We start from the raw sequence: 55,003 nt of genomic DNA on the forward strand, positions 1-55,003 counted from the left end.
CCCCACAACACACAGACTCTGGGAGTCTAGGCCCAGGATCCATGTTTAGTGTCTAGATGCCACATTACCAGAGATGCCACATTACCAGCTATTACTGCTCCACGCTGTGAGACTCATAGTAGATGTTAATGAGATCAGCTCAATGCAACCTGTCTGGGTGTCTCCTGCAATAATGTGTTTTTTGTAAGTGGATCTCTTCCATTGTAATTAACGTACCTATTGTCTACTAGCAAACTGTTGTGGAATGTGATGTGTAATGTACTTTGTTGTGACCTTGGGGCTGGAAGTCTGACCTGGAGTGGGATATCTTGATTAATTTCAACATTGTCTAGGTGGCTAGTTGCTTATTTATCTTAATGTTTATAGTTTATGTTGGCTGTTCCTTAGGTATTTTATTATATTCTTGTTTACAGTTTGTATTGTTAGGTTAATATGATCAGGAAGGGGATGTCCTCCTGTGGGGTATAAAGTATGTGTCTGAGTTTCGATAAACAGTCATATCTTTGGATTTTATTTACTACAGCTACATCTGGATGGTGCGAGTTGCTAAACAGCCTTCCCCAGAAGTAGGAGTGCGTGTTTGCAGCAGCTTTTCCGGTGAGTGTCCATTTCACAGGGGTGCGGTGGATGATTCTGGAGCACTGTAATGGATCATCTCTTCACTTTTGACTACCAATTTTTTGTGCACATCTTTGCACTGAACTATTGTATTTTCACCAGCAAGTTTATATTGCTAATCCTATCATGGGACTGCACTCAACTCAACTCTCCGCCAGCACTGCCACTCATCCCAACTCCGCCGCCTGCACCCACTCATTGCAACTCCCTGCCAGCACTGCCACTCAACTAAACTCCCTGCAGCACTGCCACTCATCCAACTCCCTGCCAGCACTGCCACTCAACTCAACTCCCCGCCAGCACTGCCACTCATCCAACTCCCGCCAGCACTGTCACTCAACTCACATCCCCGCCAGCACTGCCACTCATCTCAACTCCCTGCCAGCACTGCCACTCAACTCAACTCCCGCCAGCACTGCCACTCATTGCAACTCCCTGCCAGCACTGCACTCAACTCAACTCCCTGCCAGCACTGCCACTCATCCAACTCCCTGCCAGCACTGCCACTTAACTCAACTCCCCGCCAGCACTGCCACTCATCCCAACTCCCTGCCAGCACTGCCACTCAACTTAACTCCCGCCAGCACTGCCACTCATCCCAACTCCCGCCAGCACTGCACTCAACTCAACTCCCCCGCCAGCACTGCCACTCATCCCAACTCCCTGCCAGCACTGCCACTCAACTCAGCTCCCCGCCAGCACTGCCACTCATCCCAACTCCCTGCCAGCACTGCCACTCAACTCAACTCCCCGCTAGCACTGCCACTCATCCAACTCCCTGCCAGCACTGCCACTCAACTCAACTCCCCGCCAGCACTGCCACTCATCCCAACTCCCCGCCAGAACTGCCACTCATCCCAACTCCCTGCCAGAACTACCACTCATCCCAACTCCCTGACAGCACTGCCACTCATCCCAACTCCCTGCCAGCACTGCCACTTATCCCAACTCCCCGCCAGAACTACCACTCATCCCAACTCCCTGACAGCACTGCCACTCATCCCAACTCCCTGACAGCACTGCCACTCATCCCAACTCTCTGCCAGCACTGCCACTCATCCCAACTCTCTGCCAGCACTGCCACTTAACCCAACTCCCTGCCAGAACTGCCACTCATCCCAACTCCCCTGCCAGCACTGCCACTCATCCCAACTCCCTGCCAGCACTGCCAATCAATTCAACTCCCCGCCAGCACTGCCACTCAACTCCCCGCCAGCACTGCCACTCATCCAACCAACTCCCCGCCAGCACTGCCACTCATCCAACTCCCTGCCAGCACTGCCACTCAACTCACTCCCTGCCAGCGTTGCCACTTATCCTAACTCCCCGCTAGAAACTACCACTCATCCCAACTCCCTGACAGCACCGCCATTCATCCCAACTCCCTGACAGCACTGCCACTCATCCAAACTCCTGACAGCGCTGCCTCTCACCAGCTCTCTGCCAGCACTGCCACTCATCCCAACTCTCTGCCAGCACTGCCACTTAACCCAACTCCTGCCAGAACTGCCACTCATCCCAACTTCCTGCCAGCACTGCCACTTATCCCAACTCCTGCCAGCACTGCCAATCAATTCAACTCCCCGCCAGCATGCCACTCAACTCCCCAACAGCACTGCACTCATCCCAACTCCCCGCCAGCACTGCTACTCATCCAACTCCCTGCCAGCACTGCCACTCGACTCAACTCCCTGCCAGCGCTGCCACTTATCCTAACTCCCCGCCAGAACTACCACTATATTCCCAACTCCCTGACAGCACCGCCATTCATCCCAACTCCCTGACAGCACTGCCACTCATCCCAACTCTCTGCCAGCACTGCCACTTAACCCAACTCCCGCCAGAACTGCACTCATCCCAACGCCTGCCAGCACTGCCACTCGTCCCAACTACCCGCCAGCACTGCCACTCAATTAACTCCCTGCCAGCACTGCCACTCAACTCAACTCCCCGCCAGCACTGCCACTCATCCCAACTCCCCACCAGCACTGCCACTCATCTCAACTCCCTGCCAGCACTGCCACTCATCTCAACTCCCTGCCAGGACTGCCACTCATCCCAACTCCCCGCTAGCACTGCCACTCATCTCAACTCCCCGCCAGCACTGCCACTCATCTCAACTCCCCGCCAGCACTGCCACTCATCTCAACTCCCTGCCAGCACTGCCACTCATCCCAACTCCCTGCTAGCACTGCCACTCATCTCAACTCCCTGCCAGCACTGCCACTTATCTCAACTCCCTGCCAGCACTGCCACTCATCCCAACTCCCCGCTAGCACTGCCAGTCATCCCAACTCCCCGCCAGCACTGCCACTCATCCTAACTCCCCGCCAGCACTGCCACTTATCTCAACTCCCTGCCAGCACTGCCACTCATCCCAACTCCCCGCTAGCACTGCCACTCATCCCAACTCCCCGCCAGCACTGCCACTCATCTCAACTCCCTGCCAGCACTGCCACTCATCTCAACTCCCCGCAAGCACTGCCACTCATCTCAACTCCCTGCCAGCACTGCCACTCATCTCAACTCCCCGCCAGCACTGCCACTCATCCCAACTCCCCGCTAGCACTGCCACTTATCCCACCCCCCCCGACCCCCACCAAGGAGTGAGAGAAGGAATAAAAATAGAGAATACATGGAAGGGAGAGGAAAAGAGGGGGAGGAACAAAGAAAAAGGGGGAGAAAGAATAAGAGAAAGAACAAGAAAGATGGCTAGAGAGGGATGGGGAAAACAACAAGAAAATAGGATAGAGAGAGATAGAAGGTAAAGAAAGGAGAACAAAGAGAAAGAGTGGCACATCCTAAAATGTACCATAAGGGGTTTTAATACTGTACGAGTGGAAGGGACTCAGGGAGCGCTAAATGTCCGTGGGTTAGGGGTGCAAATTACTGTACTTGTCTTGCCTTGGGTGCTGACAACCCACGCTACGAAAATAATTTTGCTGTTAGGGGTCCCCACAACTTGGGAAATTTTATCAAGGGGTCATGGTAATAGAAAGGTTGAGAACCACTGCTGTAGGGGATTGCAGAGCAGGAACGACTGTGTTCAGAATCCGTGTCGAGATGAAAATTAGATGTCTTCTGCAACCAGACTGTGTGACCCTCTTATAAAAACATGGCACATTTCCATGAGTACATAGCCGGCACTCCCTCTCTTAGTATTCTTAGGTTCAAAGAAAGTCAAAGGAGTTCAGACTGACAAGAGCTGTCTTCCTAATTACAACCAATAAACATAGTTTCAACTGAAAAAACGGCTGAAATGATCGTAACCAGTGAGCACATTAAAGCGGCCTTAAACCTAAAACATAATATATTGCAGCTTACCAGTCATTAGATGTGATGGTTGCATTCGTGTTCTTTTTTTTTAGGGCTTTTTCCCCTCAGTTTTCATCTGGTGATCCTGCCAGTAACACACTTCGGGGTTGACTTACTAAAACTGAAAAGTGCAAAATCTGGGGCAGCTCTGCATAGGAACCAATCAGCTTTCAGTTTTCTTTTTTTGTTAAAGCTTAATTGAACAAACTTAAGTTAAATACTGATTGGCTCCCATGCACAGCTGGACCAGATTTTGCACTCTCTAGTATTAATAAATCAACCCCTTCGGCTCGGTTCACACTGGGGCGACTTGGGATCCGACTTGTACGCCCTCAAGTCGCCCCAAGTCGCCCCAAGTCGCTTAGCATTTAGATTACAATTGTAGTGAATTGAACCGTCTTAACTGACACTACTGAAGTCGCTCCGACTTCAAAAAAGGTTCCTGTACTACTTCTATCCGACTTGTAGGCGACTTGTACCCATTCAACTCAATGTAAGTCGCCTGCAAGTCGGATCTCTCAAGCGACTTTGCAGAGAAAACCCCTCCCTCCCCCCTCCCTCCCAGAGAGGTGATTGGCCACAGGCGAAGTCGCCTGTCATGGAGGCGACTTCAAGTCGCCTCGTAATTTGCCGAAGTCGCGCTGAAGTCGCGCTAAAGTCGCGCTGAAGCCGCGTTGAAGTCGCGGTACAAAGTCGCGCTAAAGTCGTGTTGCCCATGTGTGAACCGACCCTTCCTGTATTAGAGTGCCCCCACTCTGGATGAAAGAACACAGGGGGCACAGCAGACAGCAGCATCGTCAGTCTGGGGGAGGGAAGTGTTAGATGTATTAGCACATTTAAATACACTAAGACATTAAAGCCAAACTCAGTTATAGCAAACTTTTTTTTTCCTTTTGTGATAAAGGTTTTGTTTAAATAAATAAAAGCTGATCATTGTAAACACTCCTGTCAGTGGTTTGTCTCATCTGTGTAAACTGATACATTCTGCTGGAGAGTTTGTGCTTTTGAAAAAAAACAACAGACTTGCTGGCTGGATCACCAAATGAAAATAGAAGAAAGGGAGCCCAAAAAACAAAACAAATGCAGTCATCCCATTTAAGAATTGGTAAGCTGCCAATATAATAAATGTTTGCTATTGGGTTTAATGCTGCTTCAAAATGTATTTAATTATTTTCTCTGTTGCAGATTTCTCCTGGGGTAGGAATCATCTAAATACAGCAACTGTAGAAACTGCTTGCGGTCAAGAAGGACCTTCTTACACAGTGTTTATAAACATTGTTCAGACACAAGATAAAGAGAGATACAAGGTAATATTGTTACTTTTGTATCTCTGTTTCACTCATCTGCAGTTTTAACAAAATTTGTCCATTATTCATTCTTAGTTTAATTTGCCTTGATTAACTACTTGCCTACAGGTTACTTTCACTTGGTGGTATTTATTCACCAATGGCTTTTAATTTTTTATTTTTTGCTAAGTAAACGAAAAAAGACCAAAAATTTTGAAAGAAAAAAAAGTTTTTTTTTTTTGTTTCAGTTATAACATTTTGTAAAAAGTTAATTTTTCGCTTTCACTGATGTGCGCTGATAGGCTGCACTGATATGATGCACTGATGGCCACTGATGAGACGGCAATGATGGGCACTGATGGGCACTGATAGGTGGCACTAATGGGCACTGATGACGCGGAAATGATGGGCACTGATAATGCGGCACTGATGGGCACTGATAGGCAGCACTGATGGGCATTGATAGGCGGCTCTAATGGGCACTGATAATGCGGCACTGATGGACAGTGATAGGTGGCACTGATAGGCACTGATGAGGCAGGAATGATGGACACTGATAGGCGGCACTGATGGGCTCTTATAATGCGGCACTGATGGGCACTGATGAGGCGCCAATGATGGGCACTGATAGGCGGCACTGATGGGCACTGATAATGCGGCACTGATGGGCACTGGTGAGGCTGCTGGGCACTGGTAGGCTGCATATGACAGGCCCTGGTGAGGCTGCTGGGCACTGGTAGGCTGCATATGATGGGCACTGGTGAGGCTGCTGGGCACCGGTAGGCTGCATATGACGGGCACTGGTGAGGCTGCTGGGCACTGGTAGGCTGCATATGACGGGCACTGGTGAGGCTGCTGGGCACTGGTAGGCTGCATATGATGGGCACTGGTGAGGCTGCTGGGCACTGGTAGGCTGCATATGATGGGCACTGGTGAGGTTGCTGGGCACAGGCAGGCTGCATATGACGGGCACTAATGAGGCTGCTGGGCACAGGCAAGCTGCATATGACGGGCACTGGTGAGGCTGCTGGGCACTAGTAGGCTGCATATGATGGGCACTGGTGAGGTTGCTGGGCACAGGCAGGCTGCATATGACGGGCACTAATGAGGCTGCTGGGCACAGGCAAGCTGCATATGACGGGCACTGGTGAGGCTGCTGGGCACTGGTAGGCTGCATATGATGGGCACTGGTGAGGTTGCTGGGCACAGGCGGGCTGCATATGACGGGCACTAATAAGGCTGCTGGGCACTGGTAGGCTGCATATGATGGGCCCTGGTGAGGCTGCATTGATCTCCAGTGTCATGTCTGCAGTCTCTGACTATCCCCTGTATCATATCTGCTAGAGGTGCACCGAATGGAAATTTTGCTAATACTATTAGCAATGTGTTTAAGTAAAAGACTGCAGACATGATGCAAGAGATAGTTAGAGACTGAAGACTGCATTTTTCTTGCCCTAAAAGTGCCAATAATGGAAAACAATAATTTCATGTTAATTTAAATTGATGATATTATTAAAAAAGTTGAATATAATACAATTATATATAAAAATCAAAATATTTTTTAAAAACTGCCATTTTCGGTATTGGTTTTCGGCACCAAAATTTCCATTCGGTGCACCCCTATTATAGAGTTATTGCTGCACCAATCTATATTAGAAATGAATACATGGTGACAGTGGCAAAACATTAACCAAAATGATGTCGTGTACAAAAAATTCTATGATATGAAAATAATCAATACATATTTGAAAGTGACTATTATAGTGCAAAAGGTGCTTTTTATGCAAAACAGAGTCTCTTTTCTGTACAATAATTTTTATTCATCCACACTGGCTCACCTAAGGAGACAGCATAGATAGCAGCGGCTCACCCACATCATTAATTACTTAGATTGCATCCCTGGGCACGGGTGTTTAACACTTATTTATAATATGTGTGTGTGTATATATATATATATATATATATATATATATAATTATTATATAATACAGAGCTATACATTAACTTCATTTCTGAACATATTTGTCAGCTGTATATAGATATGTGTGTAGATAGATAGATAGATAGATAGATAGATAGATAGATAGATAGATAGATAGATAGATAGATAGATAGATAGATAGATAGATAGATAGAGAGATAGACATTTGGTAGTCATGACATTCTATGCTGTATAGGATAGGGGTTGAGCTGGATGGAGGTGTACTTGTTTATATAATCATTTAGTATCTTTATATGGTATTTTTATGATGAAAAAAATGTGCAATAAAATGTATACAGTATTTTGTAGATATCACATGTATTCTTTGAAGAGTAACTTTAAAAAAAACATTTTTTATTTTGGAATTTCTTCTTTTTTTTTTGTCAATATTTGGTAAATGTCACTTTCACGGTTTTATAAATACGTCCATAAACTCTGCCCTCACATGACACAGTTGCAAAACTACACTTTGTTCTCACAGTTCCTTTATTCCTGCATAGAGTATATAGGGAGGGTGAGTCTGGGCTCTCAGGAAATTCTAGTTCTGACGCTCCTCAAAGGTCAGCGAGGTGTTCTGGTGATTGCTGTCCTCTCCCTTTAGGTATTTAAAGTCCTCAGGTTTCAGCAGGTGGAATATTTTCTCTTCGCTCTCCGGCAGTAGACGACTTGGTGATTCTCAGGCATGATGTGGTGTGCCATTTTCCTGGCTGTTGTCACAGCCATTCAGCTGACGCCAGCACATGCCTCACCGAAGAAAGGTAAGTGAGGTTTATTGGTGGTCTAATGTTCCTACCACAGGCATACAGACACACAAGGGGGAGTATAGGGGGCAACTGCATTACTCTACTGTTATGTCTTCATAAGGTGCATGTGGTGGGATGGGAACAGACCTACAGGAATCTCCCTTCCACAAATGGGGAAAACTGCTTTTAATAAGTTGTGGGTGATTAGCTTCAAGTAGAGAGTTCTCAGAAAGGTAATCCAGCCATGTGCAAGGTTAAGGGGCTTCTTGCCCATGTTTATTTGGTCAGCAAATAAAGCAACAGACAAGGATTCCCATGCAGTGGTAGAAAACATAGTCTCAAAGCAAAAGTCCATCAAACAAAATGCAAGCCTCCTGGCTAATAAATAGGTCTCACTGAGTGTACTTCAGTCCTGCAGACATGTTCCCTCACAGCCTACTTCCATCTCTCTCTCAGCACCACCACTGATTCTACTCAGGTAAGTCAAAATTTTACCCCAGGTGGGGAGCAAGGTGTGGCCAGTGCTTAACCTCTTGCTGCCTACAGACCTCTCTCTGCTACCATTTACCTTGAATCTCAAGATTCTATGTGGCAGATATACACCATCAATAATCGACAGGGGCTGTATGTCACAAAGTATTATTTGAGTTATGGTACCGAATGGAACTTCAGGGAATGGGTTTAGCATTTTGTAGATCAGAATCCATTACTTTGCAGGTCAACTCAATGCTGATGTGCAAAGTGATATAACACACGGTGATCAGATTTTCATTCATTGTAGCCAGATAACACAAAATATGGGTTACTACCAGGGCTTTTTTTTCAGCGGGAATGTGGGGGAATGCAGTTCCGGCACCTCCTGCATGGCAAGGGGTTCTGGGGCTGCAGCAGGGTCTATTGATACTGGCTGCTGGGGGATCTATTGTCGATGAAGGAAGCTATTTTTGCAGGGGATCTATTGTTTCTGGGGTTGGGTCTTATGTTGCTGGGGGTTTAGTTGTTGCTAGGCAGGATCTACTGTTGAGGGAGGGATCTATTGATGCTGGCTGCGGGGAAATGTGTTGTTGCCGCCAGGGGACTGTTGTTGCTGCAGGGTATATTGTTGAAAGGATTTCATTGCTGCTTGGGGGATCTCTTGTTGATGGGGGAAGGGTCTATTGTTGCTGGCTGCAGTGGATCTATTTTACTGCTTTTCTTGTTATCATTGACAAATTCCATACAAATTACTTAGCAACATTACTTGGTTCTGTATTCTGTAAAAAGCGTGATACTGGGATGTGGGTAGGGGTTGGAACTAAGGGATGAAGCTCGAAGGTGGGTAGGGGGCGGAGACAAGGGGTGACTCTGAAAGGGGGAGTTCCAGCACTTTTTTTTTTTTTTAGAAAAAAAGTCCTGGTTACTACAATGGATGAATTATCCTTGTTCTGCCTAAAGGTTAACTTTATACAATTGTTAAACTAAACTCTGGGAATACCCCATCCCAACTAATGGCTCTTTAAAGCATCCTAAGCCTGAAGACCCTTTTTACTTACCTAAATCAAGGAGCACAAGATGTGTTGGATCCTGAGTCTTTTATCTTCTTCACTGAAAATTAACAAGAGCCATTTTCAGGCATCCACATTGCTGACATGGAGACTTCCAATTGGTTGTCCAATGGTAGGGTCCTCTCAGATACTAGAATACTGCACAGCATGATGATGGCACGAAGAGACAAGTGGCCAGGACAAGCCTGATTATTGGAGGAGAGTACACTGAGTTCCCAACACAGCTAGAGAACGGACCACACTGAGTTCTCATGGCTAGTGTGGTCAGTTTTTAATAGGGAAGCAGAGGGACTGACAAGAACACCAGATATTTTACATAAAGGAAGCAATACAAAGAGAAGAGGATACTTTCTCATACAAGTACAGTAGGGCACATAGCAGGAATATGAAATGTTAGGTTTGTATGTTCTTTAAGTAGCCTTCTCACCACCACAATCCCGTGAATGTAGCCAGCATAGTTACAAATTTAGCTTCACCTACTGAGTTCAGCGGTACGAATGTCCAAGCCACAGTGACGTAACTTCTGCGTGCGGGAGTCACTGTTTACGGCACAGACCTTTCAGAGCGTATGCACCGGTGACGTCACCGGCTGCTTCTAAAGTAAATATTGCCTAAACGGTGCACGTTTAGGATATATTTATTGTACCTATAGGTAAGTCTTATTATAGTAAATAATCCACCGTGCTAGGTGTAAACAATATGAAATCTTGTACAATCCCAATATAGTGATGTAGAAAGTGGTCGTGCTCAATAATAAATTTGTGTTCCAAGGTCCTCAGACTGGGTGCCCCACATAGGTGTACACTCACCCTTAGGAGTTGACCAACTATCTCTAGTATGGTCTTTCAGGCATGTGGGGAAACCCCTGGTGAGATCCGTGTTGGTGCTTCTTGTGGTAAGTTGCCTCATATATATGAATGGGAATGATAAAAAAGAATCCTCAATGCGCAATGTCGTAGAAATTTTTTTTTTGTTAAAACCAGTTAAAAGTTACACTCACATGCAATGGTGCCTAAATCCTGGCACCCGGCGTGTATACAGTAGCAGGTGATTGGGAAATCAGCCCACAAATGTGCCGCTAGCCACAATTCCGCTCGAGTCCCAGGGTGTAGCGTGGACGGAAGTGTGTTGCAGTGACACAGAGGCATTATCGCGTCACCGCCACACACTGCCGTGTTTTAACAAATAAACTTTTCTACGGTATTGCGCAATGAGGATTCTTTATTATCATTCCCATTCATTTATACGAGGCAACTTATCACAAGAGGCGCCAACACGGATCTCTCCAGGGGTTTCCCCACATGCCTGAACGATCATGCTAGAGATAGTATGGTGGGGCACCCAGTGTGATCACCTTGGAACACAAATTTATTACTGAGCACGAGCACTTTCTACATTACTATATTGGGACTTTACAAGATTTCATATTGTTTACACCTAGCGCGGTGGATTGTTTTCTATTTTATCACTTTTTGCATCTAGCGAGTTTTTAACTGCAGCTGATGGAATTATTCAATGTATTTGTGTAATTTAATTTGACATATATTTATTGGCGCTTAGTATTTATTCATAAGCCTTACTATAGGCTTTCCTATAGGTAAAAGTCAATCACGGGAGTTTACTCCCACAGTGTGGATGAATGAATCTCCTGCTGTGGCTATTGTATTTTGACAGTTGGCCCTGTTGGTTGGCCAACAAATTACCACCTTGCTCCTTCAATTTTTCAGCCGAGGGATGCTGGTTGGGAAGTGTCAGGTGGGGCCACGAGTGAATGTTGTCAGGTTTCTCTGAAACCGGACAAAATTTGTAAAGTGTATGGCTCTTTAAGCTCCATTCACGACTTTGAAGTGCAACTTTGATGCAAATTTTGGATGGGAGCAACTTGGACACGACCTTTGCTTTGACCAGTGATAATAGACAACTGTCACACAATAGTTGCATTGTATAACATTCAGGTACGACTTTCATGCAACTTTTAAGGGTTAACATTGAAGTCTATGGCCCTCAAATTGCGTGAAAGTCAGACCAAGGTAGTGGCATGAACTACTTTGAAGTTGTTGAAACTTTAATTTGCACATATATGAATGGTTATAATTGGAAAACATGGGGAACGACTTGTCAAGCAAAGTTGCATGACAAGACTTCCAAGTGTGAATGGAGCCTTACTCTGACTGCTCATGCTAGATCCCCTTTTACTCCTTCCAAACAGGCATGGGGGACAGCAATCAACTTATTTTGTATGATATTTGCACAAATGTTTTTTAAATCTATATTGTCAAGAAAAATTACACCAAAATGAATTTTAGTGCACACAAACACAATCAAATACATAATTTATAAAATATAAACAATGGGGTTGCATTCAAACTAAAATCAATAGATACCAAACATGTAAAGCTGTAAAATTACATTAACTGTGAAATGCCAAAAAATATGCCCATGCCCAAGTACAGAAAAAATATCTCCCGATCTGCCAGAAGTACAGCTCCTAACTTCAGTTGAGAGTTGACAACACAGTAGTTTTTCTGGAATGACACATCATGCTAAATCCCCTTACTCCTTCCAAACAGCCATGGGGGACAGCGATCAACTTCCAAAAATGATACACAAAACTTTTCTACAGGTTGCTCCCTCTCCTCTCTGAATTGTGATCATTTTATTCATTACAGCAAGAAAAAGTCATAATTCTTGTGAATCATTATCATATAGCTTTAAATTCCTTTGAGCTAATTTACAGAGAAACAAGTATGTTTTTTTCATTTACTATCTCTGGAAATATCTCTGTTATTCAAGAAATGTCTGTGGAGGTGTCTCGATAATAAACAAGAATGTCAAGTAAATTAAGGTAATGTAAAGTGAAGAATATGAGTCAGATTTTCTCAATCAGGGTTCCTCTAGAAAAATGTTAAAAATTTGCATTTCTTTGCTCGAAAATTACTTAAGTATTTTTTTAAATGAAAAGAATAAACAGCGCCTGCTCCTCCTTGACATTAATTCCTCTTATAAATTTACCCAGTTGGTATATTTATATGTGATATTGGCCTCATTGGATATAACATATGGCTATATATCAACATGATTGATCCATAACTAACATATATGCATAATATTGTTGAACCAAATGACCATTATGGGTTGAATAGACAATATAATTTAATTGAATAGTAACAATTATTAAAAGTGACAATAATAAAATGAATTAAAGTGCATAATGTAAAAAAAGTGCAAAATAATCCTTTTCTTAGTGCAGGAAAGTGCGAAAGTACTCCATGTCCCAATGGAGTTGGTGATCCTCCTCCTGGGGATGATATACATTTCCAAATTTACCAGATGGGTTGGACTCCTTTGCCTTACAGCAAAACAGAGTCAAACTTGCCTGTAGGTCATTTACTGGGGACCAAACCCAATGCTGTAATCTCTGGTTACTTCCGGTATCTCCTCTATGGTGTATATCCTGCAATTATGGCTCTGGAACTTCAGGGGTAAACCATGTGCAGCGCATGATAAAGGAAAGAGAGAGCTCCTCATAGAGTAAAATCCTCAGGTTTTATTGGTTAAAACAGCTTACAATATATATATCTATCTATATATATATACAACCCCTGGCAAAAATTATGGAATCACCAGTCCCTGAGGATGTTCCTTCAGTTGTTTATTGTTGTAGAAAAAAAGCAGATCACAGATGTGGCCAAAAACGAAAGGCATTTCAAATGGCAACTTTCTGGCTTTAAGAAACACTAAAAGAAATCAAGAAAAATAATTGTGGTGGCCAGTAATAGTTAGATTTATAGAACAAGCACAGGGAATAAATTATGGAATCACTCAAATCTGAGGAAAAAATTATGGAATCACCCTGTAAATTTTCATTACAAACACTAACACCTGCATCAGATTAAATCTGCTTGTTAGTATGTAGGTAAAGAGGGTAAATCATCACGCAGTGTTGCACAAGATGTTGGTTGTTCACAGTCGGCTGTGTCTAAAACATGGACCAAATACAAACAACATGGGAAGGTGGTTAAAGGCAAGCATACTGGTAGACCAAGGAAGACATCAAAGCGTCAAGACAGAAAACTTAAAGCAATATGCCTTGAAAACAGAAAATGTACAACAAAACAAATGAGGAACAAATGGGAGGAAACTGGAGTCAACATCTGTGACCGAACTGTAAGAAACCGCCTAAAGGAAATGGGATTTACATACAGAAAAGCTAAAAGAAAGCCATCTCTAACACCTAAACACAAAAAAACAAGGTTACAATGGGCTAAGGAAAGGCAATCGTGGACTGTGGATGATTGGATGAAAGTCATATTCAGTGATGAATCTCGAATCTGCATTGGGCAAGGTGATGATGCTGGAACTTTTGTTTGGTGCCGTTCCAATGAGATTTATGCAGACGACTGTCTGAAGAAAACATGCAAATTTCCACAGTGAATTATGATACGGGGCTGCATGTCAGGTAAAGGCACTGGGGAGGTGGCTGTCATTAAATCTTCAATAAATGCACAGGTTTACATTGAAGTTTTGGACACTTTTCTTATCCCATCTATTGAAAGGATGTTTGGGGATGATGAAATCATTTATCAAGATGATAATGCATCTTGCCATAGAGCAAAAACTGTGAAAAAATTCCTTGAAGAAAGACACATAAGGTCAATGTCATGGCCAGCAAACAGTCCGGATCTCAATCCAATTGAAAACCTGTGGTGGAAGTTAAAGAAAATGGTCCATGACAAGGCTCCAACCTGCAAAGATGATTTGGCAACAGCAATCAGAGAAGGCTGGAGCCAGATTGATGAAGAGTACTGTTTATCACTCATTAAGTCAATGCCTCAGAGACTGCAAGCAGTTATAAAAGCCAGAGGTGGTGCAACAAAGTACTAGTGATGTGTTGGAGTGTTACTTTGTTTTTCATGATTCCATAATTTTTTCCTCAGAGTTGAGTGATTCCATAATTTATTCCCTGTGCTTGTTCTATAAATCTAACTGTTACTGGCCACCACAATTATTTTTCTTGATTTCTTTTAGTGTTTCTTAAAGCCAGAATGTTGCCATTTGAAATGCCTTTAGTTTTTGGCCATGTCTGTGATCTGCTTTTTTTCTACAACAATAAACAACTGAAGGAACATCCTCAGGGACTGGTGATTCCATACTTTTGCCAGGGGTTGTATATATATAGATAGATAGATAGATAGATATATATATAAACTGTCATATTGACAGGACCAGCGTCACGCAGTGAAATCCTCAGCCCGTACAGTTTGTGGAGACGTGGTATCTATTCAGCACATATCGTGCGTTCCATTCTCCTGGCCAGGAGACGTGTTCTTGACGTGTTTCGTCATAGAGTTGCGACGTTGTCAAAAGCCTTTTTTTTTTTTTTTTTTTTTTTTTAAGTTTTGGATAAAGCGGGAGGGGATTAGTACCCCTGTCAGTTTTTATTGCTGTCTGTGCCCTCATTATGGAGATTGACTCTCTTTTTTTGTCCTGTTTGCTGTTATCACCTAAAATTAAAGTAAAAGACAATCCCAAATTTTGGGTTGAACAGTAATAGAGGGGAAATCTTCCAGTGGGGACACAAGTTCTGGTGACACCCCAGGATTCCCTCACTTTGGAAGGATTTCCTCTCAGTTCCTGATTTGGCTGTGGGAAAGGAAGTGAAGGGAAACCTCCCCAATGAGACACAGATGGTAGAAAAAAACTCCCAAACTGACAGGGGGTTATAAAACAATAATAGAAAACGCGCTGGCAGGTAAATAAACAGAAAAAAAAGCTGCTGGCAAAATAACAGTCAGACAAACTATATAAGGATGATAATTGTGTAAATTGACGCATTAAAATATAATAATGTACAAGGTAATGCCATAAAAATGAAATATAACATATAAAACAAACACGTGCATATATAAGTGGAAAAAAAAAGTACAGATTAGGTCTTCCAAAACACCGGAGTGACACTTTACAGAAAGGGAGTGCTCAATCTACCTTGACAATCACCATGTGAGCGTTCACCAACCACAAGCAATGGACTCTTGTCAGAACATGGGGACTCCATGCCAAAAAATAATGGTACTCGATTATGCCCATTTCCCAAATATGCCCATGCCCAAGTACAGAAAAATACCTCCCGATCTGCCAGGAATACAGCTCCTAATTTCAGTTGCGAGTTGACAGTTTTTCTGGAATGATGTCACAGGAATGGTGTCAGACCTGTCCAGTTATCTTTTGCTAAACTTCAGAATCCCTCTCCCTTTACTCATCTCTACAACATGGGGGAAGTGTTTATTTTTATTTTTTTGAATAAAATACTTTTTATTGAAAAAATGTTAACAAATTACAACAAGACTATTACATACCATAGAAACCTACAAAACAAAAACAAAAAAAAGTGGGGGAAGTGTTTATAATATAAGATAATAACTGGGGGGCTAATTGGACTCCTTGAAATAATACAAGATAATATCTGGGGGGACTTATTAGACCCCCTAAAATAATACAAGGTAAGAACTGGGAGGGCCGATTAGACCCCTGGAAATAATAAGAACTGGGAGGGCTGATTAGCAGGGGGGTTGCTAGGTAGCAAAAAGACCAGGGGCTTCAGCCCGAAGTCCGAGCCTGGCACTGGGGAGGGGTGAGGGGGTGTTATCTACCTGACGTGCACTGACCTACCTGATGCGCACTGACCTACCTGACATACACTGACTATTACACTCACCTACCTGACATACACTGACCTACCTGACATACACTGACCTACCTGACATACACTGACTATTACACTCACCTACCTGACAAACACTGACCTACCTGACATACACTGACTATTACACTCACCTACCTGATAAACACTGACCTACCTGACATACACTGACCTACCTGACACACACTGACCCACACTAAGACCCACGCTGACCTACCTGACACACACTGACCTACCTGACATACACTGACCCACAGAGAGAGACAGAGAGAGACAGAGAGAGAGACAGAAGCACCTTTAATCTTCTCTTCTGTCCCAGCCAGCCACCACTGCCGTTATTTTATTCTCCTGCTGGCTGCTTTAGGCATAAACACAGCATGACTTACTCTTGAGGGAGAAGGGGGCGTTGCCGCTCTGTCTGCCAGGCTATACCTCCCATACCTTCAAATGACAACAGGGAGACCCCCAGCTGCACATATGCTGTGTGCATTGATGCTTTCATACCTCTGCCACTGACTCAGTAGCCATCCATCCCTTTACCATGCTAGCCAGGATTATGCATTCTTTTGGAGGTCTTAGTGCCTCAATGTTTGAGCTCCACGCTTCGGATGTACAGCAACATAAGTTACTACACAAATCTGTGGAACTAACCAGATACTTAACTGTCGGATGGGAACTGAGCACAGTTAACGCTGTTGTTACTACATGACCTAGATAGCAGTGTATAATATTCTGAGGAGTAGGCAATGTCTGCTGCATATCTATTTGCACTATGTTGCCTTTCAGCTGCTAGAGGCCTTATGGTTGATCTTATTCATATTGTGTATTGTACTGCATTCATGCTCAGTGGGAGCCACTCCTGTTTGGCTTCTGTCTACCCCCTTCCCCACTTAGGTTGGTGCACTTCTCCAATGGCGATTTCGGTTGAAGTGCGCCGTTGGCAATATTGTGCCGAGGTAGTTTCAGGGGCCATGTCCCTTTACACATTTCCCTCTGTACCTATTTACTAATTTGTCTCTCGTATATTTTCTTTTTGTCTTCCTTTTTTCTCCACTTATACTTTATCTCTACTCTCTCCATCACCGTAACCCTCTCCTCCCCTCCCCTACCTTCCCCTTCCTAACCCCCTTTCCTTACCCTGGAATGGACACTGTTAAGATAATTTCGCTCAATGCCAAAGGGCTCAACGTCCCCGAAAAGAGACGTATACTTTTAAATGACCTGAAACACGCGTATGCAGATGTAGCTTTCATCCAAGAAACTCACTTCAGAGATGATAAACTTCCCATCCCGAAAAATAGGTTTTATCCAATTAACTACCATGCTACTAACAAACTTGCTAAGTCATAGGGCGTATCCATACTACTGTCCAACCGACTCCCTTGGACTTGACAAGACACCCCAGCGAATTCTGCTGGGCGCTTCATTTTCATTAAGGGCTTACTGGGGGAGGTTAAAATGACATTTGCCACTATCTATGCCCCTAATGACTGTCAAGATATTTTCCTTAACTGTACGCTAGACCTACTCCTAGAATTCTCCGAAGGTCAGTTAATACTAGGAGGGGATTTCAATGTTCCTTTGCTTCCTAATGTAGATATTTCCTATGGCTCATCCTCCGTTCCTCGATGCGTTCACAAACGAGTGGTGCAGTCTCTCCACAAAGCCCAACTGATAGATATTTGGCGTTAGCTGCATTCAGGCGTGAAAGATTATCTCTTCCCATATTGTATGTTCCGGGATGTGCAGCACATTATTTCTCCTATATGTGTCTTCCCTATGCTAGAAAGAGTATTCCGTTTTCTCCTTCCCTCACAAAGTCTACACCTGCATAGACAATTTGTTAATCCCACATACACAGTTACATGCTGTACAAACTTCAGCTATTGGCACGATAATATGGTCGGACCACACACCAATTGAGCTGACATACAAACTCTCTGAAATTTCCTCCTCCAGAACTAGATTCTGGAAATTAAACGAAAGCCTATTACAGAACCCTGAGGTAGTGGAGGATGTTAAAAAAAAAACTGACTCAGTATTTTCAGATTAACACCCAGTGAGACTGTGATACGGAGATCTTATGGGAAGCTCATAAGGCAGTTATCAGGGGAGTCCTCATCAAACACGAGTCACGACTCAAGCCTCAGTGGGAAGAGAAACTCTTGTCTCTCCTTCAGGACATCCACAGAGTAGAGTCTCAGATAAACATGCCCTGACCCCAGCGCTTAAACGAGACCTCCTGTCTCTTTTGCAAGCAAACATCGGACCTGCTAAGTTATCTATCCAAAGCAGCAATACAACTGTGCCGAAGAATTAGCTATGAGTCAGGTGATTAGTAAGGGAGAATGCTAGCCCGCTCGATCAGAGAACAAAAATTAGCTTCATATGTCCCTCAATTCATTACACCTTAGGGCCAAAAAGCAGCACTTCCTAAACAGATTGTCCAGGGTTCTCGAGAACACTACATCTCCCTATATAACCTATGAAACCAGTCTCCACCTCAGACTCAGATAGAAGGCTATATCATGGCGTCTCAGCTTCCCCAGCTACCCCCTGAGGTACGAGAGGATCTGGACACCCCAATAACCTTAGAAGAGCTTCAAAACGCACTCAATGTCTCGAAATCAGGCAAAGCCCCTGGCCCAGGCGTTTTCTCGCTACAGTACTACAAACTGTTCCTCCCAATCATAGGTCCTCATATGGTGGTACTGTTCAATAAACTAGGCTCCGATACCCTCTTCCCTAACCATGTCACAGTGATCCCTAAAGAGAGTAAAGACCCGACTTGCTGTGGCAGTTACAGACCTCGCTTTTAAACTGCGACCATATATTATTCACGAAGATCATTGCCTCATGTATCGTGCAACATCTACAACCATTGATTCACCTAGATCAAGGGGGTTCATCCCAACCGGAGAAGCCCGCGACAATATGCTTAAAATGTTGAAACTTATCCACAAAGTGCAAAAAACACAAACTCCATGTATTATAATAGGGACAGATGCTGAGAAAGCATTTGATCGCATGAACTGGCGCTTCATGTTTGCTGTCCTTCGACACATAGGCTTGGGGGAACATATAAAAATGAAAAACAATGAATGGCGCCATGTGAAATCAGTGAACAAGTATAATTGAAGGTGCCCCTTTAAAAGTGAACAGGTCACCAAATGCTGCAGGAAAATTATATTAAAGGATGAGGCGCTAGTGATGTTCAGTGAATCTAAAATAAAAATACAAATAGCAAGCTAAAAGTCCATGTGTGATAAATTCCGACACCACCAAATTGTAATGCTCAAAATCAGATTCCTAGTTCTTCACCACAAGTACTCAAGAGATGTGTGGCCACTCACCAGAGAATTATGACCCCTTTTTACAGGAAGGTCAAACAGCGCTTCTGGAATACCAATTGATTCCACTGACAGCACAGCTCCACTCCACTCCAGGATGGGAAAAATGACTCCACAAAAGACATAGAGGAAGGTCTCATAGGTAGTATTTTTGATAGATAAAAGCAAATGACAAAAACAAATGGCGATTACACTCACATGTTACAGTGCCGATCCGGACACCAGGTGTAATCAGCATGTGCAAGCCGGATAGTCCTAAAGGGATAGCGTAAAGGCCGCGTCTCTCCTAAGGCCAAGCCTAGATCGGATGTGGAATCAGAACCTGGAATGGCAGCTCCTCTGCTCTGATACAGCGAAACATATGTCAGAGAAGAGGAGCCGCCATTCCAGGTCCTAATCCCACATCCTATCTAGGCTTGGCCTTAGCAGAGACGCGGACTTCACGCTATCCCTTTAGGACTAACAGACTTGCACATGCTGATTACACCTGGTGCCCAGATCGGCACTGTAACATGTGAGTGTAATCGCCATTTGTTGTCATTTGCTTTTATCTATTAAAAATACTACACTATGAGACCTCCCTATATGTCTCTTGTGGAGTCACTTTTCCCATCCTAGTTTCATCTCAAGGGGCCAGTGGAGTGGAACTGTGCTGTCAGTGGAATCAATTGGTATTGCAGAAGTGCTGTTTGACCTTCCTGTAAAAAGGGGTCATAATTCTTTGGTGAGTGGCCACTTATCTCTTGAGAACTTGTGGTGAAGAGCTAGGAATACAATTTTGAGCATCACAATTTGGTGTTGGGATTTATAACATATGGACTTTTAGCTTGCTCTTTATTTGTATTTGCATTTTTGATTCACTGAACATCACTAGCGCCTCATCCTTTACTAAAATTTTCTCGCAGCATTTGGGGGAACATATGCTCCACTGGATTACCATTATCTACTCACAACCGACGGCCCAAGTAAAGGCCAACGGGATTCTGTCGGACCCCTTCCCCATCACGCACGCGACAAGACAGGGGTGCCCACTGTCCCCACTGCTTTTTGCCCTCTCTCAGGAACCCTTTCTTTGTACAATCCGCCTAAATCCCGATATCACTGGGGTCAAGGTAGGAATAGGACAACATAAAATTTCAGCGTATGCGGATGACCTGCTCTTTTCCCTTACTAATCATTTGGTGTCACTACTAGACCTTATCCGTGAATTTGACGCCTATGGCCTACTATCAAACCTGAAGATCAACTTTAGTAAATCAGAGGCTATGGGGGTGGGAGTTTCCCCTGCACTGCTTCGTACTCTGAAGCTAAGCTTCAGGTTCAAATAGACAGACATAGCTCTAAAATATCCTGGAACATACAGTATATCCCCTCTGACCTATCTCGGGTCTTCAAACTCAACTTCCTACCTCTTCTGACCAGAACCCATATCTTGCTAGATAATTGGCATCGAGGAATGCATTCGTGGTTCGGCAGATGTAATCTCCTCAAGATGTGTATTTTACCGAAATATTTATACCTTTTCCAAACCCTACTAATTCAGATCCCTTCTTTTTACTTTAAACAGGTTCACTTCTTATTCATCAAATTTATATGGGCACACAGGGGACCTCACAATCCCCGATGCCAACTATCCCTGCCTAAACACTGTGGAGGCATTGTGCTCCCGGATGTACTTAAATACTATCAGGCAGTATACATGGGAAAACTCATAGACTGGAACTGTCATTCGACCGGCAAATTATGGGTACAAATTGACACAAGCCCAAACAGATGTTCTACTGAAAGGGGCACCTTGGTGTTATGATAATCTACCACCCAATCTGAAAATACACCCCTTAATAGGCCCCAACGGTACGTATATGATCACATGTCTTTACAAAGTCCTTTCTCTCACCTGCGGACTCGCCCCTGATACCCATTCTTGGGAACCTGTGATTTCCGCACCTTACGACAGAATAACTGCTTTCATGAATTGCAATTTCTACTATCAGAAAATTGGCCCTCCATTTCTTCCTTAACCACTTGAGCCCCGGACCATTATGCTGCCTAAGGACCAGAGGTCTTTTTCCAATTTGGCACTGCGTCGCTTTAACTGCTAATTGCACGGTCATGCAATGCTGTACCCAAACAAAATTTGCGTCCTTTTCTTCCCACAAATAGAGCTTTCTTTTGATGGTATTTGATCACCTCTGCGGTTTTTATTTTTTGCGCTATAAACGGAAAAAGACCGAAAATTTTGAAAAAAATGATATTTTCTACTTTTTGTTATAAAAAAAATCCAATAAACTAAATTTTAGTCATACATTTAGGCCAAAATGTATTCGGCCACATGTCTTTGGTAAAAAAAATGTCAATAAGCGTATATTTATTGGTTTACGCAAAAGTTATAGCGTCTACAAACTAGGGTACATTTTCTGTAATTTACACAGCTTTTAGTTTATGACTGCCTATGTCATTTCTTGAGGTGCTAAAATGGCAGGGCAGTACAAAACCCCCCCAAGTGACCCCATTTTGGAAAGTAGACACCCCAAGGAAATTGCTGAGAGGCATGTTGAACCCATTGAATATTTATTTTTTTTGTCCCAAGTGATTGAATAATGACAAAAAAAAAAAAAAAAAAAAATATTTACAAAAAGTTGTCACTAAATGATATATTGCTCACACAGGCCATGGGCCTATGTGGAATTGCACCCCAAAATACATTCAGCTGCTTCTCCTGAGTATGGGGATACCACATGTGTGGGACTTTTTGGGAGCCTAGCCGCGTACGGGGCCCCGAAAACCAATCACCACCTTCAGGATTTCTAAGGGTGTAAATTTTTGATTTTACTCCTCACTACCTATCACAGTTTCGGAGGCCATGGAATGCCCAGGTGGCACAAAACCCCCCAAAATGACCCCATTTTGGAAAGTAGACACCCCAAGCTATTTGCTGAGAGGCATATTGAGTCCATGGAATATTTTATATTTTGACACAAGTTGTGGGAAAGTGACACTTTTTTTTTTTTTTTTTTGCATAAAGTTGTCACTAAATGATATATTGCTCACACAGGCCATGGGCATATGTGGAATTGCACCCCAAAATACATTTAGCTGCTTCTCCTGAGTATGGGGATACCACATGTGTGGGACTTTTTGGGAGCCTAGTCGCGTACGGGACCCCGAAAACCAATCACCGCCTTCAGGATTTCTAAGGGTGAAAATTTTTGATTTCACTCTTCACTGCCTATCACAGTTTCGGAGGCCATGGAATGCCCAGGTGGCACAAAACCCCCCCAAATGACCCCATTTTGGAAAGTAGACACCCCAAGCTATTTGCTGAGAGGCATGGTGAGTATTTTGCAGCTCTCATTTGTTTTTGAAAATGAAGAAAGACAAGAAAAAACATTTTTTTTTTTTCTTTTTTCAATTTTCAAAACTTTGTGACAAAAAGTGAGGTCTGCAAAATACTCACTATACCTCTCAGCAAATAGCTTGGGGTGTCTACTTTCCAAAATGGGGTCATTTGGGGGGGGTTTGTGCCACCTGGGCTTTCCATGGCCTCCGAAACTGTGATAGGCAGTGAAGAGTGAAATCAAAAATTCACGCCCTTAGAAAGCCTGAAGGCGGTGCTTGGTTTTCGGGGTCCCGTACGTGGCTAGGCTCCCAAAAAGTCTCACACATGTGGTATCCCCGTACTCAGGAGAAGCAGCAGAATGTATTTTGGGGTGTAATTTCACATATTCCCATGGCATGTTTGAGCAATATAACATTTAGTGACAACTTTGTGCAAAAAAAAAAAAATGTGTCTCTTTCCCGCAACTTGTGTCACAATATAAAATATTCCATGGACTCGACATGCCTCTCAGCAAATAGCTTGGGGTGTCTACTTTCCAAAATTGGGTCATTTGGGGGGGGTTTTGAACTGTCCTGGCATTTTATGCACAACATTTAGAAGCTTATGTCTCACATCACCCACTCTTCTAACCACTTGAAGACAAAGCCCTTTCTGACACTTATTGTTTACATGAAAAAGTTATTTTTTTTTTGCAAAAAAATTACTTTGAACCCCCAAACATTATATATTTTTTTAAAGCAAATGCCCTACAGATTAAAATGGTGGGTGTTTCATTTTTTTTTTTCACACAGTATTTGCGCAGCGATTTTTCAAACGCATTTTTTGGGGAAAAAACACACTTTTTTAAATTTTAATGCACTAAAACACACTATATTGCCCAAATGTTTGATGAAATAAAAAAGATGATCTTAGGCCGAGTACATGGATACCAAACATGACATGCTTTAAAATTGCGCACAAACGTGCAGTGGCAACAAAATAAATACATTTTTAAAAGCCTTTAAAAGCCTTTACAGGTTACCACTTTAGATCTACAGAGGAGGTCTACTGCAAAAATTACTGCCCTCGATCTGACCTTCGCGGTGATACCTCACATGCATGGTGCAATTGCTGTTTACGTTTGACGACAGACCGCCGATTGCGTTCGCCTTAGCGCGAGAGCAGGGGGCGACAGGGGTGCTTTTTTTTTTTTTTTTTTTTTTTTCTTTATTATTTTTCTGCTTTTTTATCTTATTTTTAAACTGTTCCTTTCATATTTTTTTTTTTTTAATCATTTTTATTGTTATCTCGGGGAATGTAAATATCCCCTATGATAGCAATAGGTAGTGACAGGTACTCTTTTTTGAAAAAATTGGGGTCTATTAGACCCTAGATCTCTCGTCTGCCCTCAAAGCATCTGACCACACCAAGATCGGTGTGATAAAATGCTTCCCCAATTTCCCAATGGCGCTATTTACATCCGGCGAAATCTAAGTCATAAAATGCTCGTAGCTTCCGGTTTCTTAGGCCATAGAGATGTTTGGAGCCACTCTGGTCTCTGATCAGCTCTATGGTCAGCTGGCTGAATCACCGGCTGCATTCTCAGGTTCCCTGTTGAGACAGGAGAGCCAGAGAAAAACACGGAAGACGGTGGGGGGGGGGGGCATTCCCTCCCACGGCTTGTAAAAGCAGTCTAGAGGCTAATTAGCCGCTAGGATTGCTTTTACATGAAAGCCGACCGCTGGCTGAAAAGAATGATACCAAGATGATACCTAAACCTGCAGGCATCATTCTGGTATAACCACTCAAAGTCGTGAATGGCGTACCTGAAGACAAAAAAATGGTTAACAATAAAGCACAGTAAACGGTAAAGTATAAAAAATTGCATACCTGAAAAAGCAAACATGATAAAACATAATAACAATAAAACATTGCAGAATAGAATACAGTAAAAAAGAGCAGAACAATAGAGAGAGAATAGAGAGAGAGAGAACAATAAAACGACAACTATTTTTTTTTATTTTATATATATATTTTTTTTTTGACACTTTTTTTGTAACTAACTTTTATAACTGTAACCGGTTCCAGGTTCGGGTCTCTCAAAATGCGATGGCATCTTGGGAGACCCTGTGAAAGTGTGCCTAGTCTGTGCAATGCTGTACCCTACGCTAATACTCAACTAGTGTATGGTAGCGTTCAAAACATTCACCAATGCAAAGACCAGGATTGTCAGGACAGGAGGGACAATAATAGCGGGTGTCACGCCTATATCCGCGCTTGCTGCAGACACAACATCTTTTTTGGGGGGGTTCGTTGGGTAGGGGTACTCGGGAGGACATAAAGAAAATGCCTCTCATGCAGCCGACTGCATTTGGTTGGGGATGTGAATGGGGGAAGTACGGGCGCTGCAGAAGTGGTGGGTTCCCAATTAGGATTGGCGAATGCAGCAGGAAGGGCATTATGGGCACGACGGGCCTGTGTTTGTCTTCTTGGTGGCAGCGGGACACTACTTGTGCTTGCCACCTCACCAGCTTGAACTGCACTTATGGGACTCGCCACGTCACCAAGTGTTGCTGCAGTGCTGGTTTGACTACGACCGGGGTGTACTAGGCCGCTGGTGCTTGCCAGTTCACCAAAACGCTACCAAAAAAACTGTTAGCGATCGCAGGGATCAAGGCCTGACTCTGCGAACGCTGCAGTTATGTGTTTAGTGTTTTGTAAGTGTCAGTGATCGATCGATACTGCACTTGGGTGGGCTGGGCTGGGCCGGGCGGAGGGGCAAAACACAGGTGCTAGCAGGTATCTGGGCTGATCCCGCTAACACTGCGTTTTTGGGAACCCTAAACTGCTGGGGACGCTAGTATAGATCTGATCGGATCAGATATTGATCCGTTCAGATACTATACCACTAAGGGAGGTGTATGCTGCGTGCGTGGGTGTTAGCGGTACTGGCGCTAATCTGACGCTGCCTGGGGCTGGTGCTTGCCAGTTCACCAAAACGCTACCAAAAAAACTGTTAGCGATCGCAGGGATCAGGCCTGACTCTGCGAACGCTGCAGTTATGCGTTTAGTGTTTTGTAAGGGACAGTGATCGATCGATACTGCACTTGGGTGGGCCGGGCCGGGCGGAGGGGCAAAACGCAGGTGCTAGCAGGTATCTGGGCTGATCCCGCTAACACTGCGTTTTTGGGAACCCTAAACTGCTGGGGACGCTAGTATAGATCTGATCGGATCAGATATTGATCCGATCAGATACTATACCACTAAGGGAGGTGTACGGTGCGTGCGTGGGTGTTAGCGCTACTGGCGCTAACCTGACGCTGCCTGGTGCTTGCTTGCCAGTTCACCAAAATGCTACCAAAAAAACTGTTAGCGATCGCAGGGATCAGGCCTGACTCTGCGAACGCTGCAGTTATGCGTTTAGTGTTTTGTAAGTGACAGCGATCGATCGATACTGCACTTGGGTGGGCCGGGCGGAGGGGCAAAACGCAGGTGCTAGCGGGTATCTGGGCTGATCCCGCTAACACTGCGTTTTTGGGAACCCTAAACTGCTGGGGACGCTAGTATAGATCTGATCGGATCAGATATTGATCCGATCAGATACTATACCACTAAGGGAGGCGTATGCTGCGTGCGTGGGTGTTAGCGGTACTGGCGCTAATCTGACGCTGCCTGGGGCGACGCATATCACCGCCGGGCGATCAGGGGGCTAAACCTTTATTCGGTAATAAACGGCGGGTGCCCTGACACTATAAAAAATAAACGAACTAACCAGCGTCAACCGTAACGTTTATACGGTGATCAGTGGTGAAAGGGTTAACTAGGGGGCAATCAAGGGGTTAAAACATTTATTAGATAGTATATGGGGGTCCCTGACACTATAAAACGCTGACGGCGAACCTAAATATTTACGTCCCTAACTAGCGTCACCAGTGACTCTAATACAGCGATCAGAAAAATGATCGCTTAGCGACACTGGTGACGGAGGGTGATCAAGGGGTTAAAACTTTATTAGGGGGGGTTAGGGGGGTACCCTAGACCTAAAGGGGGGTAATACTAACTGTCCCAACACTGTAACTGTCACAAACTGACACTATGCAGTAATCAGAAAAAAAAAAAAAAAAAAAAACCTGCTGGTGTCAGTTTGTGACAGGGGGGGGGGGTGATTGGGGGGTGATCGGGGGGCGATCGGGGGGGGGATCGGGGTGTTTTGTATGCCTGGCATGTTCTACTGTGTGTGTAGTGTGTTGTGCACTTACATTGATGTCTTCTCCCCTCGGCGCTGGAACGGAATACCGAGCTGAGGGGAGATGACATCATTTCCTTTGCTGCTGTTTAGCATACAGCAGCAAAGGAATGTTCCCATTGGCCGGCGGCGATCGCGAGGGGGGGGCCACGAACGGATGGCCTCCCCCTCATCTCGGATCGCCGGGGAACAGAACGGGACCGCCTCGGGCGGCGGGGGGGGGTCCGATCGGACCCCCCACCCGCGGAAGGCAAATCACGTACATGTACGTGATTTTGCCTGCCCGTGCCGCTTTGCCGACGTAAATCGGCGTTAGGCGGTCCTTAAGTGGTTATTCTGGTCTTTTTTTTTTCTATTCTATTTTAGTCTGTTTTACTCTATTCTTCTTCTTTTTTTTTTTTTTTTTGTATTATTTCTGTTTTACTCTATTAGCATGTGTTCTTTTATTTTCTATTCAATTCTGTTCTAGTCTATTATATTATTTTCTATTCTATTCCTTTATTTTCTATTTTCTATTATTCCCTTTGGAAATTCGAATTCGATTTGAAAACGAAAAAAAATTGATTCGAAAAAAATTTAAATTTGATTCGAAAACTATTTGAAATTTAATTCTGCAATTGAATTTAGTCCGAAATGTTGTTTCGTTACTTCGGATTCAATTAAATTAGTTTCTATTGTAATTCAGAAATTCCGATACGTCCGAATTTTCCGAATAACAAAAAATTTGTCTGAACTTCAATTTGGAACGAAACGGACTGCACATGTCTATAAGTGATTTCTCAACAAAAATAAAGCATGGAGACATTGATGAATGGAGAAGTTGGCTTTGAAAATTAAAAATGAATTAAATAGCATTTTCAGTTTATGGTGCTCAGATACAGTTTAATTCTCCTTAAGGGATATACTCCTGTCTGAATGTATTGGTGCATGAATGTTAATAATGAATAACATCCCATTTCAGATGCTAGTGACTCTTGTCAACTACCCAAGGATGTTGGTTCATGTGAAACCGCGGTTTTACGATACTACTACAACAGCGCAGAGGACAGATGTGCGCTCTTCCTCTACGGGGGCTGCAGTGGAAATGCCAATAACTTCAATAGTAAATATTCCTGTGAAAGAGCGTGCCTGAAGACAAAGAGCATCCATCCCCGGTAAGGCTATTATGTTGTTAATGTCAATCACTGGCTTGTCCAACCGGTTCCCATAAGGGGCCACTTTGTGAGTCACTGAACTGGTATCAGCCAATGTCCTTTTCTGGGCCAGTGGCTCATTAGAGGTTGTAAGGCCCCCTTAGGGCTCATGCACATATATTCCACATTCATATGGATCTGAATGCAGCAGTATTGTATGCTATAGGCTCATGTACACTGGTAGTGTTTAGCTATGTAATCAAAAAAATATAAAAATTGGTGTTCATGATCATATTATTGGCTGTACAAATATGCATGTGCATGCATCCAGTACACAGCATACATGGACCATATTGGCCACTGCTCGGGGATGACACACACTATGGGGGTTATTTACTGAAGGCAAACCCAAGTGCAAACTACAAGTGCAAAGTGCACTTGAAATTGCACTGAAAGTGCACTTGGAAGTGCAGTCGCTGCAGATCTGAGGGGTAGATCTGAAATGAGGGGAAGCTCTGCTGATTTTATCATCCAGTCATGTACAAGCTAAAATGCTGTTTTTTTTTCCTTGCATGTCCCCCTCGGATCTACAGCGACTGCACTTCCAAGTGCACTTTCAGTGCAATTTCAAGTGCACTTTGCATTTGTAGTTTTCACTTGGATTTGCCTTCAATAAATAACCCCAAGTGCAAAGTGCACTTGAAATTGCACTGAAAGTGCACTTGGAAGTGCAGTCGCTGTAGATCCGAGGGGGACATGCAAGGAAAAAAAAACAGCATTTTAGCTTGTACATGATTGGATGATAAAATCAGCAGAGCTTCCCCTCATTTCAGATCTACCCCTCAGATCTGCAGCGACTGCACTTCCAAGTGCACTTTCAGTGCAATTTCAAGTGCACTTTGTACTTGTAGTGCAAAGTGGATTTGCCTTTCGTAAATAACCCCCAATATTACCAGAAGTATTGGGACACCTGTCTTTACATAAACTTTAGTTGCATCCCAGTCTAATGCCGCGTACACACGATCTGAATTTCGGCCCGCAAAAGACCGATGAGGGTTTTTCGTCGGAAAATGCGACCGCGTGTATGCTCCATCGGACTTTTGCTGGTCGAATTCCAGCCAGCAAAGGATTAAGAGCATGTTCTCAAGTTTTCAGTTGGGAAAAGTTCCTATCCGAAAATGCGATCGTCCGTGGCAATTCCGACGCGCAAAATTCCTACGCATGCTCGGAAACAATTTGACGCATGCTTGGAAGCATTGAACTTCATTTTCTCGGCTCGTCATAGTGTTGTACGTCACCGCGTTCTTGACGGTCGTCAGTTCAGCGAACTTTTGCGTGACTGTGTGTATGCAAGGCAAGCTTGAGCGGAATCCCGTCGGAAAAAGATATGGCGGCTTTTCCGACGGGATTCCGATCGTGTGTACACAGCATTAGTCCGTAGGGTTCAATATTGAGTTGGGAGTTATGCAATACTTTTGATACTCCTGATGATGCGTGTTTGAGCGCGCGAAACAGCTGTAGAGGTTTATTACTATACAACGCCTGAGGTCATTTCACACATGATGTTTTGCATTTGAGGTCCTGCCGCCATTATCCCTGGTTGGATTGGCTTTTTTTTTTCCATCTACACAAGTAGTATTTGTGATCTGGAGCGAGCTTTTGTCTTGATATGGAACTTCCCAGTGGTGAGCGCAGGATGTATTGGTGCTAAGATTCCATGCAGCATTTCGTCTTCGCTTGGGACCTCAATGTCTCCACAGATCCACCAGCAGTATCTCCCATTCACAGTCTGATGAGCCTTGTTTGACCTTTTGGTCATTGTTGGAGGTGAGCGACCAATCTATAAAGTTTACAATCGATGTTGGATTGATGCTTTGTTTTCCTTATATCAAGCTACCATTTATGAGATATCCATCTCTATATAAACTGATTCCTACCATTGGGCTTTACTTGGACTTTTTTTTTGCACTTTATTTTAGTATAGTATATTTTTGGTTTTTATGTTAATGGCACACTATATTGAATAAGCGCACCACTCCCCCTTCTTTTTGCAATAATGAGTTGGCCCACTCTTTGCAGCTATAACAGTTTCAACTCTGCTGGGAAGGCTGTCCACAAGATTTGGGAGTGTGTCTATGGGAATGTTTGACCATTCTTCCAGAAGCGCATTTGTGAGGTCAGACACTGATGTGGACGAGAAGGCTCAGTTCTAGTTCATCCCAACGGTGTTCTATCGGGTTTAGGTCAGGACTCTGTGCAGGCCGGTCAAGTTTCTCCACCCCAAACTCACTCATCCGTGTTTTTATGTACCTTGCTTTATGCACTGTGTGCAATCATGTTGGAGCAGGAAGGGGCCATCCCCAAAATGTTCCCACAAAGTTGAGAGCATGAAATTGTCCAAAATGTCTTGGTATGCTGATGCCTTAAGAGTTCCCTTCACTGGAACTAAGGGGCCAAACCCAACCCCTGAAAAACAACCCCACATCATAATCCCCCCTCAGCCAAATGATTTGGACCAGTGCACAAAGCAAGGTCCAAAAAGACATGGATGAGTGGGGTTGGGATGAAAGAACTTGACTGGCCTGCACAGAGTCTTCAACTCAACCTGATAGAACACCTTAGGGATGAATTAGAGCAGAGACTGTTAGCCAGGCCTTCTCATCCACATCAGTGCCTGACCTCACAAATGCTTCTAGAAGAATGGTCAAACATTCCCATAGACACACTCCTAAACCTTGTGGACAGCCTTCCCAAAAGAGTTGAAGCTGTTATAGCTGCAAAGAGTGGACTAACTCAATATTGAACCATACGGACTAAGACTGAGATGCCATTAAAGTTCATACGTGTGTAAAGGCAGGCATCCCAAGACTTTTGGTAATATAGTGTATAAATATCACCAAGGGTAAGGGCAAAGAAAATAATACTGGAACTGGAGGACCTCACTTACGAGGAACAATTACAAACATTAAACTTATTCTCCCTGGAGAGGAGACGCTTGAGAGGTGATATGATAGCGATATACAAATACCTCAATGGTGATACCAGTGTAGGAAGAAAACTATTCAGTCTCAGGGGGTGTAGAAAGACATTCAATTAAACTAGAGGAGAAGCGGTTTAACCATAAGCTGCGCAAGGGTTTTTTCCGTGTCTGGGCGGCAAGGATGTGGAACTCTCTTCTACAATTGGTGGTGTCAGCAGGAAATAGTGATAGTTTAAAAAAAAAACTCTTGGACATGCATCTTAGTGAACACAATATTCAGGGATATGGGTACATAATGATTATCGACAGGAACACACATGTACAAACACCCATGTACGTTGAACTGGATGGGCTGGTGTCTTTATTTAACGTAACCAATGTGTAGACACATGCCATTACATACACATTGTTAATATTTACATGTTGGCCCAGAGAAGCAGCCAATAGGGTCCATTGATGTCGTATTCTTGAAACCTTAGCAAAAACATTAGAGCAGGCATGTTCAAAGTCCAGCCCGTGGGCCAATTGTGGCCTGTGTTCTGGTTTCGAACGGCCTGCCTGGTATTTTGGACATGTATATCTTTTGTGGCCCCCAACAAATCCCCGAGCTCCGGGGGCCACAACAGATATATATGCTGGCTACCTTGGAGGGGACAGGGAGGGGGCGGGACGAGTGTCGTACACACAAGAGTGTTTCCTGTTTACAAGGCGGCCTCTGTAATAGGAAGTCCCATCTCCTGCGCTGCCATTGGACGACTGTTCTGTCCATCATAGGAAGCAGGACTTTGTATTAAAGAGGTCGCCTCGTAAACAGGAAATACTTCTGTGTGTACGGCACTCGTCCCGCCACCTCCCTCTCCTCTCCAAGGCTGCAGATGGGCATGGATAAGACTGCACTGCTGGCAATGATGAGTCTGACTTTATGGCAATGGGGGTGCTGCATTCATGGCAATGGTAAGGCTGCATCCATGGCAATGGGGGTGCTGCAATAGGGGTGCTGCATTCATGGCAATGGTAAGGCTGCATTCATGGCAATGTTGGGGCTGCATCCATGGCAGTGGTGGGGCTGTATCCATGACAGCGGTGGAGCTGCATCCATGGCAACGGTGGGGCTGCATTCATGGCAGCGGTGGAGCTGCATCCATGGCAACAGTGGGGCTGCATTCATGGCAGTGGTGGGGCTGCAGATGGGCACTGACCCTTATTTTGCTTCACAGTTCTTTATTTAAAATTTAAGTTTTTTTTCCTGAAACTTCCCTCTTAAAGTGAAGGTGCATGTTATACTCCGATAAATATGGTATATCCAAATAAAATTCCCAAGCTCATCTCTTTACCACACACAGCCACAAAGACAAGAAAATTCTTGTTGGGCAGTGTATTAGTGCTCGGACGAACACATTTAGAATTTTAATGGTTCAATGAATGTCAGGCAAAATGGTCGGCCCTCAGGCATGTTCACTTCATTAAATCTGACCCTCTTTGAAAAAAGTTTGGACACCCCTGCATTAGAGCATATGGACAATATTTTAAGTAGGATCTTGCTGCCAGCAAGATTCTGTGTAAAAACAAAATGCCTGTTTGCAAGAGCCCTTACAAAGAATATCTGGGCTCCTCTGCTTTGGTGTTGAATAGGCTGTATTGCATAACTCCCAACTATAAGGTGTCCCTGTTAGGGGCATCGCTGCAGACATGATACAAGAGATGGTCAGAGACTGTAGACATGATACAGGAGATGATTAGAGACTGCAGACATGATACAGGAGATGGTCAGAGACTGCAGACATGATACAAGAGATGGCCAGAGATTGCATAGTTGCCAACAGTCCCGATTTTCCAGGGACAATCTCAATTTTGGGACGCTTGTCCCGATTGGAGGCTGTCCCGAATCGTGAATTTCGGGAAAATCGGGAATGTTTGTTAATTTTCTGAGCAGCTGGCTCCAGCAAAATGGCCGCCGGCGCCACCACTAGATCTTCTCCCTTGTGTTCAGTGGAGAGAGGAAGGGGGCTCGATCCGTGCAGCCAATGAATCAGCTTCTTTAGCTGCACGGATCGGCCCCTCCCCTCTCCACTGAACACACAATGCTGGTGTCTATCGCAGTACGGAGTGGACACTATCCGATGGAGGGACACTTTTTGCCAGAACACCGGACGCTCCTGGAGTTCCTGGATGTGTGCTGGGGGGCGTTATGGGAGGGGAGGGTCTGCACTGGCACTGATGGAGGTATACTATGGAGCTATATACAGGAGGAGGTGGGGTAGCTATATACAGGAGGAGGGGGGTTAACTATATACAGGAGGAGGGGGGTTAACTATATACAGGAGGAGGAAAGGGTTAGCTATATACAGGAAGGGGAGGGTTAACTATATACAGGAGGGGGGTTAACTATATACAGGAGGGGGGAGGGTTAACTATGTGCAGGAGAGGGGAAGGTTAACTATATACAGGAGTGGGGGTTAACTATTTACAGGAGGGGGGGTTAACTATGTACAGGAGGGGTTACTATGTACAGTGGGGGGAACTATGTACAGGGAGGATACTATGCACAGGGGGGGGTAACTATGCACAGGGGGGGGGTAACTATGCACAGGGAGTAACTAGGGGAAGAGGGGAAACTATGTACAGGGGGAGGGGGTAACTATGTACAGGGGGGGTAACTATGGCTTTGCCTGGGACACTGATTTAAGGACTGAGGCTGGGAACACTGGTGTAAAGACTGACTCTGCTGGGGGCACCTGATGCAAGGAGGGACTCTGCTGGGGGCACCTGATGCAAGGAGGAACTCTGCTGGGGCACCTGATGCAAGGAGGGACTCTGCTGGGGGCACCTGGTGCAAGGAGGGACTCTGCTGGGGGCACCTGATGCAAGGAGGGACTCTGCTGGGGGCACCTGATGCAAGGAGGGACTCTGCTGGGGGCACCTGATGCAAGGAGGGACTCTGCTGGGGGCACCTGATGCAAGGAGGGACTCTGCTGGGGGCACCTGAGGCAAGGAGAGACTCTGCTGGGGGCACCTAAAGCAAGGAGAGACTCTGCTGGGGGCACCTGATGCAAGGAGGGACTCTGCTGGGGGCACCTGACGCAAGGAGCGACTCTGCCGGGGGCACCTGATGCAAGGAGCGACTCTGCCGGGGGCACCTGATGCAAGGAGGGAACCTGCCTGGGGGCACCTGATGCAAGGAGGGACTCTGCCGGGGGCACCTGATGTAAAGAGGGACCCTGCCGGGGGTACCTGATGCAAGGAGAGACTCTGCTGGGGGCACCTGATACAAGGACGGACTCTGCTGGGGACACCTGATGCAAGGACAGACTTTGCTGGGGGCACCTGATGCAAGGAAGGACTCTGCTGGTGGCAGGTGACGTGGCTAGTGACACGCTCAGGGATCCCACTGATTTGGCATTATGGTGAGTTGAATGATTTAATTTTATATTACAATGTAATAAATGGAAAAAATGCACTTCAATCATCCTGACACCATAACAATCATGGTGCCGGGATGATTGAAGCGCTAACACCAGGTGTTTGGAGTATCTTTATCTGCTGATTGTTAAACTTTCTAGAATACACATATTTCTATTGTTGTGTAGGATCTGGGCCTGCTGTCCCTCCATTCCTCTCTCCCCCTTCCCCTCTCCATCCCTCATTCATCTCAGACTCTAACCACACCCCATTTGAGCCACGCCCATTTAAGCCACGCCCACTATTTCACATAAACCACACCCATTTTTCGCTGCGTCGAGCTAAGTTTTCTTTTTTGTTGCTATGCCACGCCTACAAATGCATGCCCCGCCCCCTAATTATACAACTCCGCCTACAGCCAAAAAAGTGTCCCACAAATTTTTTTTTGCAATGTTGGCAACTATGAGACTGCTGACATGATACAAGAGATGGTCAGAGACTGTAGACATGATACAGGTGATGATTAGATACTGTGGACGTGATACAAGAGATGGTCAGAGACTGTAGACATGATAAAGGAGATGATGAGATTGCGGACATGATACAAAAGATGGTCAGATACTGAGGACATGCTGCAGGAGACTTATGAGATTGTGAACATGCTATATGAGTTGTTGGAGACTGGGGATATGTTTTAGGAGACAGTCATAGACTGGAGACTGCTAGTTATCACTGCTGTAAGAAAATGTATCATGTTTGGGGGGGGTTAACCAATCTTTAGGCCTTAAATGTGCACGTTAACATGTTTGTAAAAAAATATGCAAAAATGGTTTTAGCAGTGCAAGAGTAAATAAAGTATTTAATTCAATTGGAAAGTTTTTACTTTAAAATGTTATTAGCATGCAAATAAGAGAGGGGGGGGGGGGGTGAAATCTAGTATAGCACAGCCCCCTAGAGGACTGCTGAGAATTACCTGCTCATCTGCACGGCCATGACCAAGTGAACCTTCCAACCCATCTGACACTCTGGGTTCAGACATCCTTGTGCACTGTGTGATAATAATCAAACAACTCAGTATGAATAGATTCTGAGATATTTTACTTGAACCAATAAGAGAAGTTATTTTTGAGAGGGCAGTGATAATCTGCTGAGCCAAGACAACAGCACCAACTCAGCAAATTGTAAATAGATGACTCCCGCGCTGTCTAAGAAAGAACCTAGGGGACACTGCAGCAAACACCTGGTTAGCTGATCCTTAACAGAAAAAAAGGGGAATGTGTAAATAATGATGTTGCGCTGTGTAAAATGCAAAGGATGCACCAAGGTGCAATATTTACCAAAAAGGAGGTGTACTAATAATATTAAGACATAAAGCATGAACTATAATCAAATAAACAAAACAAAGTGACAAAGTCCATGTGAAAAAATCAAACAAAAGTGTAAAATCAAACGATGTGATCCAGCAAACAAGTCCGTGACAGTTTGAAAACATATATACCATACAAAATAAATCCCTCCACCAGTATTGGCAAGTGGCCAGTGCTGAAAATATCTTCAGTGATGACACCTGTGTATCTGCAAGCCTCTCTCCTTACTGCCGTAAGGTATACAGCATGAGATAATCACAGGTGGTAGTATTCAGTAATTCCCTCTTTGTTAGATAACTTAGTCCTTCTTGAATGGTCTCAATATGCGGGGTTTAAGCATAAAAAAGAAAAAACTAATAGCGTGATTCCATAAAAAGAAAGGGAGGTGGATGTGGCAGACAAAAGTAATTACACTCACTTTTTAAATGAGAGCATAGACAACAATCCATGAGTGCCAAGCTCATATGCTTCCATGCAATCCTTGTAGCACGTCTTATCTTACGTGTCCCGGTATATAGTGTTTAAACATAGGAAAGGGAGATGCTCATAGCGTGATCCCATTTTAAAAACAGTTTATTATGTAGTAACAAAGTAGACAAACTCACATTTTTGTAAATACAAGACAGCAACAAACAATGCGTGTCGTCACATCACGTGACTTCATCAGGGAAAATTATGAAGTCACGCGATGTGACAACACGTGTCGAGATTGAAGCAATGGGTACTATCAACATCTGACGGAAGGATACAAGCGCGGCACTCGTGGTTTGTTGCAGTCTTGTATTTACTGCAGTCTTGTATTTACAAAAACGTGAGTTTCTCTACTTTGTTACTACATGATAAACTCTTTTTAAAGCGGGATCACGCTATGGGCATCTCCCTTTCCTATGTTTAATCCCTATATACCGGGACACGTAAGATAAGAGGTGCTACCAGGATTGCATGGAAGCATACAAGCTTGGCGCTCGTGGATTGTTGTCTATGTTCTCATTTAAAAGTGAGTGTAATTACTTATGTCTGCCACATCCACCTGCCTTTCTTTTTATGGAATCACGCTATGAGCTTTTTTCTTTTTTATGTTTAAACCCCGCATATTGAGACCATTCAAGAAGGACTAAGTTATCTAACAAAGAGGGAATTACTGAATACTACCACCTGTGATTATCTCATGCTGTATACCTTACGGTAGTAAGGTGAGAGGCTTGCAGATACACAGGTGTCATCACTGAAGATTTTTTCAACACTGGCCACTTGCGAATACTGGTGGAGGGATTTACTTTGTATGGTATATATGTTTTCAAACTGTCACGGACTTGTTTGCTGGATCACATTGTTTGATTTTTTCACATGGACTTTGTCACTTTGTTTTGTTTATTTGATTATAGTTCATGCTTTATGTCTTAATAATATATATATATATATATTGTAATAGTGAGAGTCCCTGTCGCTATAAAAATGGGGTTAAAGTGGACATAGGGTATGCACATTTGCTTGAGGCAAGGCTTCAGAGCATAAATGTGGACTGGAGAAAACTGCTTTTGCAGCTTTCTCCAGGTTTTGAGATCCACCAGCAGATTGACTGGTCAGGTGTGTGTTGGGCTATTTGTAGACACCTGACCATAGTTCTGGGCTCCACCCTCCCGAGGAGTCCAGGCAAGCAAGGGAGAAGTGTGCATGTCTGCACAGGTCTGTCAGAGTAGACAGAGGGTTCAAGCCTATGGGCTGGAAAAGGAAGCTGGAAAAGAGTGCTGAGGTACTGGGTGTACAGGAAATCTGTTATAGAGCCGAGAGGGCTGAAGCATAAGTTTGAGCAGCAGTGCTGCTAAAGAGAGCCAGGTGGCTTGGTATTTCTGATTGAACTTACATTGTTGCTGTGGAAAGCTGAAACCCCTGTGTGGGCAATACTTCTGTTATCGGACATTTTCTTTCTTTAATAAAAGTGGGCCGACAAGCCCTTAAAACTGCGTATCTGGCGTGGACTCGGCTCACTGGTAAGCTCTACCTTTAAGCTAAACCAACCCCCGATGTTACAAGTGGTTGTTGGATGCGGGCAGAAGACGGTGGAATCCGGGTTCTTGCTCCACAGTGAGTTCAAGTCAGGAACTATTGGCTGTGTGTGGAAGTGCAGCCAGGCAAAAGGCATTGCGTGTTGCAGGTGGTGTACCTGTGAATGAAAAGTCAAACTTATTTTTTTCCTGCTATGAACTGTGTTTGTGTGCATGAGACAGCACAATCTGTGTGTGCACTGTGCAGGTGAGGAAATCTTGCATGAAGTGAAAAGCAACTTGCTTTAAAGTAACAGTGCTTCATTTTTTTTTTTTTTGCTGGAAAGCGCAAAAGTGTGGTGGAAGTGAGCTCAGCGTGGCCTGAGAAGATGTCGCCACCTAGGAGGGCCAGTCCAGAAGGCCTAGTGATGTGCGATGCAGTAAATGAATGGTTCAAGCGGAATCGCAAAGAGTGGGGCGCAGTGCAAGGGGCTGAGATTGTGGCCTCTGACTATGTGCAACCCATGCTACCTACAGAGGAGGTTGGGGAATTCCTGAAAAAATTTGAAAAAGTTGCTGTAAGGAGAAAATGGCCTAGGGATCGGTGGCCAAAATTGCTGCAACCCTTGTTACGGATAGAGTTCCGGTCGGTTTACCATTTAATGGATTGGGAACAGGATGACTACTGCAAGTTTAAAGAGGAAATTCTTCTTAGAGGAGTGTTCCAGCGTATCATGGGCCACCAGCAATGCTCCAGGATGGGAGAGGTGTCACCAGTAGACCAAGGTTTTGGAAATGCAGAGAAACGCAAAGTTTCGTGTCATGGCCGCTTAGGGAAAGTGGTCAGCCCAGAAAGGAGGGTGCAACAGTCTACATCCTGCATGAGGTATAGCCAACCAGTTTTGGAGTGCAAGTCTGCTGTTATCCCTAGCAACAGGAATCGTGTGTTGCCTACAGGGGGCATCAGTGGGTCTAGAAAGGCTGCAGTATTGCTCCGTGACCACATGGGGGCGTCAGCCTGTGGAGACACCACAGATGAAAGACATCGCACTCAAGTGAAGGCTATGACACCAGCTGCAGGAACTGGTAAGACGGTTTCAGTTTATGATGCTGAACCCGGTGAAGTGGGAGTATGTCCAGTGGGGAGATCCGCAGTACAAATGGACATAGACTTGCTGCAGTGTGCTACCCAGAGCAGTGGGGTGGCACAGCGTAAAGCCCAACTAGCTGCAGGGCTAAAGACTGGAAAGGACATGGGGACTCTGCAAGTGCCTGCTATAATCCAGCAGATGGCTGGGAAAATTGAGCTAGGGGTGACCAAAACAGTGTTGGTGCCACGTTCCCTAGTTACAGGTGCTGCAGGGTTGCCCAGGGAAACTTCCAAGGAGCTCGCAGTGACGGAGCAGAGAGTTTCCCAGGTCAGCTATGGAGCTGCCCAAATAGGTAAGAGTGCCCCTTTACAGAGAGCAGGCGCTGTGAAGAGTCACTCAGAGGTTATGGTGGCTCATAGACAACCCATAAAAACGGCAGTTGTGTCTACATGCAATGAAAAGGCTAATGATTGTTTTGACAAAAGTGTTACTATGGGTAAAAGTGATGTGGATTGTAATGACATTGAAACATGTATTTCTTGTAATGTCATATCTGAGAGTGAGGTTGGTAATGTGTTCACTACCAATGATGAGAGTAGATCTCACGTGACAGGCGGAGGCATAGGATTGTCCATGGAGGTCTCAGGGGGTCTCCATGTGATGAAGCCAGAGTCTGTCCAGGATGGTTCTGGTCCTACTCTGGTGGAACAAGGTTGGACTGAGTCACACAGTGAGTGTGTGTGGGCACAACCTGACAACCCTAAGTGTAGCCCAGTTGGCAAGGGGTTAATTCAGCCTGTAAAAGCTGAGAGTTCAAAGCTAGATGTGTTTGTAGCGCCACCAGAGCAAGGTGGTCAAAATAAGGCATTGCACATTGCCTTGGTTGAGGATGCAATTTCTCAAGTTGATATGAGTAAAAAAATATTGTCACAATGTGAGGTAGATAGAAGTGACAAGTGTGCTGTTTTGGCTAGTGAATCCCAGGTTCCTGTGGGGCCTTCTAGAGCAGTTGATGCAGCGCTGTGGAGCACTGGTGATGGAACCACAAGGGACTGGGATGATTGGTGCAAGGAAACACTTGCGGCGCTAGGCCAAGTGACAAAGAATTATGAAACAATGATGTGTAACAACGGTGTGGACAGAACACCTGCTATGCCCATTGGAGGGGTCACAGAATGGCCGATGCTCATGGGTACACTAGCCCCTGTAAAGACTGAGGCCCTCCAGTCTGAAGGAACGGTTCTGGGCGCAGGCATGGCAGATGGGTTGTCCACAACCCAGCAACTAAGTAATAGCAAGTGTCAAGGTGACAATGTGACTATTGTTGACCTGCAGAGGCTCATTGTTGAGTTGGAGGGGAAGAGGAGACATGTGGCTGACAGTGCTCCAGGGGAGCAACAGGCAGTGATGGTGAGTACCTCCAAAGAGGTGGAGGTCTCTTCCAAGGTCTCAACCTCTCAGACTACAGTGGATGAGCCCCTCCATGTCTCGGAGGAGGGAAAGGTCCCTAAAGAGGTCACAAATTTAGACTTGGAATGTATTGAAATGACAGAAACTTTACTTGAAATGCTGGAGTTGGCAAAAACACGCTCACTGTACACTTGGGTGTCTCCATCGTGGTCGGACCAGGTGGTGCTGCGTAGTACCAATGGGTGGAGCCAGGTGATACAGGCGGTGCTGGAAAACCTTGCCCAAGAGTGGAATTGGTGGAACCAATGTTTATTAACCATTTGGCACAGGATCTCTCGATTCCCGGTGAGAGTACTTCCAGTTGTTGATTGGTATGGAGGTCGCTCAGGGGAACTGTTGGAGATATCAGAGGTCTCTCCGCCTGGTGCAGTGACTGAGAACATCTTTGCTGGTGCAGTCCGAGGTGCGGCTGAGCAGTGGTCAGTAGAGGGCGCAGACACTGTCTCACCTGCTAGACCTCATGAAAAGGAAGGGCCCAGAATGGACGCGGCAGTAGTCGAGATACTTTCTGTCACTGGCCAAGAGGTACAGGTTAAGGTACCCGGAGACACTGTAGGAGAAAGTGCTGAAGGTTGCTGTAGCAATGTAATGTGTACACCAGTTGGCATTATCGCAGTAAGGAATGATTTGTGCTTGGGTCTGTGTTTGTTAGGACAGCCGCCCATGGAGCGTTGGACAGCAGGTGAGGTGGAGCTTGGTGATAGTTCCATGGAGCATAGTCACTCGCCTGTGTGTGGTCCCTCCTCAGGACAGGTCCTAACAAACTCTGAAAAAAGCACTGGTGGTATCGGAAGTTGGAATCTCAAAATTGGTGATCTGATGATTGGTGCTGTGAATGACGTGGTTGCCGTAGACAACCAGAGAAAGATATTAGAACCTATAGTGAAGGTTAAAGCTGATGTCAGTGAGTTGAAAGAAAGGATCAGGGAAAGCAGAGTTTCCCCTAGAAAGATGAATAAGCCCAGGCACCCAAAAAGAAGAGGGAGAAGGCTGAGTATAGGGAAATGTAGGACCCTGTTAAGATCCAGGGTGGGACGTACCTGGAAGCGCACCCGAAAAAAAGGTTGGGCCTACGTGGCTGACAGCCAGCACAGAGGTGTCCCAACCATGACGGGTGCTGGTGTTCCTCCCTCCGGATCGAAACAAAGGGGGGGGATATGTAATAGTGAGAGTCCCTGTCGCTATAAAAATGGGGTTAAAGTGGACATAGGGTATGCACATTTGCTTGAGGCAAGGCTTCAGAGCATAAATGTGGACTGGAGAAAACTGCTTTTGCAGCTTTCTCCAGATTTTGAGATCCACCAGCAGATTGACTGGTCAGGTGTGTGTTGGGCTATTTGTAGACACCTGACCATAGTTCTGGGCTCCACCCTCCCGAGGAGTCCAGGCAAGCAAGGGAGAAGTGTGCATGTCTGCACAGGTCTGTCAGAGTAGACAGAGGGTTCAAGCCTATGGGCTGGAAAAGGAAGCTGGAAAAGAGTGCTGAGGTACTGGGTGTACAGGAAATCTGTTATAGAGCCGAGAGGGCTGAAGCATAAGTTTGAGCAGCAGTGCTGCTAAAGAGAGCCAGGTGGCTTGGTATTTCTGATTGAACTTACATTGTTGCTGTGGAAAGCTGAAACCCCTGTGTGGGCAATACTTCTGTTATCGGACATTTTCTTTCTTTAATAAAAGTGGGCCGACAAGCCCTTAAAACTGCGTATCTGGCGTGGACTCGGCTCACTGGTAAGCTCTACCTTTAAGCTAAACCAACCCCCGATGTTACAATATATATATATATATATATATATATATATATATATATTGCATATTGCATACAAAGTAAATCCCTCCACCAGTCTGGTCTGAACTTAGCAATTAATAACGAGCACAGGCTAGAGCCAGGTTAGGCATCCAATGGTCGCTTCTGGTAGTTAGACGTCTGGTTCCATGTCAGATTAGAAACTACTAGGGAGGGACTAAAGCACAGAGTGGATAGGCTAACTCTGACTTCCAGTGCCTTATCACTGTTCCTGATGGTGAGAAGCTCCGTTCCAAGCTGGTTGGACAGCTATTAAACTCTTCTTATATAAAGCTTGTATCATGTCTATACTGTGCATCTATATACTTATAATTAATGTTATATGCTGGTTGTAGTAGTTCTTCTGCTCCCATTACTTTGATTAGATTACTAATTAATGACCCGGGGAGGGAATCCTTCACAGAGGCCCTGTACTGGGAAGAGGCACTGCCAACTTTATAATCAATTCCACTATTTCACTATTTATTTTAGCAAAACACAAAGAATAGACTTGTAACCGTTATAATTTAATAAGGTACCATGTATGACTATTAGATTATTGACATTTGTGGGACCACCTAGCGACCTTTATGTTTTTAAATGATAAACATTTCATTGATTTGTGTAAAAAATCAATAAAGTTTTAGTAGTTTTATGTAAGCGCTTGGCTTGTATATTTTTTAGACCAAACATTTATTTACTTTTGTCAATTTGCATCAAATAATAAGAAATAGCACCGTGTGTAATGTTTTCACCTGTTGTCCTCTATGTATTTTCCGTTGCTCCAATTCTCAATTTCCTAATTAATTATTTTACTGTGTAGGGTGAAGACTAGATCCAACTTACCAATAAAAACCCCAGTGACTGGTAAGTGTACCTACAAATAATGAGTCAGGGGTAAATGCTGGCAGATTGAGTCCCCCAATGGCTTATTCTAAAGGTTTTATTGCATGTATGAGTGGAATTTACAGCATTCAACTAGGGCTGCAACTAACGATTATTGTCATAATCGATTAGTTGGCCGATTATTGTTTCGATTAATCGATTAATCGGTTAATAACATTAAAAAAGTGTGGTGCATAATTTAGTTAATATGTAAAGTTTTAAAAAAAGGCAATTTATTCTTAAATATCTCTATGCAGTGGTGAATATAAGTAACCAACTATATGGTTGGGGAGAAAAATATCTAATCCACTCTGAGAATAACAGACAGAAGAGATATTCTGTATATACTATTAGAGGAGAGATATACTGTATATACTATTAGAGGAGAGATATACTGTATATACTATTAAAGGGTGAATCTGGTAAATATCATCAGACTCAGATCTATTTTTTATTTAAAAAAACAAACAATGTCTTCCCCGACAAATGACAAAAAATGTCATTTTAAGAACGTTCGATCGATTTTCTAATTGTTAGTAGGGTCAAAATCGAATTGTCAAAGGATCTGCGGGAAAAGGTAGTTGAACTGTAAAAAAAACAGGAAAGGGATATAAAAAGATATCCAAGGAATTGAGAATGCCAATCAGCAGTGTTCAAACTCTAATCAAGAAGTGGAAAATGAGGGGTTCTGTTGAAACCAAACCACGGTCAGGTAGACCAACTAAATGTATTTATTTATTTAATTTATTTACAGTAGAGATTATTTGCTCTATTTGTACTATAAAGAGCTCATTTTAGTTCTTTTTTTAACCCCATTATGTTACTGGCCGATTAATCGATTATGAAAATAGTAATCGATTAATTTCATAATCGATTAGTTGTCGATTAATCGATTAGTTGTTTCAGCCCTACATTCAACCTCATGCACATTGGGAGTTTTCCCAGCTCTACTAAACGCCTTTTCCTCTGGCAGGAGAAAAGCAGCTTAAAAAGCACCTAAATCCGCTTTTAAGCACCTCAAGCATTCAAGCGTTCATTTATTCCATTGGGCAGAATAATAATGTAGTGCTAAACATGCTTTTAGACGTGTTTACAGGCATGTAAGCGCATCAAGAGTTTTGTCTGCTCAAACGTTGCTCTCCTGAATGCACAAGTTATGTTTTTTTTTCAGCCTCTAAACCAGTGATGATTAACTCTTTTGATGTGTGTGTGTGTGTGTGTGTGTGTGGGGGGGGGGGGCTCGAGTGCAGCCCTCAACATCATCATAGGGGCGCACATAAAATTAATTGGACATCAAGATATAGTCAGACTATGGGCATGACACAAGAGATGGTCAGAGACTGTGGACAAGATAAAAGAGATGGTGAGAGACTGGGGACAAGATACAAGAGATGGTCAAAGATTGTGGACATGATACAAGAGATGGTCAAAGACTGTGGACAAGATACAAGAGATGGTCAGAGACTGTGGACAAGATACAAGAGATGGTCAAAGACTGTGGACAAGATACAAGAGATGGTCAGAGACTGTGGACAAGATACAAGAGATGGTCAAAGACTGTGGACATGATGCATGAGATGGTCAGAGACTGTGGACAGGGTACAGTAGATCGCCAGAGACTGTTGACAAGATACGAGAGATGGTAAAAGATTTTGGACATGATACAAGAGATGGTCAAAGAATTTGGACATGATACAAGAGATGGTCAGAGACTGTGGACAAGATACAAGAGGTGGCCAAAGACTGTGGGCATTGATACAAAAGATGGTCAGAGACTTTGGGCAGGATACAAGAGATGGTTGAAGACTGTGGACATGATACAAGAGAAGGTCAGATACAGCTGATATTATACAAGAGATGGTCAGAGACTGCGGACATAATACAAGAGATGGTCAGAGACTGCAGACATAATACAAGAGATGGTCAGATATTGCGGATATGCTGTAGGAGACTGTCAGAGACTGTATAAATGCTATATAAGTTTTTGCAGACTGGGGAGACCATCCTAGACCAAAGAAATATTACATGAGACTGGTAGACAACGCAATAGGGAAACACAAATAAGTGTCTGCAGTGGCCACGAGGGTCACACATAAAATACACCTATATAGGTAAATGCCTATGCGTGCATGGCCACATAGGCTAACATAGAGGAGGATTTAGAAGCTCCCTTAAAAATGGCATTTTTTTACACCCAGTGTGCAAGAGGCCTTTAAATAGGTTTTTGGGGGTATTTTGTATACCAGCATTCCTGATAGTGTCTTCTATCTCTTGGGGACTCTATTGGTGAGATCTGTGCTGAGTTCCTGGGCCTGTTCTACAGATGAGTGAATGTGCCCGGGTTCAGTTCATGAATAGTTTTGCGAATCTTGCTCGAAGTTTGCAAACTTGGTGGCGAACACCATTGAAGTCTAAGGGGCCAATCTTATTATTCAATTTTGTCTACCTGTAGGGCTAATATGCAAGCTATTGTCAAACAAAAGGCATGCAAAGCTGACCACTGCTAAGGGGGACATGTACTAATGCCCCTTCACAAGAACCAGCTCCAACACTCACCTACAATATGGCTGACGTAAGACAACTCTTTTAAAGAAGGGGGGCTGGGTTAGCCATTTCTTTAGGGCCCGTTCACACCATTTGCAGTGCATTAAACATGTTTCCGTGTGCAATTTCCACACTGCATGGGAATGTGCTGCCCACTTTAGACAAGTGTGGGTGTTATTAATTGCTAATTGTTAGCAAACACACACATTTGTGGCCACCTGCCATACTTTTTGTGTGAATTAGCTGTCAAAAAAGGCACCTCATGGGACTGTGCAAAACCGCACATGTTCTGGTGTTAAGCGGCCCTAAAACTAATTGTGACTAATTGCTGACCAGGAAAAAGGCTATGCTCTGCCTTGGAAGTTGTTCTTTGTTCCTGATCGTGAACCTGTAAGCTTTTCATCCAAAAGTTTGTGATTCTCAACCTTCACGAATCCTGGGGTTTCTCGCAAATCCAAGGAAGCAGACAACCAAAACCTTATGCTGGGTCTGCACACCAAAACAGATAGAACACCTTTGGGATGAATTAAAGTGGAGACAGCAAGCCAGGTCTTCTCATCCACATCAGTGCCTGACCTCACAAATGTGCTTCTGGAAGAATGGTCAAACATTCCCATAGACACACTCCTAAACCTTGTGGACAGCCTTCCCAGAAGAGTTGAAGCTGTTATAGCTGCAAAGGGTGGGCCAACTCAATATTGAACCCTACGGGCTAAGACTGGGATGTCATTAAAGTTCATGCGCATTTAAAGGCAGGTGTCCTAAAAGTTTTGGTAATATAGCTTATGTCAGGCAGCTCAGCTTATAATCTTGCTGAAAGACAGCGGAGATAAAATCAGTTCAGTTACAGGCAAATATGTTTACACCACATATTGCTTTGTTTCTAGTGGGTCTAAGCATGGCAGGATACTTGACTTCTAAGTAGAAAATGCCTTGTCCCAGCCTGTGAGAGGACAGTGAAATGAGGAGCAGCAGACTGATGAGCTCATCTCTCTGTCACTCTGCTCTCTACTCCTATCAGCGTGTTTTTTGTTAGCAGATAAACACCGAAACACAGCTGATTTTGTTACCTCTCCCTCTGCCAGTCTGAGCTCTATTGTAAAGGGATTTGCAGGAGGCTGATAATGATACCAGCTAAAATTAGGGTTCTTACATTGCTTGTGTTTAATAAAATACATTTAATAAAATATTAATGATTACAAAGTTGTATTCATTGGTGTGTTTTATATTAGCCCGGAGTTCAGCTCTAACCACTTGCAGTAACTGTACTGCTGGTGGGCGGCTACCAGGGGCGTTGCTAGGTGGCAAAAAAAAAACAGGGGCTTCAGCCCAAAGTCCGAGCCCAGCACTGGGGGGGGTTGTTACCTACCTGACATGCACTGACCTACCTGACATACACTGACCATTACACTCACCTACCTGACATACACTGACCTACCTGACACACACTGACATACCTGACGTGCACTGACCTACCTGACCCACACTGACCTACCTGACATACACTGACCATTACACTCACTTACCTGACACACTGACCTACCTGACATACACTGACCATTACACTCACCTACCTGACATACACTGACCTACCTGACACACACTGACCTACCTGACATACACGGACCATTACACTCACTTACCTGACACACACTGACCTACCTGACATACACTGACCATTACACTCACTTACCTGACACACTGACCTACCTGACATACACTGACCCACACTGACACGCACTGACCTACCTGACCAGACTTCAGGTGACGTGACCTCCTCTTGCAGCTCAGCCATAGTGTGCGGCGTGCCCATCACAGTAGAGTATACAGCAGGCACTCCAGGCAGCCAGAGCCATGACAGGACAGGAGAGGAGAGCCACTCGCCCGAGCGCCAAGTGAGTATTTTCTCACAGTGGCGCGGCGGCCACATTGTAATTCCTGCCCTCTGGAGCTTGCAGCGCCTATGATGGACATCATACGTCCCGCGGTCCACACATTGGACCAGTGGGACGTTCATCATAGGCGCTGCAGGCTCCAGAAGGTGGGACCTGCTATCGGTCCCCGCTCGGCGGCGGCGCTCGGGGCTAATAATAGAACTGTGCATGCCTGAGACCAGGAGCTTTTTGGGGGCCCACTCGGGGGCCAACTCTATTTGTGTGAAAAATAATTATAAATTTCAGTTGGGTACAGTGTTGCATGACTGAGCAATTTCCAGTCAAAGTAGTGCAGTGCTGAATAGCACAAAATGCCCTGGTCATGAAGGGGGGGGGGGGTAAAACCTTCCAGGAATCAAGTGGTTAAAGCACACCAATAAGACAATTTACATTACAGTTATTGCATTCCCCACTAGCGGCCCGTCTATTAGGGGTGCCTGGGTGTCGCCTCCTCTCTCCTCTCCACCCCCTATATGCAGTGGATAGATTCATGTACCGCTGCCGCCCCCCTATCCCCCTATTCATGTGTCCGGCCCCTTTCAGGTCACCAGGCACATGTACTACAGTAGGCCAGGTTTTTTTTTAAGCACCTGATCAGAGCCATAGGCTCTACTAGGCTTCAAAAAAGCGTGGGCCCGGGACACTGAGGATGCGTCCACAGACCTCCCAGGTGTGTTGCAACAGTAGATGAATATCCGCTGTTGCAACACTGATCCTCCTCACGGCCAATCAGGAAGCAGGTATGAAACCCGTTTCCCGATTGGCCATAATGTCAGGCGATCCTCTTGGACACCTAGCGACGAGAGGAGCAGAGAGGAGAGTAATCCAGGAGAGGATACTGGAGCCCGCCACGCTGGAAGATGGCCACAGCAGCTCCGACCGCTGCTCTCCATGCCTGAATCCACGGGAAGGACAGCGGGTGGTGGAGGGGGTGTTAGTGCCATGCCGTGCTGCGCCCAGGGGGGGGGGGTGTTTGCTGCCCCCCAAAAAAAACACAAGTCGCCACTAGCAGTCACACAAATATCTAAAAAGAATGATAAGACTAGAGAATAACCGTAATGTCAAATTAGTCTAAATATGGTTTCTATCTCAGCAATCCATTTCAAACAGTATACAAATATTAACAATCCAGCCAGCAGATAGTGAACCAGTAAAACTTTTTTTTTGGACCCCTTACAATTTTACTAGAGGACCCCACACTTCTCAAAACGGTATCTCCTAGCTAGTTATTGTACAAGTACAAGTTACTGGAACCAAGAGTGGGCTCCTCAAGTGACTGGCAAAGGGGTCCAGAGGGATCCAAAGGAAGCAAAAGGTATCCAAAGGGGCCCAAAGGGATCCAAAAGGTGAAATCACTGCATTTCTCTGGTTGGAAACTAAAGGCACCATCTTTGTTCAGCAAATCAACTCTCTAATCACTAAGACAATATCATGCCCTGTTGACCATACAGTCGTTTCTGGACTCTTCTAATGTTATTTTAGCCCAGAATAATATGTTACATTTTCTGTCCAATTCAAATGATACAAATATCACAGTTAATAACACTCTGTCATTCCAATACAGGTGCAGCTGCAACCTGCCAGTTACCAATGGCTGTCGGTTTATGCGATAATAATATCTTGCGCTACTTCTATAACAGCGCTGAAAATAGATGTGAAATCTTTGACTATCACGGCTGCTTTGGAAATGCCAATAATTTCATGACTAAACTGGAATGTGAGAAGACCTGCCTGATACCAGAGAAAAACGACCTTTTTGATTTTGGGTGAGTTTGGACAGCAATGATAGAGAATTTATAGAATGTAGAAACTGCATCCCGAGAGGATAAGAAACAGGAAACCGGAGCTGTGGCAACCAATCAGATTGTAGAAAACAGTGTACAGTGCAGGTTGAAACATTAAAGGGAACCCATCAACGTAGGAAACATTGCTTACTTGAAAGCTCCAGCACATTCACCCCAGTTCTGGCTAGTGAATCTTTGACTTGCTACAAGTTTAAAGGCAATGATGGGTCTAGACTCCTGACCTGTGTTATTCAAAGAAGTAGTATAGTACTTAATGAAACCAAGGACAGGATGGCCACTTGGAACTTATTCCTTTAAAACAGAGGTCTTCAAACTTTCTAAACAAAGGGACAGTTTACTGTTTCCTTCAGACTTTGGGGGGTGGTCAGTGTAAGTAGAAAACACGCTGGTATTATTGGGAGTACCCCATCATTGGTATAAGTGTGAGGAATGGTGCCCCATTGTTACTATGAGGGTAGAGAATAGTGCCCATTGTTGGTATCAGGGGAAGGAATAGTGCCCCATTGTTGGTATCAGGGGAAGGAATAGTGCCCCATGACACTATTTTTAAAATCCCGCCACACCAAAAACACACATGATACTTCACTAACATGCATTTTGAACTGCACACATTACCAAGGTGTATTGGGCTTCCATTAAGAATAAATATGACTCCTAAACATCAAAAGTGCAATAAGATGAGTAAACCTAAAAATAATAAACACCCCTAATAAAGTGCATCGAAAAACAATATAATAATAATAATAAAAAAAAAAAAATGAACCAATTTAAAATGACTCATACAGTGACACCACTGGTTAAATATAAAAAGTCCATCAATAGTGCCAACTTTTATGTGCTTGAATTCCCTTAGAAAGTGCTCCACACACTCCATGCAAATAAGACTTGCTGCCTCCAACCATTGCTCTTCCGTGTATTCACACCATGACCTCCTATAATGCTTTTTTTCTTTCCTATAAAAAAGAATATAAAAACATCTAAAAAATATAAAAATGAAAATAAAAAATTCCTAATAAACCATAAATGCACCAGCCCCATCTAGTGGTGGATCAGCCTAAATGCATGCCAATAATATCAATCTTAAAGAGTAACTGCAGTCTGCTCACATAATTTGTAATAAAAACATCTTTGCCATTTTGATGCATCCCTCCAACCACTTTGCATATTATTTTATATATACTGTGATTCTGTACTTACCAAATATGCTTCAAAAATCTCCCTCCACTAAGTCTGCATGCAGCCATTTTAACTGTTGACAGCTGAAGCTGCTGCCTGTTCACTTCCTGGATTTAGACAGAGGAATACCTCCAGCTCTGCAGCCCTGCAACGCTCATTGGCCCTCTTATGACTCATCCCCCCTCCCTTCCTTGTAAACTTACCAGAGAGTGTGAGAGAGAGCTGTGCATGATGTCATAAGCCTAGGCCTTTTACCAGACAAGAAACAGGAAGTGGGCTGTATAAGGTATTTACTGGCAGAAAAAAGATGGAAACTTGAAAAAATGACTCAAGGTCTGCTTTAATTATAACGCCATTGTGTGGTTCCAAATCATATCTACACCCCCGAATGGAACTATTCTCATTGGGATCAATGGCTGTATAGTTGTATTTGGTAGGTTTAAATAATTTTAATTAATAATTAGCTATAAAACAATTTACGTCCAATTCAATATTGAGGCCATGGGGGGTTAGGGTCCCCAATTCAAAAATCCACCTTGTTTCATTTTCTTGGGGATTTCCTGTGCTAAGTTTAACCACTTAAACTCTGGACCATTTGGCTGCCCAAAGACCAGAGCACTTTTTGTGATTCAGCACTGCGTCGCTTTAACTGACAATTGCGCGGTCGTGCGACGTGGCCTCCAAACAAAATTGATGTCTTTTTTCCCCACATGGTGGTATTTGATCACCTCTTCAGTTTTTATTTATTGCGCTAGAAACAAAAAATAGTGACAATTTTTTTAAAAATGCATTATTTTTTACTTTTTGCTATAATAAATATCCCCAAAAAATATATAAAAAAAACATTTTTTTTCCTCAGTTTAGGCCGATACATATTCTTCTACATGTTTTTGGTAAAAAAAACCGCAATAAGCGTTTATTGATTGGTTTGCGCAAAAGTTATAGTGTCTACAAAATAGGGGATGGTTTTATGGCATGTTTATTAATAATTTTTTTTTTTACTAGTAATGGCGGCAATTTTTATCGTGACTGTGACATTATGGCGGACAGATCGGACACTTTTGGTGGGATTTTGGGACCATTCACATTTATACAGCGATCAGTGCAATTAAAAATGCATTGATTACTGTGTAAATGTGACTGGCAGTGAAGGGGTTAACCACTAGGTGGCACTGTAGAGGTTAAGTTTGTCCTAGGGAGTGATTCTAACTGTGGGGGGAGGGGCTATGTATGACACGACACTGATCACCGCTCCCGATTACAGGGAGTGGTGATCAGTGTCCTGTCACTAGGCAGAATGGGGAAATGCTTGTTTACATCAGCATTTCCCCGTTCTTCCTCTCCGTGAGACGATCGCGGGTATCCCCACGGACATCGGGTCTGCGAGACCTGTGATCACACTCATGGAGGTCGCTGCGGGCGCGCCCACAAACCGCTTCTTAAAGGGCGACGTACAGGTACGTTAATCTGCCTGCACGTGCCCTTCTGCTGAGGTATATTGTCGTGAGCCGGTCGGCAAATGGTTAAATCCCACCAATGCCCTTTTATTCTGTCTATCTCAGTGTTTCTGAACTCCAGTCCTTAAGGTGCCCCAACAGGTCCTGTTTTCAGAATTTCCCTCAGATGAAACAGCTGTGGTAAACACTAAGGCAGTGAAACTGATCAAATCACCTATGCAAAATAATGGAGAGCCTGAAAACATGACCTGTTGGGGCGCCTTGAGGACTGTAGTTGAGAAACACTGGTCTATCTCATAACATTTTATAAAACAATTTACATCCAATTCAGTATTGAGGCCCTGGGGGGTTAGGGTCCCCAATTCAAAAATCTGCCTTGTTTCATTTCTGGAGATTTCCTGTGTTAGGTTTGAACCCCTCCAATGCCCTTCTATTCTGTCTATCTCATAAAATTTAAACCCATTGGGTCTTTGTTATGTGCTATTCTAAAATACAGGTAGTTGGAGACATTGTGTTGTCTAAAGCCCTTTCTTATATTTATGTGTTCCCCAATCCTTATCGGGTGGTCCGTCTTACCTACTGGTACCCACAATCACACTCTAACACATAGGTCATATATGTGGTATTACAGGTGATACATTTCCTTATCTCACTCCTATCAAATTCTAGGTCTAGGGATCTGGTGAGTTACACCATTATAGGGGGTTGCGGTGTGCACACATGGAAGAGCACTGGTTGAAGACAGCAAGTCTTATTTGCATGGAGTGTGTGGAGTACTGGAATTCAAGCACATGAAAGTTGGCATTTGCATTTGCACTTTAATTAGTGGTGTCATTATATGAATCATTGTAGACTGTTCTGTTTTATTTGATTATATTGTTTTTCGATGCACTTTATTAGGGGTGTTATTATAGAGAGGTTATCCATTGCAGGTTTACTCATCTTATTTCACATGTGATATTTGGGGGCCATATTGGCACCTAGCGCTGACTTTTTTGTGTGTTAATTAGAATCTGAACATTAATGCCTTTTCCTTTTCTTTCTTTTCAGTGTAGATTCTGGACTGTCTTTTGCACTGGCAGAATGACCGAGAACACACATGGGAGCAGAAACATGTACTCTGTAAATGATGTATATGTGTCATTGCTTTACAAAATATTGGAAATAAAAAAAATTGACTTTCTTTTTTTTTTTTTACAAGTGAAAAAAACGCTGATAAAATGCTAGAGCTATTGTTATTTTTTTTTCATATGTTTGAATGGCTATATCAGAATTTCTCAAGTAAATCAGAAGCAGGGATGAGAAACTGGGAAAAGTCATGAGGCTGAGACACTATAAAGCATATGGTGCAACAATATAATAGTAGCATATTAGTAACTGTCAGGCAGATATACAGTAAAAGGCACAAGTAATGCATCTCTACTGTCCAGTTACAGGCTTGGGACAGGGAAGAGATTACACAACAAAGAAAATAAATAAGAGATTAGAAAATGCTTTAAAAAATTCTAAATCTAGCACTATAACAGGCATGTGTAAAGGGACCCATAGCTATAAAAGGACAGATGTAGATCAAGCCACATAAGTCAAAATTTCAGGTCCACTGTGACAGTATCACCCTAAGGAAAGGGCCCCCGCAATGTTGGCTATATGACTTACGTTACATTATAGGTTGATCATGAATTGTCTAAATAGACATCTCAGACTGCTGGTGACTTCCTATTGTAGGAATTGATTGATTCTTGCTCAGTGCCATCCATTGTGCTCAGCACCCTACTGATTATATTATTCTAACACTGCAAGGAAGGTGCAGCTCAGAACAAGCATTTTATGGAAGCTTTTAATTTCTGTCTGCTTCCCCATTGAGGGGATTCTCTGTCCTAGAGAAGTGATAGGAAATCCCTAATGGAAGATATCCCCTATACTCCTGATCCAAACAGTAAAAAACAAAACAATAAAGTCTGGGATTCCCCTTTACACCTCACTCACACTTTTGCAACTAGTCATAAGACTTTGGACAACATTTATTTTTTTCCCTTTTATTGGTTGAAATAAATGAACTTGTGTCTTTTTTCAACCTGACTAACTATGTAAAGTTACATAACAAGTCGTACCCCATGATTTCAAATGATAACCATTTATATATATGTGACTTAAAGTCATAGCAACTTCAAAGTAGCTCATGCACTTCTTCAGTTCCGACTTTCATGCAACTTGAGGGCCATAGACTTCAATATTTCCCCTTCAAAATTTGCATGAAATTCGTACCTGAATGTTTTACATGCAACAGTGGTGAAACAGTGGGATTGACTTTGCAGAGGGACAACAAGTCACAACCAAGTTGCACCCATCCAAAGTTGCATTTTAGAGTCAAGCAACTATAGAGTCCAAAAAGTGTGAATGGAGCCTCACTTTCTGTCCTGAGGACATTAGTCTCCATTATGAAAAATGAGGATGAAAGTTCTAACCCTTCTCAACCCTATGAAAAAACTGTAACAAAAAGAGTTTTATTCTATGTTCAAGATAGCTGTGCTCAACCAGGGTTCCTCCAGAGGCTGCTATGGGTTCCTTAAAGTGGAGCTCCACTCAAAAGTGGAAGCTCCACTTATCTGCCTCCCCCACCCCTTCCAGTGCCACATTTGGCACCTTTCGGGGTGGGGGGGGGAGCATAAACCTGTTTTTGACAGGTATCCATTCCCACTTCCAAGAGACCTTGGCGAGATCACTCAGAAGTTCGGCCCCCCTCCTCCTTCCCCTGCCGCCGGGCCATTCAGAAGGCCCTGTAATCAATTTTGTTATTTTTATTAAATTGCTTCTTACTGTGTTTTGTGCCTCCTTGTAATGCCCTCTGTGAGCTCCTAAATTTCTCCTTTTTCCTTCCCTTTGTTTTGAACTTGC

At 44.0% G+C, this 55,003-nt stretch overlaps 1 protein-coding gene across 1 annotated transcript; it reads left to right on the forward strand.

The window, feature by feature from the left end:
• Positions 1 to 7,668: 7,668 nt before the first annotated feature.
• On the forward strand, positions 7,669 to 53,291 carry LOC141144175 (kunitz-type serine protease inhibitor bitisilin-3-like). The gene is made up of 5 exons (XM_073629598.1): positions 7,669 to 7,958; positions 28,064 to 28,256; positions 43,131 to 43,174; positions 49,235 to 49,436; positions 53,159 to 53,291. The coding sequence occupies exons 1-5, from the start codon at positions 7,883 to 7,885 to the stop codon at positions 53,193 to 53,195; spliced, it is 552 nt and encodes a 183-aa protein (XP_073485699.1). The 5' UTR covers positions 7,669 to 7,882; the 3' UTR covers positions 53,196 to 53,291.
• The last annotated feature ends 1,712 nt before the right edge of the window (positions 53,292 to 55,003 follow it).

Source organism: Aquarana catesbeiana, linkage group LG05 (genome assembly GCF_042186555.1).
Source record: "Aquarana catesbeiana isolate 2022-GZ linkage group LG05, ASM4218655v1, whole genome shotgun sequence".
NCBI lineage: Eukaryota > Metazoa > Chordata > Amphibia > Anura > Ranidae > Aquarana > Aquarana catesbeiana.

Coding starts and splice junctions, on each gene's coding strand:
- LOC141144175 (XM_073629598.1), top strand. CDS start 7,883: ATGATGTGGTGTGCCATTTTCCTGGCTGTTGTCACAGCCATTCAGCTG. Junction 28,257..43,130: donor ACAAAGAGCATCCATCCCCG/GTAAGGCTATTA, acceptor TTTACTGTGTAG/GGTGAAGACTAGATCCAACT. Junction 49,437..53,158: donor AACGACCTTTTTGATTTTGG/GTGAGTTTGGAC, acceptor CTTTCTTTTCAG/TGTAGATTCTGGACTGTCTT.